Source organism: Ursus americanus, chromosome 8 (assembly GCF_024610735.1).
Source record: "Ursus americanus isolate L20-20 chromosome 8, mUrsAme1.1.p, whole genome shotgun sequence".
Taxonomy (NCBI): Eukaryota; Metazoa; Chordata; class Mammalia; order Carnivora; family Ursidae; genus Ursus; species Ursus americanus.
Window position 1 is genome coordinate 6675528 of NC_142134.1, and position 72089 is coordinate 6747616.

The 72089-nt window shown below is 35.5% G+C and overlaps 1 pseudogene; it reads left to right on the top strand.

Annotated features, from left to right (window-relative positions):
• Nucleotides 1–31362: 31362 nt before the first annotated feature.
• On the top strand, nt 31363–34944 carry LOC123789600 (josephin-1 pseudogene; annotated as a pseudogene).
• Nucleotides 34945–72089: the final 37145 nt, after the last annotated feature.

Below are 72089 nucleotides of genomic sequence, written 5' to 3' on the forward strand. Positions count from 1 at the left end.
CTTTTGAGGTCAAACCTTCAGGACTCATGATATGGTGAGTACACCTGCCACAGAAGTCACTTCCCATCTCAGGGTTAACTGGGTTGTAAACTCACAGTGAAAACAGAAAAAGCCTCAGAAGCAGACAGACCTGAGCTGGACCCTGGGTCTCTCGGGCTGGGCAGATTGCTCAAACTAAATGAGACTCACTTTTCTCACCTGTAAACTGAAGGTAGTGAGACCTATCTGTTGTGTGAACTAAATGAACAAATGCCATCTATAAAATATGTAACAGGATTCCTGGTACATAAAAGTACTCAACAGATACTTTTTCCCTTCCACATTCTCCCCTGCTGTTGAAACTATGCCTTTTATTGTTGTTGATTTTGGAGAGCACTAATCTAGCTTGATAAAATATTGCCTGAAATAATGGTAAATTGGCTCTGATTAAATGCCTGAGAGACTCTCCTATGGGTTTACATTTGTCTATTTTGGCTGCCTCCTTCCCGGTTTTGGGATGCATTCCAAAGAATTGGATTTTTTTTTTTTTCGAGGAAATGAACTGTCACCACAGTATTGCGAAATCTTAACTTTCACTGTTCTTTATGTTCCTGTGTTAAGACGGCCCATGTGCTAAATTGAGAACCTGTTTTCCTATTCACATATGAATAAGGAAATGTGGAAAAGTGAAGTTTATCAGTTAAGTTATTTAACATGTAACTTATAAAATTTCTCAGATTGGTTATTTTATTGAATATTTTACCAAAACACATTTTAATTTAGCCAAACTGGTTCCATGTATATTTTACTACACACTCTTTAGTTGGTACCAGTTTAACATTTCTAGTTTATTTTTTAAGATCATGAAAATAAGTTGTAAGTGATACCCACTGTTACGAGTTCTATGTTTTTAATAAATTTAAAAAATTCCTAAAATTAGAATTCCCACAGAAACAAATTCTAAATTTGTTTGAATTCTAAATTCAAAATTCTAATTTTGAAGAATGAGAGCTCATTTGGGGGGCATAATTATAATCTGGCACTTTTAATTATAAACTATTGCTTTATAGGTATAATCAGATACCTAATTATAGAGATATACAGATAATAAAAATAAAAAAGCTTAAATTTTGTCTCTTGAAATATGGATATCTTCCCACCCTCTCTTCCTGTTTATTTGTTTTAGGGTGATAAACTCTTACTTTACTCCTTCTGACAGAGAAACAATGATCTTCCTTTAACAGAAACTGTATTTACTTTTAATCTTTCTTCCATTATGATTTTGGTTATTCTGTTCAATAACAGAAACAAATTATGTATGCTTAATCAATATTAAATTCTTTTAAATATTGCAGAAAGAAAGCATACAGAAATCACAGTACAGAGATATAAAATGTATAAAATAAAAAAATGGAAACAAATATTAAATAAAGTAGAAAAAATGTTTTACTTGATTTTATTTGTACCTAAATTTTATGTTTTCTCATAATGATTTACTCAAGTGAATGACTTTAAGGAAATTTGATTAATTCTTTGACATATACAGTGTTTATTGAAGTTTCATAAAGAAGATTATTTTGTTCAAGTAATGCCTCATTTCATAGCAATAGATGGCAGGAGAGAATATTGGAGAAATAAATATCAATGGATGCATTTTCAAACCGAAATTTCTATTGAGTCTTGTAGATACGAGACCAAAGCTATTAATGAGATTATTTTGATAACATGGGTGATAGAATTTTCCAAAAATAGCCACAACAGTATCACTCATTCCATATTCTATTTTTACAGTGTGACTTTAACATTCCTTTCATTAAGAGGTAAGGTCTACATTCCCTCTCCTTGAATCTGGATGTGGTTATGTATAGAGCAGAAATGAGGTTATATGACTTCTGAGTCTATGTCACAAAATGATAGAATTTCTATCTGATTTTCTTGAATACTTGCTTTTGGAACCCAGTCACTACACTGTCAGGAACCATCATAAGCAGCTAATGGAGACATCTACGTAGAGAAGAACGAAGCCCTCTTGGAGCATGGTCTTAGCTGAGCTCCCTGCTGATAGTGAGCACTAACTGGCCAGCCATGTAGAAGAGTCATTTTGAAAGTGGATTATCCAGATTCTAGTTAAGCCACCTCTCATGATGTTGAAGAGAGCAATAATGAACCATCACTCTGAACTCTGCCACAATCGCAGATGTGTGAGCAATGTAAATGACTGCTATTATTCTTTTAAGATTATTTTTAGAGAGGGGTATGGAGGGGCAGAGGGAGAGAGAGAGGGAATCCTAAGCATGCTCCATGGCCAGTGTGGAGCCCAGCCCTAAGCTGGGCTTGATCTCATGACCCAGAGGTCATGATCTGAGCCAAAATGAAGAGTCGGACACCTAACTGCCACCCAGGCCCCCCATGACTGCTGTTATCTTAAGCTATTAAGTTTTGGGGGTTTTGTTACATAGAGATAGATAACTGATACAGATAATTTCCTAAAACATGATACCAATTATTCTACTAACTTTGCACAAGTTAGAAGTGGTCATTGTCCACTTTCTTAGTTGTGAGTCAGAGAATTTGGCTTTGTCAACTTTAATAAGAGAGAGAGGATTTTTTTATATATGTCAAAATATTTATGTGCATATATATTATATATATTATATATAATATATATATTTGTATGTCAATATTGAAAGATTTTTTTTCCATTCACACAAACATCTGATAAAGTCTCATTATCTTCTTGAATAATAGTTTTGCTTTAAGCTCTCTAGATGAATTATGTATTATATAAGAGCTGTCAAAAACAGTTTTGTTTGTTTTATTGCAGCTCAATTTGAGAAATAAATTTTAGAATGGCCATCCTCAAGAAAGTATCTCCTAAGAGCCATTTTATGAAGGTCTGGCTCAGCAGCAGCAAATATAAAGGTAACTTTATAAAGAAAGAGTATAGGTCACCATTAAAATAGCCTGGGTCTTCTCTCACCAAAATAGCTTTAATACATTAAGTGATAGAACAAATATAATCACTGACTAATGGGGTAAGTTACCCTAATTTAACTTAATGGTACTTTCCCAAATGCAGTGGGCTCAACAAATGTAGAAACTCAAAGTATCCCAAATATTATTAATTGTCCCATCTTCCTCAGGCAGCTGAAGGACAGAACTGTTCAGATAAATCCACAACATTCTGTGTGAATATCTAAATTTTCATGAGAGGTTTTAAATTGAACTCAGAAAAAAACAAGGGAAAGGATTAAAAAAGATAAAATCCAAATACAATGTTGGGGATCAAGAGCAAGCCAAAAGAGTGATGTTCCAATTCTAATGTGAGTAAACAATACACAACTACCTGTAAAAAAAATTTGTAATTTATAAGGCAAGCTAATACTAGATGAAGATTGTAATCTAGAAAAATTCTTATAAAAATAGATAATTTATTTGATTTGCATAGAAATTAAAGGTTTCATTTATTTTAATAAACAGGAAATTAAATGTGAGATTGTCAAGCACATGAAAGTGAATTGGCAGATTTAAGAAAATAATGGAGAGTGAAAATAATGATACTTTAGCTTTAAAATACTATTAAAAGTAATAAGTTAAACTGACATGTAGAAAGTAATTAATAGAAATGATGAACATACTTATGGAGAACGTTAACCCTAGATGTGATAAATATGTGTGTGTGTGTGTGTGTGTGTGTGTGTGTGTGTGTGTGTGTGTGTATAATTGTATATGTATCTATACGTATACATCTATACTAAGTTACTGAGTTAGATACACTAGGGAAAAGCTGAATGGACTAATACCAAATACACAAACAGCGTGATTAGGTAAAATCACAAATACACACCAACAATAAACAATAAGGATTTCAAACTCATAGAAAATCAAACACAACTTACAAAAATTATGAAACTGCATGTTTATATTCTAGAATGCCAGTTATTAAAACATTAATAATAACAAATTTGTTGGGATTGTGGGAATTTGGGGATTCTCATACAATGCTGACAGGAAGGCAATCCAAAGGACAATGTAGTAACAAGTAGTCACAAGTACTTTCTCAGAGGCTTCTATGTGCTCAGAAAAGCCCCTTTCCCTTCTCCTCTTGGGCACACAGCCGGATGAGATTTCCTGTTAGGTGTTAGACCTTCTGTTAAATGGTCATATGACTAAGATTGGCCCATGGAGAGTGGCTAGAAATGGTTACCATTGTAAATTCTGACCACTAAAACATACCACATGTAATCTTTTATGCACTCTCTATAAAATATCTGTCAGTTGAATTATGATAATCCAGCAAAGGACTTGAAGACCCTAGCGAATGGAAGAGCTATGAATTGGTAGGTGTCTGAGTGCCTGATTCACTGCATGGAAGACAGCCACTCAAGACAACTGGCAGACAATAAATCCATGTGTTGTTGCACAGTTGCAAATGAAAATAAATACTTGTGTTAATCTACCAAAATTTCGGGGATATTTGTAACAGAGACTTACAGATGATTTTGTGTCTTAAAGCATGGGGTTGGCACAGCAAAAATCTTATATATGAGGCATTGGGCTAAGTGGTCAGGTGGCTCAAAGTAAGAAAACAATAAGGATTCAAACTCAAAATCAAACTCAATTTACAAAAACTATGAAACTGCATGTTTTATATTTTAGAATGACTGTTATGAAGACATTGATAATACCAAGGTTGCTGGGACTGTGGAATTTGGGGATTCCTATACAACGCTGACAGAAGGCTGAGAAGTTAGTCATCCAGGTTATGCAGTAGTGAATATACAGTACAGCTCTTGCCTGTGATGATTTGGAAGACAGACCACATGCCTTACTGATCTTGTAGCTCTAGAGAAAGTGGTTTGAAAGAATCAGAGTGTTTGTGTGTTGGCTTTTATTAAGAAAGTGATAAGCTCAAGAAGTCTTGGCTCTCTAGATATGAAAAGGAACATCGAGAGCACAGAGATTTGGAGCAATAAAAGTTTATAAAAACCCTGCAGTTTCTAAAGCCTAAATAGTGAAGGATAAGACTGAAAAATGCTTTTGAAGATACTGTAAGGCTTCTAAACTGAAAAAGAATGAATCATTTCTGTGGTAAGGACCTAGAGAGTATTATGCTAAGTGAAATAAATTAGACTGAAAAAGCAAAAATACCATATGCTTTCACTCATATGTGGAATCTAAAAAACAAAACAAATGAATAAGCAAACTAAAGGCAGAATCAGACCTGTAAATATGAAGAACAAACTGGTGATATCCAGAGGGGAGAGGATGTGGGAATGGGCAAAATGGATGAAGGGGAGTGGGAGATACAGGCTTCCAGTTGTGGAATGAATAAGTCATGGGAATAAAAGGCACAGCATAGACAATGCAGTCAATGATATGCATTGTAATAGCATTGTATGGTGACAGATGTAACTACACTTGTGGTGAGCATAGCCTAACGTATAGAAAAGGTGAATCACTATGTTGTACACTGGAAACTAATGTAACATTGTGTGTCAAACATACTCACATAAAAAAATTTTTTTAAATCAGATTAAATGTATGGACTTCCCATCTATTGTTTAGGTTGACTAAAGTAATTGCCATTATGTTGAGAGAACAGCATGTGCTTGAAGAAGCAAGGAAATAAGTCTTAAGATTTTTTTGCCTAAATAATGGCCTTGGTTGTGGCGAATGGCACATGAAACTCATCACAAGCAAATAGAACAGTAATCTACTAAATTTATGAGAGAATTTTATATTGCCAAAGGAAACATGAGCCTAAACTTAAAAGCCACTGACCATTCAACTGATAAGATAATGTTTAGGCTACAGTATTTGTACCAAGAGGAACAGGTTATGAAACTAGGGAAGACCTAAGAAGGGTATATTCCTCATGGTTCACCTTAGTCTTCCTTGACGATGAATATAGAAGGTAGTAACTTTTTAGTAAGTAGAACAATTAAATAAAGCAGTTCCGCACAAAGGCCAAATGAGGGCCTCAAAAAGGCCCTGTACCCCATGTTAAGGAATATTTATAAGGCCTACCTAGTGAGATTTCTAGATGTCTGCATACAGACGACTGCTATGCAGGTCCCATCCTGCACTTCTCAAATAGAACTTTCTGTTGTAGTTATCCTATCCCAACTACACTAGCATATATTGAGTGTAGGGGGAGCCAATGCTCTAATACAAGGTCATCGGACTAGAGTAGCTATATCTGGATCTGGTAAGGGGGGCTACATTCATATCACTAATATGCTGGACTTCAAGTTGGATGGAGTGACCAGGTAAGACTTCAGAATGTATCACTTTAGAAAAGGGGCGAGTAGGAAAAAATGTAAAACTGATATTTGGGGACCTCTGTATCAGAAGCTACTATGGGTTCACCAAAAGCTATATTCCTTTTTCTCTGAAGCACACGTTTAAACCACATTCTTCCTGTAGGTATATCCATGTGACTGAGTTACAGCCAGTGGATTGTGGATAAAAGTGATGTGTGATACTTCCACGCCTACTTCAAGTGATCCTTCATACTTCTTTTGTAGAGAATCCACCAGAGGACTCTGGATCTTAGGGAATGGAGAATGACGAAAGAGGAGAAGGCTTAGAATTGAAAACACCACTTGGAGATCTGCTTTACTCATGACAGACTGTTGGATGACCCAGAAAAATCTTTTATGAATCTTACAGCAGTTAGTACATTCAGACTAACATACACTCTGAGTCAATAATTCTATTTCATTGATTTTTTCCCCCTAAGGCTGTAGTCAAGTAAACATATATATGTGTAAAAATATATACATAAGATGTTAATTGAGTTTTAAAAACAATATCTTTAAGGCACTAATTAAATTGATTACAGTTCTTTACCTAATTGAATATTTTCTGTCAATTAAAATGATGAAACATATATCAATATAGAAATAGATTTAAGCCCTATTATTCACAGCAAAACTTTTATAATAAAGTTATAATATTTATTTAAAGTTAAAATAAATATGTGAAATTATTTGGTAACTGTACACAATAAACTGTTAATAGTGATTGAATCTGGGTAATAAAATTAGGAGTGAATTATCACTTTCCTTTTTATTATTTTTAGTACTGTCTGAATCTTTTACCATTATAATATACTGCTTTCATTATCAGAAGTTTTAAAAAGGTATTTTCTTTTTTTTTAATAATATTTATTCTGTTATATTAGTCACCATACAGTACATCCCCAGTTCTTGATGCAATGTTCCATGATTCATTACTTGCATATAATACCCAGTGTACCATGCAATATGTGCCCTCCTTAATACCCATCAGCAGCCTATCCCAAACCCTCACCCCCCTCCCCTCTGAAGCCCTCAGTTTGCTTCCCAGAGTCCACAGTCTCTCATGGTTCATTCCCCCTTCTGTTTACCCCCCCTTCATTCTTCCCTTCCTTCTCCTACTGATCTTCCTATTTCTCATATTCCATAAATGAGTGAAACCATGTGATAATTGTCTTTCTCTGCTTGACTTATTTCACTTAGCATTATCTCCTCCAGTCCCATCCATGTTGCTGCAAATGTTGTGTAATCGTTCTTTCTGATGGCTAATATTCCATTGTATATATGGACCACATCTTCTTAATCCAGAGTCATCTGTTGAAGGAGATCTCAGCTCCTTCCATGATTTAGCTATTGTGGACAATGCTGCTATGAACATTGGGGTGCATATGGCCCTTCTCTTCACTACGTCTGTATCTTTGGGGTAAATACCCAGTAGTGAAATGGCTGGATCATAGGGTAGCTCTATTTTTAACTTTTTAAGGGACCTCCACACTGTTTTCCAAAGTGGCTGTACCAACTTGCATTCCCACCAACAGTGTAAAAGGGATCCCCTTTCTCCACATCCTCTCCAACATTTGTTGTTTCTTGCCTTGTCCATTTTTGCCATTCTAACTGGTGTAAGATGGTATCTCAAGGTGGTTTTGATTTGAATTTCCCTGATGGCTAATGATTTTGAACATTTTTTCATGTGTCTGTTAGCCATTTGTATGTCTTCATTGGAAAAGTGTCTGTTCATATCTTCTGCCCATTTATTGATTTGATTATTTGTTTCACGTGTATTGAGTTTGAGAAGTTCTTTGTAGATCTTGGATACAAGTCTTTTATCTGTAGTGTCATTTGCAAATATCTTCTCCCATTCCGTGGGCTGCCTCTTAGTTGTTTTGACTGTTTCCTTAGCTGTGCAGAAGCTTTTTATCTTGATGAAGTCCCACAAGTTCATTTTATCTTTTGTTTCATTTGCCTTTGGAGATGTGTCATGAAAAAAGTTGCTGTGGCCGATGTCAAAGAGGTCGCAGCCTATGTTCTCCTCTAGGATTTTGATGGATTCCTGTCTCACATTGAGGTCTTTCATCCATTTGGAGTTTTTCTTTGTGTATGGTGTGAGAGAGTGGTCAAGTTTCATTCTTTTGCATGTAGCTATGCAATTTTCCAAGCACCATTTATTGAAGAGACTGTCTTTTTTCCACCAGATGTTTTTTCCTGCTTTATCAAAGAATAGTTGCCCAAAGAGCCGAGGGTCCATTTCTGGGTTCTCCATTCTGTTCCATTGGTCTATGTGTCTGTTTTTGTGCCAGTACCATGCTGTCTTTGTGGTCACAGCTTTGTAGTATAGCTTGAAGTCTGGCAACGTGATGCCCCCAGCTTTGTTTTTCCTTTTCAACAATTCCTTGGAGATTCGGGGTCTTTTCTGGTTCCACACAAATTTAAGGGCTGTTTGTTCCAGTTCTTTGAAAAATGTCATTGGTATTTTGATCAGATTGGCATTGAAAGTGTAGATCGCTCTGGGTAGCATGGACATTTTAACTATGTTTATTCTTCCGATCCATGAGCATGGAATATTTTTCCATCTTTTTGTGTCTTCTTCAATGTCTTTCAAGAGTGATTTGTAGTTTCTAGAATATAGATCCTTTACGTCTCTGGTTAAGTTAATACCGAGATAACGTATGATTTTTGGTGCTATTGTAAATGGAATGGATTCGCTAATTTCTCTTTCTTCAGTCTCATTGTTCGTGTATAGAAATGCAACTGACTTCTGAGCATTGATTTAGTATCCCACCACATTACTGAATTGTTCGATGAGTTCTAGTAGTTTGGGGGTGGAGTCTTTTGGGTTTTCTATATAGAGTATCATGTCATCTGCGAAGAGAGACAGTTTGACTTCTTCTTTGCCGATTTGGATACCTTTTATCCCTTTTTGTTGTCTGATTGCTGTTGCCAGGACTTCTAGTACTATGTTGAATAATAATGGCGAGAGTGGGCATCCTTGTCGTTTTCCTGATCTTAAGGGAAAGGCTTTCTGCTTTTCCCTGTTGAGAATGATATTCGATGTAGGCTTTTCATAGATGGTTTTTATGAAATTGAGGAATGTACCCTCTATCCCTACACTCTGAAGGGTTTTAATCAGGAAAGGATGCTGTATTTTGTCAAATGCTTAAAAAGGTATTTTCATATTTTAAAAAAGTAAAATTGATCTCTTACCAGATACATGAGATTTAATCTGCACATCAAATCTAATATAGATTGTACCTTTTCCAAATCAATTTTAGTGACTTCGAATTTTTCAGGGAGGTAGAAGACATCTTCCTATCATTTTAGCTTGCTTCTTTTTAAATAGGTAGAATTTGGGGAAAAGTGAGTATTATCACTGTCTTGCTGTGTTGAACTAGGATTTTTTTAGAGAAACCCATTAAGCCATAATGAACTCCTCAGTGAACTTTTGGAGACTCCCATCTATGTGTTGATGGGATTAGCTATTTTGAAAACCCATGGCCAGCTCACCCCACCTTAGTTTCTTTAGAAAACCACCAACATCTAAGCAGTAATCTATATTTATGCCATCAATCTGCAGTCCTCAGCTTTGAGTCAAACTCACAATTCTCTTCTCCTTCTCAATTCTGCCATTATACTGAGTTGTTCATATCTGTGTAGAAGATGTATTAGTTTCCTAGGTGTGCCATAGCAAATTGCCACAAACCGAGTGGCTTACAACAACAGAAACATTCTCTCACAGTGCCGGAGTCTGGAAGTTAAGAATCCAGGAGTCAGGAGGGCCATGCTCCATCAGAGGCTTTTGGGAAGAATCTTTTCTCATCTCTGCTAGGTTCTGGTGGTTGCCAGCAATCTTTGCCAATCCTTGACTTACAGATGGATCACTTTAATCGATCCATCTTCACATGACTTTTTCCATGTTTGCCCACGTCTACCTGCGCAAATTCCTGTCTTTTTTATAAAGACGCTAGTCATACTGGATTTAGGGTCCTCTTGAATCCAATACAGCTTCATCTTAACTTGATTATACCTGCAAAGATCCTATTTCTAAATAAGGTCACATTCATAGGCTCCAGGGAACAATGAATTTTTGGAAGACATTATTCAACCTAGTATATATAGTCCATCTGAAACCAGTTTTTTGACATTTTCATGTTCAACAAGATTATGATAGTCCTTAGTCACACTCTCTTTCCATCATACCCTGGTACTTGTCACAACCTGAAGTTGTTTCACTTCTGAAATATTGAATTTAAACTTTTCATTCTCTGACCAAAACTTTTTTTCTTCTTGCTTCCTTTTCTCTGTTCCTGCTATATCTATACTTCAAATTCTTTGAGGCTTCTAGTCAATTTTCCTGATGCATCAAGCTCTTCTCATCTTTGCCCACATTCATATTCTGTCCTCAGTCCTATGGTCTGTCTCTTGGAAATGTCTTCACCATCTCCCTGCCTTACTCCTGTTTTTTGTCAAGCATATCTAACAAAACCCCAAACCCTGGATGGATGGGTATCCAAGAACCTCAGCCCATATGCAAAATAATTCATATAATCAATTAGGCTATTATCAGCATGAATTTCGTATTAAAAAATATGAATTGAACTTTCAACATTCCTGAGTAATTACACTGGATGTCTATTCAGATCACTTTATTTCTCTCAACTACAAGTTTCAATCTTTCTGTGAGTTTTCCTGTCAACAGGTAGCTGATGCTGACATAGCCTCCTTTTAGAAATGCTCTTAACTATAGGAGACCAACCTACCATTGCTGGAGGGGAGGTGCGTAACTGGGTGGATGGAGTAACTGGGTGATGGGCATTAAGGAGGGTAGTTGACGTAAGGAGCACTGGGTGTTATATGCAACTGATGAAACACTGAATTCTACCCCTGAAACTAATAATACTCTATATGTTAACTAAATCGAATTTAAATTAAAAAAATGCTCTTTTGGCTTCCATAACTCTTCTTTGGTACCTCTTTCTTAGACCTCTTTGCAGGATCATCACATTTTTACATATTTTTTAATATTGATATATTGGTGAACCTCAAAGTTCTCTCTAAACTTATTTTGTTCTCATTCTATATGCATACTAGGAAGGCATTTCCATTTTTATTATTTTCCATTATAATTTATATATTGAAGATTTCCTTTTTTCTTGGGAAAAAATCTCTCATTATATTTGTCTTCTAAGCATCAGGCTACATATCCAAATGCTTACTGGATACTTCCACTTGGATGTTCTATTGGTCAGTTCAGTCTGCCATAGCAAAATAGCATAAACTGGGTGACTTAAACAACAGAAACTTATTTCTCACAGTTCTGTAGGCTGTGAAGTCCAAAATATGGGTGCCAGTATGGTCAGGTTCTGGTGAGACCTCTTTTCCTGGCTTGCAGATGGCTGCTTTTTCACTGTATCCTCACATGGCAGGGACAGGGATAGAGAACATGTTCTCTGTTGTCTCTTCTTATAAAAGCACTAATCCTCTCATGAGGGTACCGCCCTCAGAACTCATCCATACGTAATTACTGTAGAAAAGTTCCATCTCCAAATACCATCACTTTGGGGGTTAAGGCTTCAACATGTGAATGTGGAGGGGGACACAATTTAATCTATACTAGATGTCTATAGGCAGATCAACTACAACATGTTGCAAGATTAATTATACCCTGACAGACATAATTATACTATCATCTATCCCAAACTAGAATCTTGTCATCATATTTGACCTTATGACATTTTCTCTTTTTGCAAACACCAAGCTTTGCCATCTAGTCATTTAAAAAAATATTTATTTACCACCAATTGTATATCAGGTACTGTTTTAGGTGCTGGGTCAAACATGGGAGAAAGAATAGGTGTAATTCACATCCCTAATAAAGCTAAGATTCTGGTGTCAGACAGGAATGACAGACATTAGCCCTTAACCAGGCAAATATATAAAATGTTGCGAGTGTGATGAGTATTACGAATGATAGAGACTTAGTGCTGTAATAGAACGACTTAAGGATGTGGGAGAAAAATATCCAGAGTGAAGATTGGGCTGAGATGTGAAAAAAAGTAAAGATTATCAGGTGGAAAGGAAAGAAGGGGAACAGATTAGCAAAGACCTCATGGCAAGAAAAAATATTGTTGGGATGGAGCCTGTTAAGCCACTAGGGTGGCATGATATGAGCTTGGCAAGATATGTAGGGTCAGACTGAACAAGCCGAGTAGGTCTTGTTAAGTGAATTTTATTTTCATTTTAGCAGACAGAGAGCTTCTGAAGCATTTTAAGCAAGAATGTGACATGATTAGATTTACATTTCAAAAGGACTCATTTGTCTGCAGTGAGGAAAGCAGTTTATAGAGGAACCAAAATCTGCCAGTTAGAAGATTGTATCAGTCATCCAGAAAAGAGATAATGGTAAGGGACCAGAATGATATCACTGTGAAATGAAGCAAAACACAAAGACTTAATAGATACTTGGGTAGTGACTAAGTCTGCTTGGGCTGCCATAGCAAAATACATAGACTGGGTGGCTTAACCAACAGAAGTGCGGAAGTGTGTTTCTTGCAGTCCCGTAGCCTGAGAAGTCCAACATCAACGTGCTGGCAAAGCTGGCTTCATTCTTTTTTTTTTTTTTAATTTTGCTAAAATTTATTTTGTTATATGTAGCAATACTTGGCATCCATACTTTTCCATATTTGGAAATATTTTTTAGGATAAATTTGTTAGCACTGGGATGATTGAGTAAAAAGTTCTTGGTGGTTTTTCTGGCCCTCTTCTTGGGCTTGTGCTACTGTCCAATGAGCGCATAGTTGGCTTCATTCTAATACCTCTTTTCTTTGGCTTGTAGGTGGCAGCCGTCTCACTGTGTGTTTTCACAATCTCTGGGCTTGCAAATTCAGGAGGGAGAGACAGCAAGCTTTCTGGTGTCTTTTCTTAGGAGGGCACTAATCCCATTATGAGGGAACCACCACCATTACCTCATCCAACACAAATCACTTCCCAAAGGCCTCATCTCCAAAAGTCATCACAGTGGGGTTAGGGCTCCAACATATGAATTAGGGGGAGGGGGAATTTAGTCCAGAGAAGGAAGAAAAATTGATAAGGCCTACTGCTGACCTGGGTATGGAATGGGACAGTGGAAGATGAGGTTATCAGAAAGAACCTGAGTTTTCTGGTTTGCACAGTCAGTCTTCATTATCTAAGCTCATTTAGATGTCTACGGTAGTTTTCTCGCTGGTTTCTCAGGGTTCCTGTTGCCCCCACCAGTTTCTTTTCTTCATTTTGGTCAGTATGCCCTTTCTAACCTGAAAATCTAATTTGTTTACGTTTCTAAATGATACTCAGGATTAAGACCAAATCCTTGATGTTAACCTCAGAAGAATTGTTTTGAATCTTCCAAGACCCATTTCTTGACACATTCTATCTAAGTGTCACTCTAAGCAATAATTACATTGAAATTATTTTCAGTTTGTAAATGTTCCACATTCCTTCTTGATCTTGGAATTTGCACATGCTATCCTATCTAATGAGAAAGTGCTCTACTTCTCTGCTTCTACTTCTCATCCTCCTTTTCCTGGCTAAATCATTTATTCTTCAAGGGTCAGCTTAGATGGCACTCCTCTAGGAAGCCTTCTCTTAAAGCTCCTCATCCTCAATACTTGATACGGTGCCCTGACTGGCTCACAGTCTCCTAGCACCCTGTATTTATTTTGTTTATAGTTTACCCTAGCCATGTTTGTTACTTGGTTTGTTTGTCTTTGGTGATTATTTATGTATCTAAGTCTTCCTGGACTAGAAAATAGTAGCCATATTTTGGTCATTGTATCTCTAGATTGTTTACCCTTAGTAAACAATTGTTGAAGAATAAATTGCATGCATGAATAAATGGATGAATGGAAATTTTAAATTGTATAATAGGTAATTTGGATTTAATGTGGGTGTTCCAGTGCATAATACTGCCAGTGCTACTCCAGAAGAAGTCCTTAATAAGAGATAAATTTGATAATATTTTTTAAATTTCCCTTTCTTTTTATAGCCTGAATTATGTCATCTTATTGACCAGTTTTCCAGAGAACATTCTGTATTTTCAACAGATTGTATGTTTATAGTGCTGCTGTTATGTGAATAATGTTTTTATTTTATTAGCAATAGCTAACATTGACTGAGCAGGTATCATACATATTCTAGACATTGTTCCAGGTGGTTTGCATATATTAATGTACTTCTCATAACACTGCTATATAGGAGATATTATTAGTATTATTTTTTATATGAAGAAAATGAGACACCAAGAAGTTAAGTAACTTGTGCAAGGTCACACATCTAGTAAGGGCCAGAGTCAAGATTTGAATCCAGCCATGCTATCTCCAGAGTCTGTGCTCTCAATCTCTATATCATATTACCTCTCAGTCTCACATACAACATGAAATAACCAGAAGACTTTTTAAAAACCATTTTAGGCTCAGGAGAAAGACCAGAAAATCCACAGAGTATAGACAGAATCAATCCATATTTTCCCCAAGATGATACTTAGTTTCCCTCTGTAATTGCATATGCTCCAAACATTTCCACAGCTTCTAGATATAGTCTAAGTACAAAAACAAAAAGGAATTTTGTTCAGGACCTAGCTCAAGAATAAGTAAGTAGAGCTCATATGAAAATGAAAGGAAAAAAAAAAAAACAGAAAAAAAAATTAAAAGAATCTTTGGACCGTGTTCAAATTCCTTTACACTCCAGGCAACAATAAATGCACGAGGAGGTATGTGACTCTAACTTCTGTTTGACATAGTACTCAATGGAGATACATTGGTAACTTTCGATGGAGCAATTACCATTTGAGGTATACACCAAGGTCTATAGTTTCAGAGCTATTTTTCAGTTTATACAAATGGGCAGAAGAGATGGTTGAATGATGTCTTTTTTTTGGAATATAATTATTATCTGTTCACAATTATGGATGCCAATTATATGCAAATATCATATAATAATAATGATAGCTTTGGCAATGAGAAGCAATAACTAGCACCAATTGTTATACCAATTTTTAGTTGTTCTACAAATACTAGAGGAATAAAAGAGGTCTATTTTCTACTTCCCTTCCCTTATTCTTCTCTATGGGAAAAGAGCCTAATTTCACACTGACTAGATAGGCTTTACATCTCATGATGGATCCTTCAAGTAACAGGAAACACAATAATGTCGCAATTAACAAGAATGATCGGTAAGAAAATATAGATTGTGTCTTTACCTAGATTCATTCATTTCTTCAACAACTAACTTATTTGCCAAAGTCATCACAACACTCTGATATTTTATTATGTTAATCAATCAGTTAATTAATATATTCATTTAACAGATACTTGCTGAACCTTCTATGTACAGGGTACTCTTTCCAGTGATGTGTATCCAGTGGTTCATAAGACAGACATATAAATACTGACCCTCATGAAGCTTACATTCTTGTGTAAAAGACCAACAATTAAGGAAATATATAGTATGTTAGATAGAGATAAGATTTATGGAGAAAAATAAAGCAAAGAGAAAGGACAGAAAATGTTAATTGGACGGTAATTAGAGGAGGCATATGGGTGAAGACTTAAAGGGGAAAGCCAACAACATGAGTATAAGGAAAAAACCCAAACTTTCTAGGCAAAGTATTCTTGCTTTATTAGTGCAACAAGGGTGCTCATATGCCTGGAGCAGAAAGAAACAGGAAAAAGAGCACCAAGAGATAAGTAAAGAAGTAATGGACATCCAGTCTTAGACATTATCATGAGTGACACACTATGCCATTGGAAGGTTTTGAGTAGCAGAATGATAATCCCTGCTGTATTTTAACAGGAGCACCCTGGTTGCTATGTTTGGAAATAGATAAGGAGGAGGCAGGGAGATTAATTGGCAAGCTACAACATTAATACAGGCAAGCAATGATAGTGTCTGAACTTGGGTTGGTGAGAAATGCTCAGATTCTGGAAATATTTTGAACATAAAACCAACAAGATTAAATATGGACTGTGTGAACAAAAACATATCAAGAATGACTCAAGATTTTGGGTTGTATGTTTGGAATCACATCTTTGCTATTAACTGAGATGGGAAAAAAAATGGAAGATGAAGTTTTTGTTTTTGTTTTTTTGGATGTGTTAAGCCTGAGATGAGAATTAGGCTTTCAAGGGGATACATCACAGTATGTAGTTGTGCCTCAAAGCATGAACTTCTGAGAAGAGATCTGGCCTTGTAATACAAATTTGGGACTCATCAACATATAGATGATATTTAACCTTATGAAAGAGGAAGGAAACATCAAGGGACTCAAGATATAGAACTTTACTATCTCATAGAGTAGTCACAACCCCATGTAGCTACTGAGCATTTGAAATGTAACTATCATCAATTGAGATGTGCTGTAGGTGTAGGTGTCAGATTTCAAAGACTTAGTGTGCAAAGAAGAACATAAAATATTTTTCTATAATTTCTATATTATTAAATATTAAAATCATACCTAGAGACACTTGAGTAAATATATTATTAAAATCAATTTCACCTATTTCTTCGGTGGCTTATATTTCCACTGGACAGTATAGCAATAGAGAAAAACGAAGTCTATGAATGGAGTTCTGGGGAATTCCTAGTTTAAGATATTTGGAAAATAAGGAGAAACTAAAACAGATTGAGAGGGGCAGTTAGTGATGTGGAACAGATACCAGGAAATGACTGCATCCAGAAAGTCAAATGAACAAAATATTTCAAATAGGAAGGAGCAGACATGGAGTCTGATCTACTGTGCCTAATTTTTAATTGACTGTGATACCTGAAATAAAACTAGGGTTGAGAGTTGACATTGAAATAGCAATATGAAGATCACTGGTTTGGGGCTAAGAGTAATTTCTGTGGAGCTGTAAGGTGAAAGCCTAATTGACATGTTTGTGAGAGAATTAGAGGAAAGAGATTAGAGGAAATTAACATAGCACTTTTGAAGTGTATTGTGGTAAAGGGGAGACAATCAATGAAATGCTTGTTGGAGGGGGTAGTACAGTGGGGTTGAGAGACAACATTTTAGGAAGGGAAATACAGCAGCATAATTTTTATGCTGATATGAGTGATTCAGTACTGAAAGAGTAAACGTTCATGGAGGAGAACCGTTTTGGTGATTTCCTCATTAGTCCACAGGGGTTGGAATCTAGAGCAAAATGCAGATGAGTATATGCAGCTGACTTGCTCGCAGAATACTTAAAATCTAGGGGACATTGTGACAAAGCATATCTGCATGGAAGGAATTTGTTACTTAAGAATAAACACAGGTGAGGGGCGCCTGGGTGGCACAGCGGTTAAGCGTCTGCCTTCGGCTCAGGGCGTGATCCCGGCGTTATGGGATTGAGCCCCACATCAGGCTCCTCTGCTATGAGCCTGCTTCTTCCTCTCCCACTCCCCCTGCTTGTGTTCCCTCTCTCGCTGGCTGTCTCTATCTCTGTCGAATAAATAAATAAAATCTTTAAAAAAAAAGAATAAACACAGGTGAGGGTAATAATTGGAGGTTCACCCTTTAAAAATGGAGAGAGATAAAGATATAGAAGAGAGGTGGTTAAATAGTAAAAAAAAAAAAAAATCAGAGCTTTTATGTGAAAATCTGCCTTTAATTCATAAACAATAAAAAATAATTCTCTAGCAATTACAAAGCAGTGTGCACCACAGTATTATTTATTTTATTTAAAGAAGTGGTGAACTCTAGGGGAGAGAGGGATTAAAGAGAATGACAGGGTTTCATTTTAGTCATGATGGATGATACTTTGGCTTTTCTTTGCTTTACTTTCATGAGCATACTTTGAAGGTTTTGTTTTCACTACTGATTGTAGTTTCATTAAGTAATTAATAATGAACATATGTTAATATTAAAGCCAACATAAAAACTGTGGTTGCTTAAAGATGAAGGAAATAGAATAGCTGCATCGCAAAATTAAGATTTTTAACTTCTGTGTAAAGAAATAGATTCCAGGTTTTGTTTCTTGAATGCCTATTAAATAATTAAGAAACCAAAGCACTGAGTATTTCTAAATACTTGCTTTTAAGAGGACTAAATATAACACATGTAATTTCCATTACTTAATTAATTTTAAATTCAGCATCTATTCTTAAATACTATATACCAAATACTGTGATACAAAAGTGGATGATGACATTGTCCCTTCCGTTGAGAACCATATACATGAGCAGAAAAGTCACTCCTATAGACGAATAATAAACCATAACAGAGCATCAATAGAGCATCTACTACTTGTGGGGCACAATTCTCACAAAAATCATGCAACATAAGGAAACCGATATTCTAACTTGTCCAATCCATTTTTAACCATGTGGCAGAAGCAGAATTTGAACTCAGTTTGATTCATTCCAAAACTTACGTTCTTTCATCTAATTCATAGTCCCCTTGACAAGCAAATAAAATAATAATGCTATGTATCACTGATCTATTGTTAAGTAATAAATTACCTCAAAGCTTAGTGGTTTAAAGCTATGTTAATTATCTCAAAGTTTCCATGGGTCAGGAATCTGAGAATGGTTTTCCTGAGTCCCCTAATATTGGTCCCTCACAGACTAGAAGCAAGTGACAGCTGGAGCCATAGTCATCTCTAGGCTCTACTGGAGGTGAAGCCACCTCCCAGACTCACTCACTTGGTTTTTGGCAGGATTCAGTTCCTCTCTGGTTGTTGGGCTGAGGAAACTTGCTCCTCATGAGTTGCTGGCCAGAGGCTTGCCTTGGTTCTTTGCCATGAGAACTTTTGCGTGGAGTATTTCACAACATGGAAGTTTGCTTCATTACAGAGAATAAGAGAGATCTAGCAAGATGGAAGCTAGAGTTTGTTTTTGTTTTTACCTAATCTTTGATGTGACAGTTCATCCCTTTGGCTGGTATTCTATTCATTAGAATCAAAGAACTAGGTTTGATTAACATTCAAAGGGAGAAGATTATACAAGGGTTCAAATACTAGGACTCAGGCATCATTGGGAGCCATTTCAGAAGCAGCCTACCATAAAGCATATGAAAAATACAGTAGTAGCTCAGAGAGGCTGTTAAATCTGTTAGAGTGGAGACACGAGTTGAACAGAAGTAAGATGTGTTTGAACTATGGGTTGAAGGTTGTATAGTAGTTAAAAAGTTATTTTTGTTTTATGGGCTTATTTATATATTTGCATAGGGGTAGTATAGTTAAAACATAGAGGGGGGAAGGAAAGGCATACCTGGAAGCTGTAACAATACGGGAAAATATGCTGAGTCATAAAACTGTGAAGGTAAGTTAGAGATAAAATTATAGAATAACCGACCTTAAATTTTGGGAGTCCCTGGACAAATGTGAATAACTGATGAAAAATAATTATACTGCCTTCAGAAGAAAATTGCACATAAATATAACATTCTTTACTTTTCTGAAGTTATCTGTGGATCTAGGTTAAAAACAACCCCCCCCCCACCATAGTTAATTAGGCCCAGGGAAAACTTTGAAGGTCATTCTTACTAAGAAATTGAAATTGTATCCTACAGGTTTTCTGAAGAAACTTAAAGGAGGACAGTGAGTTGATGACATTCACTAACAATGGGTGAAATGTCACTAATTGATTAGAGGAAAAGAGACAAGTTATGAAGCTATTGTAGTAACCTAGACAATAAGATAAGGAGATCTGACTTGGGCAATGACGGGAAGACAGAGAGAAAGACTAATCTCTAAAGATATAATCAATTGGACTTGTTGGCTAATTTAAAGTTTGAGTGATACAGAAAGGACAATGACTTTAGATTTCTGGTTTTACAAGCTGGGTGATAACATTGAGAGAGATAGGATACATTTGGGATGAAAAGACAAAAATGTCATCAGCATATTATGTGTACATATTAACACATGTATCAATTTTTAGACATAAAAGAATAAATATAATGATGAAAACATATATACTTATATTTTCCTATTTCATAAGTAATATTGTTTAAGTGCAATATCTGCTTATAATAGAAATACAAATCATGGTCCACATGGGATCTGGAGGAAATAAGAGTTGACAGAGACCATCTATAAATGAGATACAAAAATGCTGAGAATTCCCTGTGGTTCTCTTAGAATATTGTAGACTAAATTAATTAACAGAATTGTACTTCTTAATTTAATTAATGAAGTTTGCAGCCAGAAAACGTTTCTTTCTATTATTACTCTGAAATTCATTTGACTTCTGTAAGCCAAAGGATATTTCAAATCACCTTACACTCAGGGTTATTCTCCTTATTTCATTCTTTCCTTCTTGTTCCTTCTCCTCTTCCAACTCCCTTTGAAAAACCCAGCTGGGCTATGGTGGACAAAAAGAATAAAAAGGAATAGAGGTATGAATTGCTTTCCTCCCCTTGGCAATGACAAACTGATTATATTTTAAGAATCATGGCCATGAGGATCACCAGAAGTCTAGGTTTTAGAAATCAGTTCCCTGCCCTTATGTCCTCCAGCCACCTCCCCCCTAACCTCTGACAGATTTAGGGGTTATAATTTAGAGAGAAATATTTTGACCCTTATAGAAGCATTTCACAGTGACAAAATGCCATATGAATTCTGATGCTCTTTCATTTGAGCTTTGGCCTGATGATGACTTCAATTTAATTCACTAGGAATGTTAGGGCCATTTGGCTGAACCATTAACAATAAAACATATGTTTACTGAGTTCTTGTGTTAAGAATACAGCAACAAATATAACATATTTATAAACTATGGCCATATTCTTCAAGAACTGTAAAACCTAGTAGATGCAATAAGAGTATATTAATAATTGTGAAGAAAAGAAAATTTATAAGCATAAAGTTATTAATATAAATAAAGTATAATGGAAGTCCAAGGAAAGGAGACATCATACATATCATTAGGAATCCATATACGTTTCATTTAGTAGGTGGCATGTGAGGTCATACAGGTAGGATTTTTGAGAAGTAAAAATAGAGCAAAAGAAATAGGAGAAACCATAATCTCAAGACTCAGGGATATATCACTCTTTAGTAGTTTTTCCAAGGAAAATGAAAGATAAGATTGGAAACAGTTGAAGTAAAATTATTTTAACTGCCTTGTCATTAAAAATAAAACAAAATGTTTCTTTTTTAAATGATTTTATTTATTTATTTGAGAGAGAGAGAGAAAAAGAGAGAGAGAGAGAACAAGCGTGGGGGGAGGGGCAGAGGGAGAGAGAGAAGCAGACTCCCCCCAGAGCAGAGAGCCAGTAAAAAGGCTCAATTCCAGTACCTTGGGATCATGACTTGAGCCAAAGGAAGGCAAACACTTGACTGACTGAGCCACCCAGGTGTCCCAAAACAAAATATTTCCTCATTTCTGTTGTAGAAACTGTCTGGCTGTTTACCAAACTTGTTTCCTCTTCCTTTTTTGCATAGAGCTAACATGCATTTACCAGCATCCCTTGCAGTTAGGTGTGGCCATGTGTCTGAATTTTGACAATAATGTAGGGTGTGCTACCTCTAGAGCTGGCCCCTAAGATACTGAATGCAATCCTCCATGTTCTTTCCCCTTCAGAATAAATTTAGAAAACCCACATTACCTGATTTCGAGACTTAGAACAAAGTTACAGTAATCAAGACAATGTTGTTATTCGTTAAAATATAGAATCATAACCAATGGAATAAAACAAATACTTCAGAACTAGACCCATGTAGATGACTGATTTCTGACAAAGGTACACAGGCAATTCAATGGAAAAAGGGTAGACTTTTTGATTAATAGTAGTAAACAATCAGACAACCATATGCAAACAAACAAACAAACAAACAAAAGACCTCAACATATCCCTCACATTTTTTATGAAAGTTAAGTCAAAATGGAGGTAGGACTAAATGTAAAACTACAAAATTTTAGAAGATATCATGGGTGAAAATCTTTATGATCTCAGGGTAATCAGAGTTATTATACAGGATACCTAAGAACATAGCACATGAAAGAAAAATTGATAAATTAGACTTCTTCAAATTAACACCTTCTGTTTTGTGAAAGAACTATTGAGAAAATAAACAAGATCAGCCACAGAGCAGGAGAAACCACCTGCAAATCACGTTTCTGACAAAGGACTTGTGTCTAGAACACAGAAAGATTTCTAAAAACCAAACAATTAAAAAATATATAAAATTTGAGCAAAATAATCTGAATAGATACTGCACCAAGGAAGATATTTTAATGACGCATAGGCACATAAAAAGATATTCAACACAGGTAGTCATTAGGGAAATGTAACTTAAAACCACAAGACATTCAGGTATATATTATTAACATAATAAAAAAATACAACAACACAAAAAAATCCTTACAATAACAAGTGCTAGTGAGGATGTAGGGCAGCTGGGATTCTCACATTTTGCTGATATGAATGTAAAATGATACAACTGCTTTGGAAAACCGATTGGCAGTTCCTGATAAAGTTAAACATACACTTGCCATATGACCAGATATTCCTCCTCCTAGGTATTCATGCTAGAGAAATGGATACCTATAATCACATAAAAACCTATTTCTGAATTATAGCAGCCTTATTCTTAATTAACAAAAATGCAAACTAAACCATTTGTATTTCAATTGTTGAATGAGTAAACAAACTTTGAAATACCAATACAATAAAATTCTACTTGGAATAAAATGAATAAAATATCAACTCAGGGGCATATCTCAAATACGTTTTGTTGAGTGAAAGATGTTAAACATCAAAAGCTGCATATTATATCTTTATATAACATTCTTGAAAATGTGAAACTATAGAAATGAGAACATATCATTTTTTGATATGGATTTGAGGATTTTGGGTTGAGGAAGGGGTTGACTACAAATGAGCCACATAAGGGAATTTGGGGAGTAATGGAACTGACATATACCATGACTGTGATGGTAGATATCTGACTCTACGTTTACTAAACCCTATAGAACTTATACCATAAACAGTGAATTTTATTTCATGTAAATTGAAATTTGATAATTTTTAAAAATTAAAAATATAAGGGCACAAAATTCTGTAGCTTTAATTTTACTGGTACTACAAAACCTAACACAGTTTTATAATCCAGATTCACAGATACTGTTAATGTGTTCCAACAATAAAATTTTCAGTAATACAATGGATTTCTGGGAATATGTACTCTTGTTTCCAAGATAGATTAATGACGTCACTAGACAAAAAGATATAAGAAATAGGTATACCTAGGCATATCATCTTCAACTACAAAAATATCAAAGGGAGAAAAACTCCTGAAAGAAGCCACAGGTAAAAAACAAACAAACAAACAAAATAGAAAAACACTCCTTATATATAGCGGAAGAAAGATACGACTTACAATCTGACTTCTCCTCAGAAACCATGCAAGCAACAGGAGAGTGGAGTAAAATATGAAAGCGTTGAGAGGAAAAACAAAAAACAAAAAACAAAAAACCACCAATCTAGAATTCTGTACTTTGCAAAATTATTCCTTAAAAGTAAAGGAGAAATAGAACTTTCTCAAACAAAAAGTAAAGGAATTTGTTGCTAGTAGACTTTCCTTGCAAGAAATGTTGGAAGAAGTTCTTTTTGGAAAAGGACAATCATATGAGTCAGAATCTTAAATTCACATAAAGAAGGAGCATCAGTGAAGAAATAAGTAATGATAAAATAAAATCTTTTTCTTTTTCTCAATTGAGCTAACAGATAACAGTCCATTCAAAATAATTAAAGCAACAGTGTATTCAATTACGTGTGCTTATATATATATACCTAATGGATTCATATGCTTGTGTATGCTTATACATAATTGAAATGAATAAAAGCAATGACACAAGAGGGAGGAAATTAGGGTTATTTTGTTATTATAAGGTAGTAATACTACTTGTGAAGTGGTATAGTGTTATTTGAAATTAGACTTGAATTGGTTGTAAATGTATATTGCAAAATCTAGAGAAACCACTAAAAAAGTAAGATAAAGGAGTATACTGGATAAGCTAAAAAAAAAAGAGGGAAAATGGAATCATACAAAATGTTCAGTTAAAACCAAAAAAGGCAAAAAAAAAAAAGTGTGGAAGACAAAAATAAAAACAAAGAACAAGGACAAGACATAGAAAACATTAGCAAATATGGTAGGTATTAATGCAACTATACCAATAATCACTTTGGATATCAATGGTCTAAACACACCAATTAAAAAACAGAGACTGTAGATTAAAAAAAAATGATCCAAATACAAGAAACACAGGTTATAAAAAATATATAAATATCGAAAGTAAATGGATGGAGAAAATTATACCACACTAACACAAATCAAAAAGAAAATGGGAGAACCTATATTAATTTTATACATTGCAGACTTCAAAGAAAGGAAAGTTATCAAGTATAAGGAAAGGTATTACATAAATATAAAGGAGACAACTCTCCAAGAAGACAAATAATTCTTAAAGCATCAAACTACAAAAGGCAAAACTGATAGAACTACAAGGAGAAACATAATGAATGTACTATCATAGTTGGAAACTTCAATAGGCCCTTCCTGGAAAGGAACAGATCTAGCAGTAAGAGATCAGTATAAATCAGTAATTGAACTCAATTATATTAACCATAAACTGGATATAATAGCATTATTATATACTACTTCATATATATACTACTTCATCCAACAATAGCAGAATACACATTTTCTCTACCTCATAAACAATATTCACCAAGATTCCACATTCTGGGCTATAATACACACCTTTACAAATTTAAAAGAATAGAAATCATACAACATCTAGCCTTAGGCTAGGAATAAAACTAGAAATTGATAATAGAAAGATAATTAGAAAATCCTAAAATACACAGAGATTAAACAACTCACTTTTGATTAACAGGTGATTCAAGGAAGAAATCTCAAGAGGAATAAACATATTTTGAACTAAGTAAAAATGAAAACAAGAATTATCAAAATTTGTGGGATGCTGTGAAAGTTGTGCTTATAAAACAATTTATAGCATTGAATGCATACATTAGAAAAGACGATGCAAAATCAGCAAACTAAATTTTCACTTTAGGAAACTAGAAAAAGAAAAGAAAATTAATCTACAGTAAGCAGAATAAAAGAAATAATAAGCATAAAGCAGAAATCAATGACACTGAAAACAAGAGCTCAGAAGAACAAATCAATAAAACCAAAAGCTAGTTCTTTAAAAAGATCAATAAGATTGATAAGCTTCTAGCCAGGTTAAGAGAAAGAGAAAAGATACAAATTACTAATAGTATAAATGAAAGAAGGGCTATCTATCACCACAGATCTCATGGATATTAAAAGGATCATAAAGGAATAATATGAACATTTTTATGCCCACAAATTTGAGAACCTTGATGAAATGGGCCTATTCCTTGAAAATACAACCTGTCAAAACTCACACAAGAAGAAATAGATGATCTAAACAGACCTATATCTATTAAAGAAATTGAATTAATCATTAATAACCTTCCAAAACAGAAAGCACAAGACCCAGATCGGTTCACTGATGAATTCTACCAAACTTTTAGGGAAAAAGTTATACCAATTCTCTATAAATCTCTTTCAAAGTTTAGAAGCAGAGGGAATACTTCCTAACTCACTATATGAGTCCAGCATTAATTGAATACCAAAACCAGACAAAAATATTACAAGAAAAGAAAACTACAGACCGAAATCTCTCTGAACATAGATGTAGAAATCCTCCCCAAACCATTAGCAAATCAAATCCAAAAAGGTCTAAAAAGAATTGTATACCATGACCAAACGGATTTTATTCCAGATATGCTAGGGTGTTTCAACATTCAAAAATCAATCCATAAAAAAAAAATCAATTCATGTGATCTATCACATTGATAGACTAAAAAAATCATATGATCATATCAATAGATGCAGAAAGAGAATTTGACAAAATCCAACACCAATTAATAACTCAGTGAACTAGGAATAAAGGGGAACATTCTCAATTTGATAAAGGCTACCTGCAAACAGCCTACAGCAAACATCATTCTTAATGGTGAGGACTTCAAGCTTTCCCACTAAGATCTGGTATAAGGCAAGAATGTCCCCTCCCAAATCACTCCTTTTTAACATTGTCCTGGAAGTGCTTACTAATTGAATATGGCAAGAAAAGGAAATAAAAGATAAACAGATTGGGAAGGAAGACATAGACTGACTTTATTTGTAGGACAGAGAATGCTTGCTTCTAGGAAGCTGTGGATTCAAAGCCCTATCCTGAAACAACCTCCATGTGACCTTGAGAAAGATTCTCAAGTCTGTCTCACCTGAAAAATGGAGTTTCACTGTCCTCAGAGAGTTTTCTTGCAGACTACACTAAGTTACTGTGCTTGCAGACATTTAGGAGAGTGAGGCATATGAAGCTTACCGCTCACTGTGAGATGAAGCTGAATCTGAGCGTGTTTAAGAATGATATCATTCCATTGAAGGTGATATAGCCAGTAAGGGAGAGGATCTCCTTGTAAACTTAATCTGATTTTCCCCATGACAGGGAATTTTTTCTTAAATTAAGACAATAAAATTTATCTTTACTAATAAACCCATTTTGCCTTTCCTTCCCATGGCTTACTCTGGTCTTCAACCACAAATACCATACAAGATTAAATGAGAAACAGTGAATAAAATAATGTGGTTCAAATACATTGAATGAGAGTAATTCTAGTAGTATAATTTTTAAATTAATAGTAATTTCATGAGCTTATTTATGTACCACTATATTTTTCTATACCCCACAAAATAACATTGGAAAATTTTTTTCTAAAAATATTATTTTCATATGTTTTCTCGTTTCGTATGTTTGGTATTGGAAGTATGGCAAATAACTGTCTTTGTCTTTCACCTCAATGGTGAAAGGTGAGTTTGCAAGTAGATAATAATTGGAAAGCAGGATAGTTTATATGCATTTGACGAGGGAACTAATCTTTTATTTGTGAACCAGCCATAGCATTGCAAGTTTGGAATGTTGTATTCTTGGTAATAACAACAATGTTCCACTTGCCTTCACATATTTTGAAGCTGGGCACTTATACATTGATTGAGTATTGTGGCTGATTACATTTTTGGAACAATTTGGTGGTAATGAATCTTTTATCAAAGTTTAATATTCAAATGATACTCTGGTGACTTTCTAGGTACTAACCTAAACAAAGAAGTAACAAGATTTAAAAGAATAGCCAAGCTTTGTTAGTAAAAATGCTTTCTGGCATACATTTGTCTTTCCCTTCCTAAAATGAATAGCTGTGAATTTTAAATCTATTTTGTGGGGGAAAAAAACTTAGTATTAATTTCATGCATAATTCAACAAGGTCACTTCTGACATTAAAAAAAAAACTTACAGTAGGTGCTAAAATAAGTTTTTAGGAAATAATACTACCAGATTTAGGAAAAACACAGTCATCACTTACTATTAAAAGTTCTGAATGTGCCACATTTTACCTGAGCACAAGATACACACAAATGAATGGACAATCATGTATTTTGCAATTTCTTGATTTGCTATTCTCATTCACATAGACTAATACTTGTAGATTTTTTTCACTCTCTAGAAATACTGGAATAGAAAATATGAAAAAAAATCCTCTTTTTTTATTCATAGTCCTGTAAAACTCATCTGATTTAATAAAGAAAGAAGAGAGAGTAGGGAAAGAGAGTGGAGAGGAGAAAGGTTGAGAAGAGCTGGGGAAGGAAAAAGGAAAAAGAAAGACCCACAGTTTTAAAGTAAAACTTTAACATTCAACTCCAAGTTGAGTTTTGATTTAACTTACTAATGTCTTGATTGAAACTCAAATGCCCATCACAAATATGAATGTCTTTTGTTCCCAACAATTTATAGCATTTTATGGCCTATTTCATTGCATCATAAATGTCATAATGACCAAATGTTCCATGAAATGTCATAAAATGACATGAATTACAGCGCTCATCTAGGTCTACGTCTGGAAAACCGAGTTTCTGGCTCATGCTCAGGTAACGTGCTTTTTGTGTTTGAAATCTCTGTGTACTGTGACACTGAGTTAATTAATTTTACTTTATCGTCCAAATGTACTATGGTTCTCTCTCGAAAGGTAATTCATTTGTCTGGAGAGTACATACATAACTAGATTAAGTATCTCCCAATTATAATGCTGTTATTTCTTTAAATATCAGCTGTTTAAAGATTCTTTAAATCTCATGGTAACAATGCTCTCTGGCATGATAATGCTTTACAACTAATGTTTCATTTTCAGTATTAGGACATGTGCTGCTCTGGGACATATTAAGGTGTATGAGATTTTATCATGCTGTTCAAATTCAGTAATGACTGCCATGGTCTTCAGCCACACCATTCTGCCATTAATCCTGTGCATGCCAGAATGTAATTTGATAGTTTCCTAAACATGAGTAAGGAAAAAGGGGAAAAGTCATAATAATGCTATTCACAGAATTGTTCTCCCTATACTGGATTACTAACCCTATTTTCACAAGCTGGTTTTACTACTTAGTTTCAATCCAGCTGGAAGATTTATCTTGCTAGCTAAAAACAGTTTTTGAAATGTAAATTTTCAATTTATATCAGCATTTCCCAGCATTTTGCTTCCTTTTTCTCTCAATCCAAACGAAGAAACGATGCCACTGATAGACAGGATTTTAATGCACCTATTCATTTATTCAACACGTATTTTATTGAGCCCCTTTCTGAATCGGGGCACTGTGACTTAGAAGAAGAAATAAACATGACAATTGTTGTTTCTGCTTTTATAACACTGATCCAAGATCTCAGAAGACAAATGTGTAATCCTAAATCCAGTTCTAAGTGTCCAGTTTTGGTAAACAACAGTGTTTTCTACAGAACACCATGACTCCAGACCCACAGAGAAATAACAATTGAAATATTTAAACGAGCATTTTCAATTCTGCAAGCTATTCCTATTCCATTTTACTTCCTAGTGAATTTTCCCTACACTTTGCCACTGAATAAATTCCAGACAACTTAATTTAATCCATCCTTCTCAGTAGGAGAGCATCTTACTGAACAACTGACATAATTGTAACAGTGAACACTTTGCTACTTTCAATTTTCCAGTCTCCCTCAGTATATCCCTCTGATAGAGGACAGTAAGGAATAACTGAATGTCCTGAGTAATGTACATCCTGGGCCCCTGCATTTATCTAATTTTCTCTCCTACTCTACCTTCCCCAACAAAACAGTTGTCTTACATCTTTCGACACCCAGTTGATTATTCACGACTTGGTTTAGTGCCAATCCCTAGCCTGACATACAATAGTCATCCAATAAATTAACTGATACAACCCCCAAAATAAACTTTAGAAAGTTAAAATATTTACAGAAACTTGGTTCATTCCATTTGGCATGACACTTTTATCTGTAAGGACTATTGTGTTTTCCCAAAATAATTATTTACTTCTCTGTAGAAAGAAGCTGCAATTATTTTTTTTTTTTAATTTTTGTTAGGGTTAGACAAAAGAGCCACTAAATAATGGGATTTGTCACATTGGAGGCTTATGTGGTTGGACAATGATTTTTAGGACAAATAGAGGTGCTTAGCTTATTATAATGCCCCAAGAGAAAATCCTAAAGCCCAACTCAGCAACAATAGTCAGAGTTTATGTAAGGCAATTTATATATTCCAAGGGGGGAAATTACTACAATGCTTGGGGGCACTTTCTAATGTGGAAAAATACAGTGAGAAAGATTGTCAGCCTATGCTTCAATAGCACTAAGTATATATGTGAATAATTCCCTTGACTTCAATCTTTATAAAATGGATCTTAATTACCAAAGAAAAGACTGAAAGAAAAATGTCTGTTTAAGGGTTTTGTAAAGTTCTGAAACTTCCCATCTGTGTTCATTTACCTAAAATCTGCTTGTCATGCCAATGCACTTTATAAATTTTTTCTCAAGGATTTTTTTTTAATGTTTAGCATTTCATGAAAAAGTCTTACATTTAGGTAAACCTAAACTTTGAATTCCCTGTGGTTTTATAATTAGTAATTCCAACTGCAAGAACTTCTGATTCAAGAAAAAAAATCTGCGGAAGAAATATTTAAGTATTTGAAATAAAAGTTTGGGCAGTAACAAAGGAAATATTTGGCATTGTACAAACAAGCCAATGGAAACATTTACATTATATAGAGAAAAATATATTACTTAAAATTTTCACAATCATGTTTCCTATATGGTTTGTTAGGTTCTGGTATATCTTTTAAATTTTCTATTGAATGTGATCTCTTAATGTCATAGTTTTACATGAACATTTTTTATAATTTTTAAAAATAAATTCAAATATATTTACAGAATGTTTTACTTCATGAATGGCATTATGCTAGGGATATTAAAGGATATAAAGATAAAGGAGACAGTCCATTTCAGTGAAGAGCTTAAGTGGTCTATAAGGAAGGAAAGCTCAGCACATTTAATACAGAGAAGAAAGATTCAGACTGGAATATGGTAGGAGATGTTCTGAATGTTAAGTACACTTTTATTTTCAAGTATGCTAAATTTTTCAATTGTTAATAATAGAAGAAAAAAAAAACACTAAGGATTCATCTCCAAAACATGAGTAACAAATATATGTACATTCATTATAGTCCCACTCTTTCTTAGTTCCTTTGTTTTGAAAGAGCAGATCACAGGTAGAGATTTTCAGGCCTTTTAAAACATTTTACACCCTTTTGTATATGCAAAAATTGGTTGTCTTCTCTATCTTAACCTTTCCCTCTTGAAGTCTATCATTTCTTCAAGGCAAAATTAACATTTTAATGTTTATTGTGTGGCTGTATCCTGTGATATTCAAGACTCATGAAAACTGAATGAAAGTCAACTTGGACTTGAATGAGTTGAAGGAATAGCACCCAGATAATAATATTGTTATAGGAAAAATTTTTCCACATGCTCATTTTATCTTAAAGCAGAGGGGTCATTCATTGTTTGGGAGAAAATTAATAGTTTGGAGACCTGCTTAAAGAAAGCTCTTCCTTTCATTATTTGCGCTTGGCCAGATCCAAAGAATTCTCCAACTGCATCACTTTTTTAATTCACTGAACACAAATTCACAGAATATATGCTATGTGCAAAGTCTATGCGAAGTATTGGATGTACAGAGGTGCAGGATCTGGTCTCTAAGCTAAAGGAACTTACAGGTGAGACTGGGGGAAGCACAGGTAAAAAAATATGTAAATGTAACATGGAAACTGAATTTTACCAACCCTTCAAGGAAGCTAGAGATTTTTTAATTTTAAGTTTTCTAGATCTTCTAACAAATTCTACGAGTTGAGCAGAAACCCTGATAGCAAACAATAGGAAGAACGCAAAAAGAACATTTTCACATTTAAGCAAAGGTGTGAGACTCAAAGTATTAATAAGTACAATCTGTACTGTTTTAAAGGAAAAACACCTCATGAAGGAGTCTCATGACTTCAAAAAATAGTTTATATAAGGAAATCTATTAATGTAATTTTTACAAAAACAAGTTGAGGAAATAAAGTAGTCTCATGATATTGATCACTATGCCAAATCATGTTATGAAGTGTAGTACCCATTAACTTAAAAAAATTGTAAACAAAGATAATGAGCACCTCTCAGAAAACTATTACAAATCATATATTCTGGTGATATGTTAAGAGGTTTTCCTTTCAGCAGTCAGAATAATACATCCATGGTTATTTTTATATCTCCTCTTCAGTGTTGTACTAGATATTTGCCTAAACGTAAATAAACATGGTTGATAAATTAACTCCTCCTAAAACTATTATTTAAATCTCTTTCTTTAACAAAACATCTTGTGTTCTTAATCCTTAGATCTTTGGATTTATTTTGAGCTCCTTTATGGTGGAGATTAGGTTGGATTTTCTACTACTCTCCCCCAAAAGAATCCTCAAACATAGGGGCTTGCAATATAAAAGACTTAATAAATTAATTGCTTGTTATTTGGAATGCATTTTCCTATAGAAAACTGTTTCTGGACTAGTTAGTATACAAAACCTATTAATACTAGGGAATGAACTTAATAAGAAAAAGAACTAAACTACATTCTATGTAAGTGAAATACAGAGTACTGAAATACTGAAGTAAAATACTGTTGTGTTACAAACAATATAAAATATATAAATAAAACGTATAATGGAAAAATTTTGATTTTCCATAGATGTTAGTATTTGAAGCAAGTAAGGTGAGTTTCTAGGCCAGTAAAAATCAATGGCACTTCTTTTGTTTTGTTTTGTTTTCCATGTATTATTTCACTTCAAAAGTGGATTTTTTTAATTATTGAAAAATTATTTTAATTATTTTAAAAGAAGTTTATATTTATCAATTATGATGCCAGTGTTTCATTGGCTTACAACAGATTTTTTTCCAAAAACAAGAAAATGATTGAATTTATATAACTGAGAAAAAGTCAGAGGACAGGCAACAGAGAATATACTTGAATGAGATCGTTTCATATAGTATTGAAATAAGGAGGACCTTGATGGAGAGTATTTATACCACTGCCTAGAGAGAGAGGAAGAAGGATGAGTTAGTTGGTTCTTTTGCCAGCCACCAGGTTCTATCAGCAGAGGTCACCTTGGTTATGATCCAAAGCAGGTGTGAATAGTCGGGATGAGCGTGGAGATATGCAAATAGTCATTTGAAACTCTAGAACGTTAACCAGATCTACACTAGCAAAGTTTTGACAACTGCATAACTAAATGGACTAATATTTCTAACAATTTTGCTAAAATTAAAAATGTATGAATTAGCATGCTGCTGCCAAATTTTAGTGGTCTGTTAACCAGCCTTAGACCAACTTGCCAGACAACAGTAATTTGCTATTTTGGAGTAAAAGCTAACTTAAATGTAATGTGTTTCATCTTTCCTTTCAATTGAGCTGCATAGGAGTAGCCTTATTTTTAAAAATTTATAATCTGTTCAACATACCATTTTTTGAGTATCTAGTATTGGTATTCAACAAAATACACATAGTTTTTGTGGTCTTAGAATGATATTAAACAAGCACACAGAAATAAATCCATAGCTGAAATCTGTGGAAAAATGCAGTGAAGGAAAAGAATAGGATACAATAATACACACTAACAGGAGGAACAACTTTTAGGCAACGTGGTTATAGAGGGTCTTGTTCAAATGGCATTTAAGCAGCAGTCTGAAAGGTGACTAGCAGCAGAAAGAGAGGATGTACATTTCAGGCGGAATGAATAGTGCATAAATAGTAATAATAATAATAATATCAACTTAGATGAAGGAAGAGCTAGTGGAAAAATTCTAGGTTGGCTGGAAGGTGTTTGAACAATTGGAATAGTGACGGGGTAGAAGTTGAAGCCAAGTCATGAAGCTTACAGTATTCTGAATATAATGGGGGCGGCATGCCAGGTCAAGGGAGCTGACCGGACTTGTCTCCCCGGAGGGCTCCCCTCCTCCCCCTGCCCCGAGCTAGAGGGTGAGAGTGGGCCCCGTCCAGGGAGCCACCCCCGCCTTGGCCAGGCCAGTGCCCTGCAGCCTCCCACCACACCACAGCAGATGGAGAGCCGCCCCTGAGGCCCCAGCACACCCACCATCCCATGCTGGCTGGCCCTCGCTAGCTGCTCCAATTTTGCATTTTCCCCACCACCTAAGCCTCGTCCCCTGAGTCAGTGGCATTGCTGTTTGAAAGAAACGAAAGAAAAGGAGCAATGCGATCAATTCTGTTTGGTCCTCCTGCATTGAGGCCTGGTTGGCATTTGCAGAGAGGAAAATACAGCAAGAAACTGTGATTTTTCTAGAAGAAGGGACGGTGGGAGAAGGGAAACAAGGTCTTAGACTTCCTACAATTTTTTTTTAATTCTGCTTTGACAGTGGTGGCAAAATAATCTGAAAATGGTTTTCCTATTAAAAGAGAAGAGGTGGATTTTTTTGTCCTTTTGATCCCAGCCTTTTCTCCCCATGACAAAGCATATATCATGGGCTTCAGAAAATAAGGTGGATCTCAGGAATCCTGAAAAAACTGAAACACTTAACATTCTTTCCCTGGAGGAAAGGGTGGGATGTTTTTAGCCCTCTCTGGAACTTCAAAGGAAAACAGGAGTTTTCCTTTGAGACAAGACCAAATCTAAATCTTTGGAGCTGCCCCAGGCAGCAGCCCCCACAAACCTACCATGAGAAACAGTGCAGGGAGCTGTGTGCCCCGCATGCCCTCAATAAGGTCTTCCACGACAGCAAGGTCTTCATCCCAGAAATACTGCAAGACATTTTCCAGGGGATATCTCCAAACGCCATGGTGAACCACCCCCCTTCCCCAAAGAAGAACATGCCAGGAAATGGCAACTACTGTGGATGTCATTATGGCAGCACTTCAGACCAAAGCCAATGAAGTTGTGTGGTGAGACAAACCCCAGGAGGTCAGCACCATGGCTCCCACTAATATCATGGGCGCCATCATGAATCTGCCTTCCCTCCCTTGCTGGGGTCCGCTGAAGTCGCTTCTCAAAAGGCAGCACTGGATCTGTGTTTGAGGGGTGGGAGGTGCCTACTACAACCTCTAGTCCCAACTGAAGATGCCCGAGTAGGTTGGAGTAGAGAGCAAGCTCAGGAAATTTCTAAAACATCACTTGGGACAAGGAAAAAACTGTGAATCTTGCTGGTGGTGCCAGAAGAGGTGGGGGCCCATTAGAGTTGGAGGGCTGAGGTGTAATGCAGTTCTGCCCAACCTTCCCTCCCCTCAGCCCGCTAAGTTCTCTATAATGTGCTGGGGCCTATACAGTGGGTCTGTCCCTGCCACTTCCGCAAACATCTCATTGGGTTTTCCCTTCAGATTTGACAGTGGGGAGGGGGAAAAAGGTATAAGGTAGTCAATTTTAACTCACGCTGTTAAGTCCAGAAAATGTGGGAGGAAAAGCACAGGAGCTTACAGGCAAGGTAGTCCATATGCCAGGGCACTAGAATTATAGAATCTGTCATTATAGATAGCAGAAACAAAACAAAGGGAATTTATGAACACATGCAACAGGAGAAGTTAGTGACTGGTCTAGTTTCAGACACATGAATCCAGGGGCTTAAACAATGACTGCAGACAAAGCTGTGTTTCATCATCTCTAAGCTGTTTTTACGTGTGTGATTGTACTTTCATACAGACTAATATGTATGGCCAACAGCATCTCTGAGTTTATATTCTGTCAGCTAAGTGACCCCAAAGTGAGTGATTCTTCCTCAATCAATTCCCATAATAAAAGTCTCCTTTTAAATGCAGACCATCTACCCATCCTTGAACCAATCACTGTGGTCTGGGAATAAAATATCCTGCTTGTCCAGGCCTGGCTCCCATGCCCAACCCTCAAATAGGCACAGGGTCAGGCTTTTCTGAATCACGCTAGCTCAACATGACTAGGGGTGCAGATATTGTTCACTAAGAGAAACCAGGATGATATTATTGGAAGAAGTAGAAATGTACGCCGGGTGGGAGACAGATATGGAAGTGGGGGATTACAGAGGCAATCAGGATACTGAGAATAGAAGAAGGCCCAAAAGAAACTGAAGGATGAGAGATGGATTCCAGTAGGATTTCTAAACACAAGTCTGAGAATAGGATAAAATTACATATTCCTCATCTCCACCCAAGGTCTACTAACTGAACCAGAAATTCCAGGGGTGTGTCCTATCAATGTGCATTTAAACAATAAAAATAAAATGATTTTTTTCAGCACTCTAAAGTTTGAGAACCACTGGATTAAAATTATAACCATGAGAAGGCCTGAGTCTCTCAGTAATTCAATGTGTAAACTTTCTGTGAGCTATGAATTTGTATGATATTTATGTTGCTTGTTATCTGGAAAAAAATGAGTACAAAATGTACTAAAATGCTTTTTAAATGTTGGTACTTCTATTAGTGCATTTGTATGTAGAGCAAAATCGACCAAAATCTATTTAATATCAGAAATACCTCTTGGAGATTTTGTTGGGACCTCCAACCTCTCAGAGGATTTTCTCCACATAATTTAGAACAGATGAATTGAGTTTTTGAAAATAGGAATAAAAACTTAAAAATGAATACTCATGAGTGTCTTTGAACATTAATAAATTGCAAGATTTTGCTTTGACTCTGAATTTCTTGCTCTGCTTAGACTGGAGTTAAGTATTTAGAGCTCCCTCAGCGTCAAGTGTGTTGCAAATCTTCGATGTTTCACTGCAAGAACAGCTCATCACTGGTTACTGTGAAATTTGTTGAGATTTAGCCACCAGGTGTCAGTAAGACTTGCAAAACAATAGGTTTTTGCAAAGTTCAGTGATTTTGTTCATTCGGTTTCTGGGAACAAATTAATATAGTCTTTGGTTATATCTTTTTTCTTTCCAGGGAAAGAGATGCAATCCATTGACAGACCCACTGAACACAGCCAGAATCTAAATCTTACCCCCCACCTAGATGTTAAGGCCTTGCTTCACCACACTCTCCGAATATGGGCTGGGTTTTAAATTTCCAAGAATTGAGTACTTCAAGATTGACAGCAAATGAAGTAGTTTAGCCCAACCGGAAGGCAAAGGATATACCTGAGGAAGGTGATAAGAAGACAGGGAATTTTGCCAATTACATGTAAACTCCACGAAATGTCAATTAACAAGGAAGCAGTAGAAAAGGTGAGTACTCTTAGACTATTTATAATATTGCCAAAAGCAATATGCTGGGACAATTGTGAAACATAAATAAAATGATGTCTTTTAAAACGATTCATCCAAACTTTTGTATTAGCATTCTCACTTATTGGTGCTGTAGTTGTTAGTATTATTATTATTGTGTGTGACATTAGCTTTTCCTCTTCTGTTGTTGCTTATAAGACTTAAATATAAAATCATTTGACCCTTATACCAAGCCACCTGAACACCTGCCTGGGGTTCTACCTGGGTGTCTGAGTGGCTCAGTCAGTTAAGTGTCTGACTCTTGATTTCGGCTCAGGTCGTGATCTCTGGGTCGTGAGATTGAGCCCTGCTTCAGGCTCTGTGCTGGGTGAGGAGCCTGCTTAAGATTCTCCCTCTCCCTCTCCTTCTGCCCCTCCCCCCTCACTCTCTCAAAAAAAATTTCTTTTAATTAAAATTTTCAAAGCATATCATATCAATGATACCATTACCAATACATATTCTATTTCTATTGTTCTGGATAGAGATGAGATTTTTGTGAAATATATTAACTCTCACCTTCTTGAGAATTAGTCTAATAGTCACTGTGTTCTGGTAAATCATTTGGTTCAATTCCTGTTTCACTCTGAGTTTCCTCAGAGGCAGATATTTCAAGCATTTGGTGTAGCCAGCCTATCTAGTTAAAGTCTGAGCAAGGTCATGCAGTCTGTTGACTCATATGGCATTCCTGTGTAGAACACAAAATTCTACATCATCTTGGAATCAAATCCAATAGAGCAAGATCCCAGTTGTCCTAATATCTGTTGAAAGCGTAAGACTGACCTAGTTTAAATTGTTTCACAGAGTTATTTTGGAGAATTAGTCTTTTAGGACTGTAAGAATAATGCAAGTTTATTTTAGAACATTTGACAAATGAAGAAAATACTAAGATGAAAAAGAAAAGCAACTATTAATATTCTGACCTACAACTCTCTCAAGATTTTGTTTTGTTATCTTCCTCATTTCAATGTTTACAGTATTTCAAAAAGCAGTGAAGAAACTGGTAATTTTGTACCGGAAATCACCTATTTCTGAATGCATGGAAAGACTTTATAGAGTATCTTTTCTCAGGATAATAAATGGTAAGCTACAATGGCCAGATTGTATTGTTCCTGTGCCTTGGCAGGGTGAAGTCCCTGACAGCTACTGCCAGACATAAAGCACTAACATACATCTTTTTCCTCCTTCAAATACAACACATTTCTAGAAATTGAAGTAAGAAAGAATTATTGCATAAAAAGAGGTATGTGACTGGGAGGAGGGTTTAAAAGCTTTGAATGCTCTATATAGTAGGTCCAGTATTATAAGGGTGTGACTTATTTCCCTCTGGTTACAAAAAAGTCTGGGTCTGTAGGGAGTGAGTGATTGCAATACTGCTGAGTATCATGTTTTTTCCTTTGTGTGCACCTGCTGTTTGGCCTCAAGGCTTCATCAGGACTTTGGTTGGTGGACATGCTATTGATATTTGACAAATTAAAAGAAAATAGTTCCAGTGCTTTTAAATCTTTCCATATCACCTTTTATCTTGTGCGGTGTTTCAGTGAGAATGTGAGGAATGGTTAACCAGGCATTACTAACTTTCTGACATTTAACTTAGGAGGTCCTCTTTACCGTCTCTATGGATGTTCTCATTATGAGTCAGCTAGATGCATTTCTAGTGCCTATTGCTGTGCCCAGGACAGAGCAGATAGTGAAAAAATATGGAAAGAGGCAATAAAAATAGTTTTTAGGAGATAACAATCTATTATCAGATATTAATAATACAGAAGAAGTCATATGCTTAATTTGTTATGTTTCATCAATGTAGTTGAGACATATGGTAGATATAATTCAAGGCAGACACTGCTGATATATATGAGTGGCAAGAGGCATGTACAAATCTGAATGATAAATATTGGACAGAATTGTAACAAGACAATATCGAACATTTGGATTATAAAGAACGTAAGTACAGTTTCATTCTGGACAATGAATAATAATAGAACTAGAACTCAATGTTTGGTATGAGTGCATGAATGGAAACCCAGTTGACAAAACGTGATATTGTCAAGAAGGAAGCCATACTTGGATAGTGTGTAGGGGAGAAACTGGATCACAAATTGAACTTTGGTTATACTCAAACTGTGAAGTTGGAACATGACCTGGGAATATCACTAGATTTATCACTTTTGATGGTTTTCAGATTGCTTAGGCGGCCAGGATGCCCTTTTAAACTCTCCATCTGACTGACTGTCTGCATCCTTTCCTACAGAGCACAGGACTCTGCTACAGTGATCCCTGCATTTATCATGTTCAGATGTGTCTATTTCAATGTGTTTTTCTGAAACTGGAGCAGAAAACCATGTGGAGATTGCAGCTGGTGCCTGATGCAGCATCTCACCTCATGGTATAAGATCATCTTCAAGAGAACATTACTCAGACTCCCATGTACACAAAAAGAAAACATTCCCTAGGGAGGATTATCTAGCTCGCTGCATGAATATCTAGTTGAATATTTTCCCAAAGTTATGTGTAACTTCTAGAAAGCCCCACAGATATCCTAAAATATTACAAATAGCACACAAGTCACCTTCAAGAGAACTTGTAACTTATCAGGACATTTTGTTATTCAAAATACCTAGATTTGAAATATTATTTAAGAAGGAAATAGTTTGTATAGTAACATCTTCCTTGGCTATAGGCATGCATCTTTTCTATCCTAATGTGTTTTGGTTCTAAAATGCATTTGCAAGTTTGGCTCTATAGAATATAATTGTGACTTATTGTTTTTCTCATTCATTCACTAAATGTTTACCGAGCACCTCTACCTTTAAACGAATCTACTATACTTCATTGGAGATGCAAAAATGTTTAACTTACAAAAATACATAGACCCTCCAGTGCTTACAGGCCAAGAGAGAAAACAAGGAAATCACAAAAATCTTTATAAGATATTAAAACAAAGTATGTTCCCTGAGAAAAGTGCAAATCAATCATTCTCAGTTGGGCCAGAGGGAGTGGTGGAACTTTCTAAACATTTTTCTTGTAAAATCACATTGAATTCCTTAAAATATGATGAATTTGAAATCAAGCCAAGAATTAATTGAAGTTGAGTACCAGTAAATATAACAGTCCCGAGTAGTGAGGCATATGCATTTATATTTAATTGGCAAAAGTTACCTGATTAAAAATCTGTCAATCATGGTGATATGAATGGCTGACTCAATCACCTGAGTGACTGATAGGGCATTCAATGAAAAGTACTGTTGTAAAAATGACTGGAAAGTGAATCAGCTAAAGGTAAATTAGTTAGTTGGCTGGGGATAGACTCTGTCTCTCAAATTTATACAGCAAGTAGGAATCTCTGTTTCATAAGTTATTTTCTATAACTCAACTAAATTTCTGTTAATATGGCAGAAACATAATTTCATTTAAGACATAACCTACCTTTCTTCTTTTTCCAAGGTAATGCTAAGCTTTGGAAAATCTCATATAGGACAAGGCATTGGCAAGACTCACTAGGTCTTCAATATTCCCTTTCTATATTGGTTAGGTCTACCGTTTTGTCTGCACCCATTTACCAATCCATATATGTTGCCACACAGGGATTTTTTTATTCCTCCCTGCCTTACCCAGTGGCCCTATTTCCTATAGTTCCATGCCACACTGATAGGCACAGAAATCATATTGCTATTTTCATTAAGAAATAGAGCAAAGAAATCCCTGGAAGTTTGCCTAAGAGCTTACCCTCTTTCACCACTTCCATGATGCTCTTTGGGAAATAAGGCTCAGACTCGTTTTGTCTGGAAGGGGACCACCCATTTAATACCTGACCTCATCATGTGCCATCACTCACTTGCCTCTTTTCCAATGGAAAATTTTCTGTTTGGAGTGAGAGTGGAGATTCCCATCTTCAATCTACCCTTCTTAAATATTAATTATGTACATAGTATTTCTCCATTTACTAAGGGAATGATGCTCTTGAAAAACAATAGGCAGAGCATGTCTCCTTTCTGCCTTTTTCCATGAGGTGTTCAGTAGCAAAATGTCTAGCTACTTGAAATGAAGGATAAAGCAAAGTAAAAGGAAGAATATCCAATGGAGGGGGGAATAGTGGATATTTCAAATATGTTTATTCCTATGTATTATGATCACCATGTGAGTTTTTTGATCAAATAAAAATCAAATATACATTAAACAAAGCTATATAAATGAATAACTTATATCAGAAAACATATTCATTATTTTGACACCAAGCTTTAAATGGACTGTTTGTAGGGGTTCAGTATGCAAAATCAAATTTTCTCTTTCTCTCTCTTTTTTTAGATGCTTATGACCTAAATGGTAATGATGATACACAGTGCACAAAAATATTACAAGTTATGAAAATATAGAAAAAGTAGACTGTAGATAAAGGTTTAGGAGTCATCAATTCTATTTGGATGAAGAAGGATGAGGGAAGTCTTCATCAGGAAGTTCTTCAGTGTTGAAGAACACTGCATGGTTTTAGAGGAGGGGGTGAATAACACTGAAGTTGATCCCAGGTGTATCATGTTGGTTTCAGTTGTGGAGGACAAGTCTGAGGGGAGCACAGATAGAAACAGAGATAATTTTGGAAACTTTCAGAAGTGCAGGCAAGCCATACTTAAAAGGAATCTGCAGTAGTGGTGGGAGCAGTAGCTTCACAGCATTATAACGAGGCTGAATCAACAAGACCTTGAAATCCAATGCATATGGTGACTAAATATGAAGTAAAACCCTAGAATGGTTCTAGATTTTTAACTGAGGTATCTGGTATATGGTGATCTATTTCACAAAGATAAAAAAAAATTTAAAAAGAAGAAAGCAGGTCTATTTGGGGAAAAATTAATCCAGTATAAAAATGAAATCTAATTGATAACATGAATTTGACCTTTTTAATACTGAGAATGTTGACTTTTTCATATCATTATAATAAATGAAAGCTTTGAAATGCTAGGTTTAGTGCACATAATACCTAAGTGATCATATATACTTTTCTCAGTAATCCATTGTAGATAATTTCAGTATTCTATATTAAAATTCTAGCTGGAGGTTATACATCTGATCAGACCTCAACATCTAGAATCAGTTTTCCTCTTAACCTGTAGTATACTAAACAAATATTTTGTGTAACTTAGTGAACAAGATTTCAAAACTACCACACTTCTACTTTTTTTAAAGATTTATTCGCTTAATATAAGGCTTTATTTCAGCTGGGGGATTGGCCTGTGTCATGTTCTGGACTGTGTTCTTCATCTAATGTCCCATTAATATTAAACCAAAGCCAACAATAACCATAAAATCTTATAAAAGAAGGTAGAGAAATCTTTGGGGGATGCAATTATCTTTACACATACAATAGTGTGCTGCCCTTCATGATATTTTTAAATTGACAGAATTTCATCTTAACTCAGCACCTAAACAGATGGTATTGACTAGTGGAAATCTATTTAGTGAATGGAATAATTTCTAAAATGGTGTATACAGAAAGGTGGCTATGGCATTTGTAAAAGCTGTTCTGACTCCAGACCTGTTAAGGGATGGAGGAGGGATCAGAAGCATGTGGAATTAGTGTCAAGTTTGCTTTTGCTGTCACTTTATGTTAGGGCCAAAAAAAAAAAAAAAAAAAAAGAAAGAAAGAAAATACTATTTTTTGGTCTCTCTCACCTTACCATTCTCTCTTGTATTTTTCTTTTCTGATGCTTGTTCCTTTCCAGACATCTCTGCCATAAATTAAATAAATCAATTGACTCACTTATTTTGCTCTTCAAAAAGCATTGAGCTATTCAGTAAAGGTAGGAAACAACTATAAATTGGCTTATAAAGTATACTGACTCTGATACAAGGAACAACTTTCTATTGGCCATTGTTATTTGACTACTAGATTGACTAATTTTCTTTGCTACTATTTTTTTCCTTCCTAAACAGAACAATGCAATCATACCAAATGTAATGTATTTCCACTTTTCATGAGCGTGTGCTGTGGAGTGAGTGCGTCAATGAAAAGAAGTAATTGCTTCTGGTGGACAGTCTCGGGAGGTGGCCCAGTGAGGAACAGGAGATGACAAAGCCATTTATGGGGATTATATTTAATCAAGGCATGGCATCACACCATTGCGGGTCCCAATGATTTCAGAAAGGTAGCCTAACCTTGTTGACTTCTCCTGTGAGGAGGAACAAGTCACAGTTCTAGAAAGGGCAAAATATACCCAGCTCCAGGGAGAACACCTAGGTTGTAGAAATATCACAACTTGAACCAGACAGAGGAGATAAGGAGGGAAAAGCTTACTGGTGCCAATAGGTCGCTACTATAGTGGCACTGTAGATAATTTATATTATATATATTATATAAATATATATATGTATATTTATATATATAGCTATATATTTCTATTAATTATCTATCATTGTATAGCAAGTTACCATAAACTTAGTGGCTAAGAAATCACATATTTATTATCTCATAGTTTCTGAGTTTCAGAAATCTAGACACGGTTAGTGGGTACTCTTTCAAAAGGCTGAAATCAAGGTGTTGACCAGGGCAAGCAACTCATCTGAAAGTCAAATGGTCCTTGACAGGATTCTGTTCTTTTGGGGACTATTGGGCAGGGGGCCTCAGCCCCTGGCTGATTGCTGGCCAGAAGCCATTCTCAGTTCCTTGCCATGTGGGCCTTTCTAACGGCTAGCTTACTTCATCAAAACTATCAAGAGAAAGAAAAAATCAAGAGTGTCTCCTAACAAGATAGAAATTAGAATCCTAGAAATGACATCTCAGCGTCTTGCCTTATCCTCTTATTTATAAGCAAATAATAGGTTCTTTTCTTATTCAAGATGAAGGGATTACACAAGGGCGTGAATGCAGAGGTAGGATAATATGAACTCACTTTAAAGTCTGTCTCTGACACTACTTATATTCACATTTTTTTTTATTACAAAGTATTCCTGATAAATAGCAGACTAGAAGAAGCATCAATGATATAGTATAAACTTTGGGGCCAGAAAACTTGGATTCAAATTCCAGCTCTTCTACTTTCTGTGTACTTGACATTCAGTTATTACTTAACTTCCTTGTGTCTTAATTTCCCTATATATAAAATAGGGAAAATAATCATGCTCATCTCTTAAGATCTTTACAAGGATTAAATGAGTTCAGATGTTTAAGTAGTAGGGCACTCTCACTAAATGTTTGTTATTATAATTTGTGGGTAATATGGCAGAAACAGATGTAGTGATTTTCCATCTAGATCCTGGATCATCCACTAAAGGGCATGTTTAGGTTTGCAGAGAAGACAAGAATATCCAGAATCACCGAATCACTGATTTAGAAAGTAGTAATCTTTCTAATTACTAAGTAATTAGATTTCTAATTCCTAATTTGAGATTACTAATTACTTAGTAATTCCTAATTACTAAATAATCTAGAAAGTAGACCTAGGCTTTGGCTTTCTTTAGGGAGAACAGGGTATGGAAAGAATTATACCTATCCTAAGAGACCTTAAGCCAAAATGAGGACACAGAATATGCTGAGTCACACATACTCTACTTCTCTTAGGTAAAAGGATAAGAGTCTTCATACATTGTTTCCCTCTTGAGAAATGAAAATCCCCACCTTTCTATGGAACCAAGAGGAATATGAATCCTGTAGTGGCCTCAGCCCCCAACTCAATACTTACCACGACCTATAAGGCACTGCATAAATCTGGCTCTATCCACTCTCCATCATCATGTCAATACCCTTCTTACCTCACTCAACTAACCCCACTAACTGACTTCCTTTCTGTTCCCCACAGGAATCAGTAGCTTTCTTACCTCACAGAACCTGCATATGTTCTTTCTTCTGACTGAATGCTTTCCCTACATCTCTTCACACTGTCATTGATTGGTTTCAGCAAGGAGGACTCTGCGGGGGAGAAAGTCTCAACCACCTCATGGAGCTGTCCAGCACGTAAATCTTCCTTTTCTATCTTTATTTTACCTTCTCCCCTTATTAGAATGTAAGCTCCATAAATCCCAAACTGTTTTCTACCTAGTTTTCTCTAGTACTGGCAATACCTAGCATAGTCGCTGGTAATAACATTTGTTGAATGAATTAATGAATGAGATAGATGCAAAGACATGATTGTTGAATTCAACTATGTCTTTACAAAGGAGGAGAAAAACCATTTCCACCGTTTTAAACTCTCAAGATTTTCTAATAAAATACACTCAATAAAATGGTCACATAAAGACAGAGTTAATTATTTTTTCCCCTAACAATGATCTAAAGCTGTATCTTAGTCTTCATATGGAAGCATTTTAATAAGTGATAAGTTAATTAAATTAATAATTTTATTCAGGAGCTGAGAAGCGACAATTTATCAATTTGCATTCATACATTATCCAGGAGGCAGAATTTAGCAATTAGCTATTTTGAAATAACTAGTTGTTCCCTCTGATTATTTTCATGTGGAATATCTACTGGAGGTCTACATTCTGCATGCCCAGCACTGGACTGCCAATAAAGGTGTGTTTCCAATATCAAACATGGGGAAATTCTCACAGTATACTGTTAAGTACAAAGAGTAGTATACAAACTCTATACACTGTGAACTCGATTTTTTTAGAAAGAAAGATTCTTTAGAAATATAACCAACTATTAAAAATGGTTATTTCTAGAGGGTGTTTGGATTGTGGGTGATCTTAATTGTATTCAACCTGCTTTTATGCTTTTTCACAATCTTTGTACTTCAGATTATTTTTAATAAGGAGTTTTCTAATGCTACTGCAAAGAGTTTCTCTGTGTGTGGACATCTTAACAGTTGAAAATCAATGAATAGTTGAGGTCAGTATGGATTTCAGTATTAAAGTCTTTTTTAAAATGAAAAAGGGACATGAACCAGCTGCATTCAGTAAAGTCCAGGCCAGGGACAAATGGACTAATGATGGTTAAACAAAGTTTGGACAATAATCTCAAGGAAGTGTTTCAACCAGTGGGCGGTGCCCGAGTAAAAAACACCCTGCCAAGAGGAGCAGTAGAGCAGTCCCCTGGTGCCACTAACACAAAGAGCACTTAACAGGAGAGACCTCTGAGGACTATGACTATATTAATGGCTAAACCCACTACTGAAGTCAGGTGGGAAATTGGCCAGGACTCTGCTAAGTCTCAGGTGCTTGATGTCGCTGCCTTTAGACAATGACACATTTTCTGGAGACTGTGCAGGCCAAGTTCACAGAATTTGGTGGATAACTTTTTTTTTTTTTTTTAGATTTGTCTATTCCAGAGACGTAGTCCCACACAGTAATTCAAAATTATTTCTGAGCCTTCGTAGTTGCTAATTAATTTTCTAACATGTAACACAAAGAAAGGAAAAAAAGCCCTTCTTTTTTTTATAGCTCATTCATTTTTACATTTCTTTCTCTGCCCTACCCCTTCTCTATTAGCACAAAGACTCCTTCTATTTTATATAGCTGTAAAAACCAGCGGGCTTCTCTCTTAATCAGTGTTGTCTGGGTTCATCGCCTGAGAGTCTAGGTCGTTAGTAATAAAGGTCATTAGTTGATGTTTCCAACATACAAAGACTGTCAAATGATCCCCTCATTTAATCTCCCCATGATTAGAAACAGGCCCGAGCTTGTAGTATTTAGTCATTTTATTTTCTTGTTGTGGGAGGTAAAAAGCTACCTTCTGGAAACAAAAGCTTTTAAAAACTAATAGCTGCTTCACAGTAGACTTGAAGGAATAACAGACTATATGAAGGCACTCAGAGCCGAAACAAGGGAGAAAATGCAAAGAATTGGTATCTGCTTCACCCCAGGTTTCTTCAAGGAGCTGAATTAAACGTGAAAGGAAGAGTCCCATCGAGCGGTAGGCAGCCCTAACTTGCCCGCCCTTGTTACCTTACATCTTAGCACTGTCTGATTTCCAGCATTCTAATTGAAAAGACACTTTGTAGTAAAAAGCTCTGTTTGAGTCACTTTGAAATCATGATCCTCAGGTTTTCTTTCTGGCAAATGTTTCTTAGAGATCACTGAGCTTATTAAACAGTTCTGTGTTCGGAAGCTTCTAATGTTGGAGCAGGCATAATCCAGACACCTTGGTCTAGGACAAATAGCAGCCAATTCCCCATGGACTCTTTGGACAGAGGCTGTGTGCTGGTTTCCCTCCCTTGACCTGTATCTTTAGAGGCTCATTGCCATGTACACAGGAAGCACCTGGTAAATATCTGCGGTGGCAGATCAAAATTACATAATCATCATTAGTCATAGAACAGATTAATTTCTGTTCTACATCTCATTTCCTCCGTGCACCCAAAGGAAGAATGAGGATTTATAAAATATAACAGATTTTGTAAAGAAGGAAAACAGTTGTATTTGAGTGGAATTTAAATGATCTTTAGGGAGATAAAAGCATTTATGAAGTTTGGACACCTAACAATTTTTCACAATTCATTTTGAAATGTTGAAAATGAGATTAACGAATGAAATTATAGATTTGTTTCTCTATTCTTTCAATACTTTCCTCAGCATTACGTTACACAATGAATATTTTGATATAATAATTGTCCTAAGAAAGTGATTTTTAATGAAAAGTCTTTGTTTTCAGAGTTATTTTAGAGTACAGAAAAAAACTCTCTCTTCTAATCTTTAAAGTTCCTTGAGACAGGAGATCCATGAGCCAGTTAAAAAGAATATGGCAAACTTGTAGGATTTAAAGCTCAACCTAATAAAAGTATAATCAGTTTCATCATAGGTGACCACCTTTGATCAAATACCGATAATTTGGGGGCACCTGGGTGGCTCAACCCTTAAGCGTCTGCCTCAGCTCAGGTCATGATCCCAGGGTCCTGGGATTGAGCCCTGCATCGGGCTCCCTGCTCGGCAGGAAGCCTGCTTCTCCCTCTCACACTCCCCTTGCTTTTGTTCTCTCTCTTGCTGTCTCTCTCTGTCAAATAAATAAATAAAATCTTAAACAACAACAACAACAACAATAATTGACTGCCTCTAAAGTTTATACCCTTTCTCCTATTCCATATTGGTGAAAGTACTCTTGAAAAGATACATCTACTGCATTTATTCTCCCCACCCCATTCAGAAATTTACATTGCCTGTTTACTTTTCCAACTATCTGTATACAACATTATTAATTCTAGTCATTAAGTATATGTTGATTTTCTTTCAATGTAAATTTTCCCTTTGTCCTACTTTATTTTTGCAGTTTATTTCCTTTCTCCTATTTTCTTTTTCCTTTGCACTATTTTTTCCTTTCTCCTTCTTATCCTTTCCTTTACAAAAGCAGTTGACAGGAAGGGGGGAAGAAAGCAAAAAAGAAAGAAAAGAAAAGAAAAGAAAAAAAAAAAGAAAAAGAAAAAACATTCCCAGTAGCCCAAGTGAAGAAATAAAGAAATATACGAGACTCAGGAAATAATCCTGGGAGGTTAACCAACAAGACAGTACATGTACCCAGGCCAATGACCATTCATTCAACTCATGTATGGAGTTCCTACGATGTACCTTCTGCTGTGCTGTTCATAGACCTTAGCATCAGGAAATACAGAGTTTAATGGACAAGATTTAAACATGAAGAAGGTAATGACAAAGAGGACAATATAGCTAAGGTTTTGAGGAGAGACACTGACTGGGCCCCTAAGCAAACTGGGTGCCAAAGGTTGTGGAAAACTAGAGCGCTATAATGAGTTGAAGCTTCAAATGAGTCCCAGAGTCTCGAAAGAAATATTTGAGTCCAAGGTCCACTTTGGTAAAGAAGATTTACCTGTGGTTCTAGCCTAAAATGATGACAGCAGGTAAAGACTGTGATTCATGAAAATCAGGGTCTAGAGAAGAAAATGTGCTTCAAGCTTAATGGAGGTGCTTTTGGATTTTGTGTTCTTTACCAGAAGGGCATGCTTGGAGTTATAAGGCTAAAACACATTTCACTCTGCTAACTGCCCCTAATCAGCACAAGACTACACTCTTAAGTTGTGAATTATGCTTTAGTATTCACAGACAGAACAAAACAGCTCTGTTCTTTCCCATTTACCTAGCTATTTATATTGACTCTTTACTTTTTCGGGATATCTTGCTACGTGACTGAATAATGTAATGGTTAATCATGGGGCAGTCAAATAGAACTCCTCTGACTGAAGGGTAGAAAACTGTGACATACATAGCTTTATCCAAAAGATATCCTAGCAAGCAAATTATTCAATATACTTTTAAAATTAGAAATTTTTCCCTAAGTAGAATTTATAACTAGAGTTTCCATTAGTTATGGCATTATATGGAAAATCTGATAAACAATAAGAAAATAAAAACAGAAAGGAAGTAATTCAAATGTATTTTTATTGTATGTCTGAGAATCACTGAATAATTTAAAAAATATATGTCACTGTTACTTTCCTGAAATTACTGTTTATGGGTGTACTAAAAAATCTAAGAACTGACCTTAGTGTAGACTTTGTTCTTGAAGGTGATTTGCAAAATAAAGCATGAAGACATGGCCTAACTTAATACTTTAGTCAATAAAAATGGTCTACTGTGTTTATAAGAAAAAAATATCAGTGTTAATACCCAACTTCCATCTCTAAAGCTGGTGGAAACAGAAAATGTGCATTCTATAAGCAGAACAGGATATAATTTCCAGCATTTCTTTCTTTTCTTTTAAAGATTTATTTATTTATTTGAGGGAGAGAGAGAGAGAGAGCACATGTGAGCACAAGGAGAGGCAGAGGGAGAGGGAGAGAATCTCAAACAGACTCCCCACTGAGCCTGATTTGGGGATCAGTCTCAGGACTCTGAGATCATGACCTGAGCTGAAATCAAGAGTTGGACACTTCACAAACTGAGCCACCCAGGTGCCCCCAGCATTTCTTTTCTTTTTTTTTTTTTCCTTCTCCTTTTCCTTACCCTTGTTTCCTCCTCCTCCCTCTTCTCCTTTTATACTTTCATGCTGGCTATCTGCCTGCTGCATATAAGCTGGTAAGGCTTCAAGAAAGTTTTGGTTTAATCTATTCACCCTTCCAACCCAACTGAAACTTCTAATAACCCACATGTAGAATTTCTTATGCAAAATAAATTTACAATGAAAATGTTGGCATTTTCACTTTGCAAATCAGAGAAAGTTCAAAATTCCCCTTAAATAGCATTGTATAGATGAGCCAGACTGAATAAAGTAACCAATGGCTGTTGATTCAGTTTGAGTTCCATCTTTAGGTGTCTCTCCCTAAAGTCTTCCTCGGCTGAGTCAAGTGCTGGTCTGAGGGGAGAAATCCTCAGCAAGTGGACACCAGCAGTAAGAGAAGTCCTTGATGTGTCTGAAGCAGCAGTAGAAATCAGGAGTACTAAGGCCAGAAAGAATGAAGGAGTGAAGAAAACCAGCTGAATCTAGGCAAAAAAGAGTTTGGGCAGGCATACATTAATCAATAGGTTACTTTAATTAATGAAGTCATTGTTTATCAGCATTTACATCTGATCTGCTTTTGGATACTCATGAAGAGATATAAATAAAACATACTCCAGTTCTACTCCAGGAGGCAAGAAGAGAATGGGAATGATGCTGCTGGAATTGTACATCATGGTAGCCTTCTTGAACATTTACAGATTTGCAGATTTTCTTATTTACAGAAGTTTTTTGTTATATACATATCAATCTCCAGTACAAAAATTCTAGAAAAGAGCTAACTTTAAAGAAATCCTATTTAATTATTAGATATTCAGGATGCTGATTATACAGAACTTATAAACCAGATTTCTGGTCATATGAAACTGTTTAAAATAACCAAAAATTCATATGAGTCTTTCCATAGACTTAGAACTAATATTTGATATAACTTGATGAAAATTATATTGTTATGGATGAAAAACTCCTAAGTAGAATTAGATGTAAAGTTCCTTAAATATATAAGTTTATGTATTTATGATGTCTACTACATATCTGAAAGTGAACATGTTAAAACCTAAGTTCCTAATCAACTCCCAGAAATCTTGGTTTATTTAAAATCTTCATGTACGTTAAGGAAACTTTATCCTTTCAGTTTTTCACACCAAAAAACTTGCAAGTCACCCTTAGCACCTAGGAAAACCTGTTAGTTCTTTCAAATTGGTTTAGAATCTGACCACTTCTTGCCACCTTTATTATTACAAGTTTGGTACTAGTCAACAAGAAGAACCCTATTAGTAATAGTATGGAAAGATCAATATGATATATTAAGTGAAATAATGAAGTTGTAAATTAATTTTCTTTTCTACATTTGTGTTTTGTAATTTCTCACTACATATCGTAATTTATTGTATTTATATGTGTATTTATTTTGCTTATGTAGAGAATAGGTAAGAAAGAATATCTTTGTAAGACTCCTGGAGAAATTGGCTGCAATAAAGAATGGCCTGGGGAAAAAGTAGGGGAGATCTTTTTCTTTTGATTGTATAATTTCTGCTACCTTCTGAATTTTATACCAAGTGAATGTATTACTAACTTTTAAAAATGAAATTTTAGGAGACTGTTACTGCCCAAGAAAACATTTCATTTATTTTCCTTTCAAGGCTTACTTAACTAATTGGTACTTTAGGAAGATAAATATCTTAAGATATAGTTCCATTTTTCACAATAAGATAGGTGAAAAATCAATTTAATATTATGTGGTTAAGATAAAATTACACTATGATCATTTTATATCACTATCCTATGGAGAAAATGTAGTTGGAAAGTGGAGATAAATTACTTAAGCCATTACGAGGTCTCTTATCTAGTGAAAATTAAGTGAAATTAAGAAAATGGAATGTATGTGTTGTGTATAAAAGAAAAAAACCATAAAACCCATTAAATTAATAAGGGGTCAAATGATCTTTCAGGGAAAGTGATAGAAATCATGTCTCTGGAGACAACTGTAACCAAAATGGACAAAGTACTAGAAATATCCTTAAAGGAATAATCCTGCTATCAGCCAGGAAAGTACATGACATCAGAGAATGGTTTCTTTCTTCTTCCTCAATGATCCAGTACTATGATTATGAACAGTAATTAACTCTAAAACAACAGGGAAGTTGGATGGAAAGACCCATACCTAAAATGTTGGATAATTAAAGTGAATGAAACAGGAAGCATGCACTGGGGACATAAAACGTGCTACTCCAGCAGAGCTATTAACTATTGCATTAGAGCCCCTAAATCATACGCACTTTTTACCTTCATTGACTTAGGTCAGGCTGGATCTTTCCACTAAAGGAGCCAAATGAGCTTAATGTTTTAGCTGGTTGATGCCAATGGCAAAGAGACCTTAAGATGCACTTCAAAAAAGATGTATGATCAAGGAGGCATATGCTTTTCTCCATTAGTGTAACAAGTCGAAATATCATTTATTTCTGGAAGTGTTTTTTATTGTAACGGATATGGCTCATCATTTAACTCAGTTCACCAAACATCACACACTAGTATTTTATTATAGTTTTAGGAAGAGAAAGGGGAGGTCTTTCATGGGTGATTCACTGACATTTCTGAAAAGTAGTGCCACTGCTACAGAATTCTTAAAACATTAAGTATAGTTTAGAATGTAGAACATGTGGGCACTGAAATTAAGGGTTTTTGTTGCTGTTTTAACTGTATATTATATAATGCATGCTTATAGAATCCATATAAAACATTGTGTAGTTTCAAAGAAGAGACGGAGAGTATAATCAATCCTACCATTGAACGCCAAAGGGAAGCAATGAAATTGGAGTAAAATATCAGTAAATACTAATGTAATACTACTAAGTACACTATGACTATCTAAGCGATATATGAATTAGGGCCACTTTCTCATGCCACAGATTATCCGCATGAGAAAAATCAAGTATTCTCATGTTATAATTTCTAATCTCTAGTTTCTTGGTTTCATATAGGAGAAAAAATACTTTCTGAGAGTTCAACTTTTCAGTTCTCTTTTATATGTTAGTGACATGTAGATAATATAAATTCTACGGTAATAGCTACACACAAGAAGTTTTGGGGCACAGATAACTGAAATAATTTGGAGTGAACTACATAACTGAGTAGTTATAATGTGACTCTAGAAAGTAAAATGGGCATTTAAATACAGGTTATAATAATGCATAAGCATGGAAATTACCAGGTGTCAATGAAGTATTTTTAGGATGCAGTACTGTAGAAATAAGAACTGCAGAAAATCATAGTTAAATCGTTTTTTACTTTGGAAATTGACCAAGTAATTAAACATCTCTGAACCTCTACTTACCTAGTAGGAAGTAAGAAATAATATTAGGAATAATAATTCCAACATCATAGGGATATTATGGATAAATTAAAAGTAAAAGGCAGTACTTGGCATAAAATAAATGCTCAATAAATTATAGCCATATTCTGTGTGAATTTTGCTATGTTAAGCATTTCTTGCAAATGTAATTGTTAATGCATTTTGTTTCTTTTGACAGTTAGTGACCTAGCTATAACTATTAATCAGGTGTTAGCCTGATAATGTGTAAGTAAGGGGAAGGCTTGCCTTCAAGAGAGTGAATGGTCATTAAGCTGCGTAAAGAAGCAGATCCGGCTCTGGCTTGAAAATGAAGTTGGCCTGCTTTTTTCCATCACGCTTTTTGCAAGATTTTGCAGTTCTATCTTGTAGATGCACCCTACCAGTAACCTGGAGTCTGTTAGTTGTTCCCTCAGGGCAATGTTTTCACACAATGGTTAAAGAAGGGGCTCTGGTCAGAGTTCTGGCTGTGAATCTCCTATCTGCTGCTTTCCATCTGGGAGGATGTGATTTTTCTGTAGCTTAGTTTCAACTATACTAAAATGAAGATATAATAGGACCAAACTCAAAGTCTAATTGAGAATTAAATGAATTAATGCATGTGAAAATAACTTATAAAGGACCTGTCACATAAAAAAAAACTGTAAATGTTAGCTATCATTTTAATGACTGCTACACATCTGATTTTTCTCAGTTACTGAAAAGTGAATCTGGGAATCTAAAAGAATCATGTTCTTTCCTGAAACCTACGTTCAAGCTCTTATGAAGTGATATTTGTATAATTCGGGAACAAATTTTATTCTTATTAATAAAATTAAACACATATCATTTTAAAACTTGTTAGTAACAGTATTACACAAACTTGATTATTGTGCACATTCTTTCTATTTGGCTTAAAGCTCTACAGAATTTGTTTTCCACCAATCTATTGACCTTGTTTTACCCTCACTACTCTCCATTTGCAAAACAGATGATGAACTAAATTATAATTTCTTTATTTAAAAAAAATATAATCTAAATATACAGACATACTCTTGCATACTTTATGTATAGCAAAAGTTGACTGTTACAACAATCAGGACATAACAGTTAAGATATAATACATGTATCTTATAGCTTAAGATATAATATATTTAGTTTACTTACCTTTTGTGAATTCACGTAACCAAGTCATTTTTAGATATTTACAATTGTATTACATATGAGTAGCTGCTTTCTTAATTAGGGAAATGGAATAACTACCCATTTAAACACAGATTAATATATGATACATTTTAAACTGTGGTTGCTTAATTATTTTTGTCTATATACCTTTGTTTATATGATAATTGCATGATTATTATCTTCACTTTGCTAGTATACCTAAACAGTCCTCAAATTCTAGAGAAATTAAAACATTTCCCCTTCAGTTTGTATGACTATATTAAGTTCTTATTTATATAATTTTTAAAGATTTATTTATTTATTTGAGATAGAGAAAGAAAGAGAGCATGAGGGGGGACAGAGGAAGATAACCCTCAAGCAGACTCCCCACTGAGTGCAGAGCCTGACTTAGGGCTTGATCTCATGACCCATGAGATCTCGATATGAGCCAAAACCAAGAGCCAGACGCTCAACTGACTGAGCTCCCTAGACACCCTAAGTATACATATTTAAAATCAAAGTAAAGTAAAATAGAATTAGTTTAAGAAAGGCAAAGTGTTTATATGTACAAATAATGTTATATGAAAAGAATACATAAAGTTTAAAAAGCAACTTGGAAGCCCAAATAAAATGAACAACTACTTCGATGTATTTAGTTCAAAGTCATATATAAATTCTTGTAAATGCATTACAGAAAATTATGTGACAAAACTTACTAGACATTATGGCTACACAATTAGAACACTACATTCCTTTTTCTTGGGTCAGGCCTAATTGACCATATAGGGCTGAAAATAATGAGGATGGGCTCACTTAATTATGCTTTCAGAATCTTAACCTTGTATTTAAACATTATTTTCATTATCCTGCTGATTCTTTGCTCTCATTAAAACAAATTCAATCTTCAGAATATGGAAACCTATTTTAATAGAACAAATGAAACTAAGTTTTTAGATCTAGGCTCATATTAACAGAACATATGAACAACTGGATATATATTTTGAACCAGATATAATATCAACCTCTGGTTATTTCTGGGTTCTAGAAAATGTATACTTCTGATACAGTATGGTTATTTTTCAAACCAAATTATATAAATATATGTTTGTGTTATACCTACCTATGCATTTTAGGTTGAATGATGTTTTCTAATTATGGGTTAAACTGAGATTCTATATATGAAGGAAATATTAATTTATTCTATTTTTTATATGCAGTAATGTCTTCAATTCTCATCAGCAAGTGACAACTTTTTTTAACAACTCTCATACAGAATAGTTGGCAAACAATAACTGTACTGAAATAAAATTTTTGGTTTTACAAGGAAATGCTTTTTCTGTGATATTTTAGAGTTTTGTTTTGTTTTTTGTTTTGTTTTTTTAATTTATTTATTCGACAGAGATAGAGCCAGCCAGCGAGAGAGGGAACACAAGCAGGGGGAGTGGGAGAGGAAGAAGCAGGCTCCTAGCGGAGGACCCTGATGTGGGGCCCGATCCCATAACGCCGGGATCACGCCCTGAGCCGAAGGCAGACGCTCAACCGCTGTGCCACCCAGGCGCCCCTTTCTGTGATATTTTAAAATAAAAAGTCACTAATATTGAAAATCAAGTCAAATCATTATTTTAATTATGGTTTGATAAAGTTGTCTACTATAGTCATAATCTTAATCATGACTAACACACACTAGCCATCCACCCCATCTGAATATAAATCCAAAATTCACTTAATGATTATCCACATTCTGCGTTATTCTATACTTTTTAGATGTGCCATTTGGAAACATTTAAGTATTTGAAAAATACAACTTCCCAGGAAGGAGCTTCAGACCTTGAGTGATTGGCTATGAGACGTAGCTTCAAAATTCATCTTACTATTGTATATTGTGTTTATACGGGGTATACTTATATCTTGCTACTTGTTACTTTTTAAGACTCATACTCTAAATCTAGAAGGTATAGGACTCTGGAGGAAGAAGATTTGGATAAAGAAGATCCTAAGGCCCAAGGACTTGGAATCTCCTAAGATCACAAAGGAATCAACTAAGTCAGTAATGAAAAGATCATCATCTTCCTTTAATCATTTCTGTTATATTCATACTTGCAAGGGCTCCCTCATCAATGGGTCTGATTATAGTGCATTCAAAGTGCTCCACATTAAAAAAAAAAATACTGTAATTTGCTGCAAACCTCTTTTGGAGAAGAGCCACTAGGAACTAACCTTGGTTTAGTCTCAGAACCAATATTTTGTTTCTACCTCAGTTGCTACTATACATTTTCCATCAAGCTTTAATGCATCTTGCCCTAAGTTCTATCTTATTTTCATAACTGTAAATTTAGCTCCTCTGGCTGGAGAATTTGATGATCCATCCATATGTGCAATGCTTTGAGCCAATGACCTCGCCTGTCTGGTTCCCTGTCTCTGGGTATGTATCCATAGCCCTTGATAAGCTTCCTCCTCCCAATAAGTTCCAGGTACCAGACTTAAATCCTAGATCCTGGTATAGTTGTGGTTAAAATGGTAATCAAGGCAGATATTTTCATACACACAGTAATAGTTTTGTATACATTTTAAAGCAAACAAAAGAAAGTTTTGAAAAAACTTTGAAAAAAAATTTTATTAGAATAGTTACCAGTTATATATACCATCCTATCATATTAAACTGTTACATTATTTTCTGAAATGTTTGTGTACTACATTGTAAACATAGGCTTAATGAACCTTCATAAAATAAACAAAACACTTCCTTCAGGCCAGTAGAACCCTGTCTAGTGTGCATATAATTAGCCATGTGTATTTTCTGAATCCTAATACATTCTAAGTGAGAATTCATTTCTCTTTCTCTTCTGCCTTAAAACAGTTAAGAGTGATATTTTGAAGCTATACTTACCTTAAAGATTCTCAAGTTGCCCTTAGCTATTTTTACGCAGGTCAAGATATAGCTTACATTCTAGCTTAATAATAGGGGAAATTATTTTCTTTCCTTTCCATTCTCACATAATTTACCTTGAGTGAGAGAGTTGTCTTCAGCACATCTGGCTGCAAGACAGAACAACGAGATGTTTATAACAAAATAATGCTGCATAATGAAGCACTTCAAGTATATGAAAACTGAATCTCCGAAGAGATTAGAGCTGTAATTTATATTTTGTTCTGAAGATGAACACCTGTAATAGTCCTTTTTCCTTATGGTAGCAATCTTTATAAAATTAACAGTGATTTATATTTATATTTAAGTATTAATCCATATTAAATTTGAGTGCTAAAGCAATTTCAAATGAGTAAAAATGCTTTTTCTCTAGGTCAAAAGCAAGTATTGTGAGGATGTAAAACTGTCTTTACAAATGAAAGGCAAGTGTTAGAAAAGTGACATCCGTTTCTTTGGCTAACAAGTTTCTCTTTGAACATGCAAGTGAGTATAAAGAAAGGAGACAAGTGGTGAGTGGTTATTTGTCATCAACATCTTATTGTGTCTGTTCAATCAAATGCCTTCTTCTGAACACCTAACTAAGATGTCATGGAAGAATACTCACAAAATATCATTGCCTTTTTTTTCTTTTTTACAAAAACATTTTTCTCTGAGTTGACAATCAACGTATAAATAGATACCAGTTCCCTCCCTAAATTGAAACACACTTGAACTTTGATTACTGTAAAAGGTGAATATTCAGGCTATTCCTAAATAGTGGTATCTGCTGAATTTGTAAATTAAAATAATCCAAAAGAAACAATTCATTTCAGGGTCTTCATGTGACTACACAACCCCATACATGATCACTGTCAAGCAAAATAGTGTGGTAGTTCACACTGTCTCTACAGCCCATCTGTGTGTGTGTTTCGATACAGTCTGTGACCTAGTGTGGTTGCTTACCTTCTCTGAGTCTCACTTTCTCATTTCTGAAAGAGAGATGATGATAGCTAGCTTGACTTTAGAGGGCTGTGATTGGAATTCAATGCATCAATAAATGCAAAGTCCTCAAGAATAATGCCCAGCTCATAATATAGTAGTTACCCTGATTACAAGCTCAGAGACAGCATATGAGAACAACTGAGTGAGAAGTCATATTTTTTTTTATCATAACTAAGTTATTTTGAAAGTGAGGACAATCGGGACTTAACCTTTAAGGTGGTACAAGGTATTTAAAGTACCCAGGTATTATGGGTTGAATGTTTGCCCCCCCCCCCCTTGATATACTGAAATCCTAACCCCCAAAGTGAAGGTATTGGGAGGTGGTGGCTGGTGGCTTTGAGAGATGATTAGGTCATGAGGGCAGAGCCCTCATGAATGTGATTAGTGAGTGACCTTATAAATCAGCCCCGAGGGAGCTCTCTAGCCTCTTCTACCATATGAGGATCCAGCAAGAAGACAACCATCAAAGAACCAGAACGTGGGGTCTCACCAGACACCAAATCTACAGGAGCCTTGATCTTGGACTTCCCAACCTCCAGAAATGCAAGAAATAAGTTTCAATTTTTAATAAGCTGCCAAATCTATGGTATTCTGTTGTAGCAGCCTGAAGAGAATAAGACACCAGGTATAGACTCTGACCTAATATTAAATGCAAATATATCCTTCTTTCTCCCTCCCTCCCTCCATCTCTCTCGCCCTTCCTTCCTTCTTTCTTGTGGAAGTTTAACCTCTAAAAATACAGACAAGTGATCTTGGCTACAACCTCAACAAAATTAAATAAAATCATGTCAGAACTTAAGAAATTATTGGTAATTATGACTCTGTTTACTGAGAATTAAAAAAAATCTTTTATTTTTCCTGACTTTTCTCCTGTTTTGATAGGATTATTTAACTGGGATAGCAAGGGAGGGCCACAGACATCTGGATTTCAACAGGGCTGCTGAAAATGTCTTTCATTATGTTTTTGTGAGAACTGACTTAATTGAATTTTAAATAAGAGTGACCTAGTGATTTTAATTGACTATAAGCTCATACTGAGACAACACTGAGCTGCAGCTGCAAACAGAGATAAATTACTTTAGGCTGTGTTGGAAATGCATCTCAAGTAAGGGAGGCGAAAGTTTTCAGCCATATTTTGATATCTTTGTTATTAGAGGAGCACACTTTAACATGAACGTGGCAAAAGAAAAACCTATCATAAGGCCAGAAAATTGGGAAGAGCTGGTTCATGGTGTAAGAGCTCTGTAACATGAGGGGAAATGGGGAGAGCTGGGGGTGCTTAGCTTGAAAGGAAGAGAAATAGGTATGTTTATTGGCTCCCAATGTGTAAAGACCAGCCATACAGAGGAAGTTATTCTGATTCTGTGTCATTCTACAGGACAAAGTTAGGGCAGTACGTGGGAGCACATGGGCAGTATTCAGCTTGAAGGAGAGCAAAATACACCACCCCTGATTATTTTGAATTAAAGTTATCTAAGAGGGGTGCCTCGGTGGCTCAGTCAGTTAAGCATCTGCCTTGGGCTCAGGTCATGATCCCATGTCAGGCTCTCTGCTCAGCGGGGAGCCTGCTTCTCCCTTTCCCTCTGCCTGCTATTCTGCCTGCTTATGCTCTGTCTCTCTGTCAAATAAATATATAAAATCTTCCAAAAAAATGAAGTTATTTAAGAAACAGCAAGTGCGAGGACATTCTAACCCTCCATTGTCCCCCTGAAAGCAGGAAATACATGTCCTGTGTGAAGGTACTTTCCCTATACCAGAGAGGAGGAGACATCCTTATTGCCAGAGAGGCGGAATTCAGGGCCATTGAAGGCTGTGCAAACATTGCTACTTCCTCTCAAATTTGCTACCCCAAGCCCAAACTTCTTTTTCTTGTCAGTTCTTCACAAAGTTATTATTTCTATCTCTAAAAGGTATAAAAGCTGCCTCCTTTGGTCGTTTCTTTGAGTCTCATATCTTTGGGGATCCTGTACATATAATATTAAATTTGTTTTTCTCCTGTGAATATGTTTGTCAGTTTAATTATTAGACCAGCCAAAGAACCTAAAAGGGGAAAAGGGAGAAGTTTTCCTCCCCTACAAGCTCAAACTAAGGGAAAAAAAAAAGTTTTTTCATGACATGAGAGCTTTTTAAAAAAATATAAAGAAAGAAATATTCTTAGGTTCTGAAGTTTACCCAAAACTGGCTGATGATCTGTCAAAAGTGATACAGAGATAATTTCTTCATTAGGTGCTAAATTGGGCTAACCTCATTCTCGGTTTTCATGATGGCCTCTGTCTAATTTATCCTGAAGATAAGTGGGACTTGAATCCCAAGTGCTATCATCCTTGTCTATGTTTGTGTAATCCTTATATGTTGTGGAAATTATACTGAGATGAAAATATTTTACGCAAGTTTTTGAGATATACCAGTCTTTTTAGGTATAAAATGCTTTGAGACCATGCTGTGTGAAGATGTTTACAAATAAATAAAGAAAAAGATTTTAAAAAGTTGCAATAAGGCAATCGACTGAGTAGACTAGAGCTTAGCCTATGAAACAAGTCTTTCAGTTATACTACATAGCTAAAGAGAATAATTGTTAAATACAACAGCAACAACAAAACATTTCCTAGTAGCTCGGCATTCTTATGATGTTAGTGGTGACTTCACTCACATCATACTCTAATCACTAGAACTGACAAAATACCTGAAAAATTGGTATTCCAGATTATTTGAGATTAATCCATAGATACCATAGAGTTTCTTAACCTTGGATTTCCTTTAAGAAGTTATTATTTCGTGCTTTGCTTTTGAGAAGTCAACATTTATACTATGTGTTACATTTAGTGAATTGAAATAACCATAAAGTCAAATATAAAGTCATATTTTCTTACTTAGTGAAGAATCTTATAAGGATAAAATATCATGACAAATATTTCATCTATTTATAAAAATCACTGAACAGGAGCCTAATTATTCTTTCTAAAATTCATAACATTATTTTCAGATTTTTAATGTTATGCTAACAGTCTCTTCAAAATGTGAATCATTAGGATTATCTCAAAAAGGTTTTAGTTTTCTACCTGTATTGACTTGGCTAAACTAAGTGTTCAAAGTTTACAGAATTGCTCTTTTAAATTATTTTAATATAATGTCAAATCAACTTGCCTCAATTCATCTTTAAAAAAACACATTTAGTAATACTTTTCTACCCATCATTGAGCCTATATATAGCATTCTACGAACCAAGATGTCCATGAGCATAGTTAGGAAGCAGTAAAATTTAGGGATTACACACAATCAAAATATGAAGGCATTAAGAAAATAATTAAATAAACACCTGGTCATATGCAGGCCACTAAACCAGAAATTGCTAGTTACTACTTGATATCCTTTCTCTCCTTTCTTAAGAAAAGATACTCCCCCACTTCTATCCTCCATTTTATTCAAGTGGCCCTGTGGTATAGCTAAAAAATTAATTTACAGCTTCTTCTTTACTAGTTGTGGCCATGCTTGTAAATTCTCACTGATAAGATATAGATACAAGCTATTGGTGGAACTTCTGGAAAGCCTCCTTAAATGAAACTAAATTAGCTAGGAGTAGTCCTTTGCCTTTTGCCCTTTCCTTCCCCTTGCCCTTCTTCCTGCTGCAACATGGTCGTAGATTTTGGAGTTCTGGTACCATCTGTAGGCATAGAAAGATGTGCAGGCAGCAGATAAATAGAAGGAGTTGCTTAATGACATTATGAAGTCATCTCACCCACTAATCTAGAATTGCCTACTGCTTTTTTCTGAGAAGATAAACACTAGTTTATTTTAGCTGTTGGAGTCTGGTCCTAAGTAACACAACACAACACAACACCTAATTTATATTCTGTCAAGACACTCAGTGACATAAAAGGTGATTGGATGCAACTTTCATGTCTATAACAGTAGCAAAATGATTTATTTTGCATGAGGTCACAATGGGTGTGTGTATTAAATTATTTTTGTGTGATTTAATAGATCAGTCATCAAAGAAATAAGAAATATATAAGAAATAAGAAATATATAGAAATTTGTGATTTAATAACTATTTTTCCTGAAGTAAAATATCCACCATCGTTCAAATTAAAAACAACTGGGTCAGAGATAGATTTCTAGAATATTTGTGAACTGGTTCTTAAATATTTCTGCCAAGAAAATTATGGCAAGGAGGACCACCTGCATGACACAGATGATCCTGGATTATGACACAGAAAAATGAACCTAGCTTTGGAAAACCACCCATTATGCTTCTCAAAACACTGTCCAACAGACATTAATGTCTCTAATGGATTCTCTGTTGTTTTTTGGCATGAGAATTGATTAGACTTGGATAGTAATAGAAAATATTCTAACAAAAAAATGAGGTCATTGGAAAACTATGTGTAATTCAGTATTTGACACAGCAAAAATGCCTCGCTGATGCTCAAAGATAAAATGCTAATAAATATACTAATTTCCACTACCACACTCTGTTTTGCCTCTCCCCGCCTTACCTCCAGAGAAAGCAAACTGATCATAAATACAACAGATTTTTAAAAATCTACAAAATCACACGTGTCCTTTTTAAGTTTGTATTTTTGACCTCTGATACACATTTAGGCTTTTCCCCTTTATTTTTTCTCCAGCTTCTAGGCGTTTAGCTCATAAAATAAATGAAGCCAGAGCAGGTCCCATATGATGCCAGTTGCATTTGATGGCAGAGATTCCAGAAAGTTGTGAGTGGTGAGCCAGCAGCTTCCTCTTTCATCTCCAAGTGTAAACATTTGGCCTTTGCTATGATGCCTGCAAGGGCTCTAACATGGGGGCGTTCTCCTGGTTGCCATGTGGGCGGTAGGACACTGTACAGAAGTTGGAGAATGTGAGAGGTGAAAAGAGGCAGACCATTCTTTTAACCCTTGAGAGACCATAAATAACCATCTCTCGTTCATATCATACAACTTAAGAGTTGAAATATAATTTAGTTCTGTAGTTTAAAAAACAGCACAACTTCTCAAAAGAAAGCATATCATAGAATTCTATTGTCTACAAGTGATAACAGCCAATAAAACTGGAGCTCTTCTGGTTAAGGTTGGAAGGGAAAAACCTAGTCGATCTTCCCCGCTTTCCCTTAAGCAGCTTTTATGGTTTTTCCAGAAAGCTCTGAGTTCTTTAGGCCCCTCAGAATGGACAGAACATAGTTGGAAGCTTCTTGTCTAATGTCCTTCCATCTTCTATCATTGTAGAACTTGGGTGCTGGATGAGGAAATTGAGACCAGGGAGTTTCAGGAATTTCCCCACGCTTGCACTCTTAGAGGGAGAAGTGAATCTAGATTATTGGTCATTGGTTTATTTATTTCTTGTTCTTTTCTTTTTTAAAAGATTTTATTTATTTGAGAGATGGAGAATGAGAGAAAGAGAGAACACAAGAGGGGGGAGAGTCAGAAGGAGAATCAGGGAGCCCAATGTGGGACTCAATCCAGGATCATGACCTGAGCCAAAGACAGTCGTTTAACCAACTGAGCCACCCAGGTGCCCCTGTTTATTTTTCATTATACAATACTGTTTGGGCATAAAGGGAATAATTTTTAATATCATTTCAAACTGCTTTTTGAATAATTTCCCATCCGAGTATATTCCACTTTCTCTCTGTAGACAGAGAGAGAGTGGAATTTGTCACATACTTTGGATTAGTTTAGAAACTGAAGGCAACCATGGTTAATCATCGAGGGAGTAATTCAGGGACATGGTCTTCGACTGTATAAAAATTCAAGGCAACCATGGACAGTTAAACCAATCAGAATATTATTTATTCATTATCAACTGTGTGCCAGGATTCTGGAAGATATAAAAGAAGCATAAGATGTGGTACCTGACCTTAAGAAATGGCCCATTTTGTTAGGTAGACAGTGTGTGTGTGTGTGTGTGTGTGTGTGTTTAGAAGATAGTTATCAACTGATATGTGTAGAATTTAATAAAGACTTAATTGTAGTTAATGAAAGGGAAGAAGACAGATTCTCTTACTTATCAATCAAAAAAATGAGTGAAAGAGAGAGAGAGAGACGTTCAGAAATTTGGCTTTTGGTCTCTGACGTTATCAGAGGCTAATGGATCTGTGGTTGTTCAAAGTCTCTGGCCTGTCAAACTCCTGGAAAACAGAAGCTAAGAATTTTAAAGAGAATGAAGGGTAGCATGGTATAAAATAGATTATATATGAAAAGAGAAATAGAAATAGAGACTTTAGAAATGGAACAGAGAGTTTGGAATATTCTAACTACTATACTTCCTGAAGTTAGACTGTGAAATCTCCTTCAAAACTCTAGACTCACGAGTCATTCTCTAAGCTTGTGTGAAGGGTTTAAGTTGTACTCAAACGTTTCTTGACTAAGTCAGAATAAATGGATACAAATTACCTAGTAAAGTGTATGGTACATAGAATGCAGAACATGATATACCATCATTATTACACTGAAATATTATAATTCCTGGTACCCAGGATTCCACATCGTTAGAGTTATAAAAACAAAAATGCAAAGCTCCTGCACTTTTCAATGTGTTATATATAGGAAAATACTGAGTGGAATTTGGGAACTGGGAGCTTTAGTCCCATTTCCTCTACCAAGTGTCCAGTTGCCCTTGGGTAAGACTAACATGAAGAAGCCTCAATTTTCTAATGACAAAGGAGAAGATGAGTGATTTCAAAGATATCTTCCATCTTTAAATTTATGTAAAACTGGGGTTGAATCCAAGGCCTGGTATAATCTGCAAGTATTTCTTATATTTTTCCTGTGAAATCTTTCATGCATAGACTTATATGACTTCAAAATAAAGGAAGACATGTTCTTTTTTTATGTGAACCTTTTCATATTAGCTTCCCAGCCTTGTGCTGTATGCATAAACTCATTTCAGAGAATTATTTAATTATCACTGATTAAGAGACAGGGGAATTTTAGTTTCTAAATCATAACATGTGGGAAGTGTATGCTTGTTTTCCTTGACATTAACAAGATCTTAATTCCATCCGAAAAGCTGACTTAACACAGGTTTAATCTTTTATATGTGTTATTATTGAGAATGGATCTGCTTTTCCATTTGATAGAAAATATGATTGTGCTCTGATGAGAGTGACATTTAAAATTAGTTTCCCAGACCTGGTGTGCCCACTGAAACCTCACAGATGGAAGAGGAGAAAAATGTCAGAGAAACTCATACACTTGGATTTCTTTCTGCTGCCTACACTTTTCTCCTGATACCTGCTCCTTGGCATTGCCTCTAGTGCCTCAAAGGGAAAACATGTTGCAAAATGATATATTAGAGTATTGTGCACTATTTTAATACATTTTTAAAGGGAACAACTTTCTCTGCTCTCCTATTGCTGACCTCTCCACCCCTGTATTCATCTTCCTCCCTTTCCCTTGATTCCTCAGGACACTGGAGTGTTTTCCTGGGGAATGAAAGCAAAGGGAAACTCTTGGTGCTTTAACAGGCTTAGAGACTGCAGGGAATTCTCATTTCTCACCGTGCCCCTTTTGATAGCAATTCAAGGACTCACTATTGCAAAGACCGATGTGTGTGTTTTGAGCAGAATCAACAAGGAAAAGCAAGAAGCTTTTCTGTATGTCACATGTTTTTAAAATTGCCCATCACTTGGTAAACATGTCTTCCTCTCTAAGGCAAAACTGGAGAGGTTCATCTTCTACTATAAGCCCATGACAAGTGACCTCTATGGTGTTAGTGGTTGGAATTGTTTTGTAGCCTGCAAATCACATAACATAAGGGAAAATCTGACCCTGAAAAAAACCCCAAAGAAATACATTTATTTGCTAGACAACATTTTTTTGGAGCAAAAACAATTTAAAATGAAACAAACTGATTTAATCTGGCAAAATTTTGGTTCATCTTGGATTTGTGTATTGCTAAGTAATGACTTCATGCCTCCTTTTTTTGTTCTCCCTTGTGATTGCTTAATTTTATGTGAAAACTTGATTGGGCTAAAGGATGCCCACATAGCTGGTAAAAATCATTTCTGGGTGTGTCTGTGAGGATGTTTCTGGAAGAAATTAGCATTCGAATCAGTAGATTTAGTGAAGAAGATGCACCCTCACCATCTAATCCTTTGAGGGTTCTGATAGAACTGGCAAGGCAGAGGAAGCATGAACTCTCTTCTTGAACTGGGACTGACAGCTTCCCTTGCCCTTTTTCTCAGGTCTTTGAGCTCTGGAACTTGCATCAGCGATCCCCTCTCCCCTACCTTTCTCAGGCCTTCAGACTTAGGATGAATTGTACCTCTGGCTTTCCTGGCTCTCCAGCTCACAGAGAGTGGATTGTGGAATTTTGGCCACAACTGTGTGAACCATTGCTATAACAAATCTCCTCCTTATATCCTATCTGTTTCTGTGGAGAACCCTGACTAATACACCTATCATTCTCCCCTTTTCTGGGTCTTGGATACAAAAACCCCATGCATATTTATCCATTTTCAATGATACTGCTCTCAAAAAAAAAAAGTTTAACTTCTGTGAGGTATTAATCTCATCCAAACTTCAGTACAAAACACAGAGGTCAACATTAAAACTGCTAGGATATCTTTTCTTTCTCTGCAATAGAAAAAATTATTAATGTTCTAGGTCCACTTTTGTAAAAATGCACACGTGTTCTTTGCTCTCCATTTTCCAGCACCCTTAAAACCGTGACTTAGCCGAGTAGCCTGAAGCTATGTTAGTTTTAACAGTAGTTTCTGAACTAAATGCCTGAAGTAACAGAAATCAGAGGAACAATACTGTAGTGGCAAGGTCCCTTAACAAAGCAGCAGCACTCAACAGGAGAAGTTTCCAATCTGGCCACTGAAACTGAAGTAAAATCGCCACTGTTCTAATTGTGAAACAGGAGGAAACAAGGGGTTAAAAGTTAAATAAGAAAATCCTTCTAAAACTGAAAAGCAAGCCAACCCAAATGACAAACTGGGTGGAATTTTTTTACAAAACTGTGGGCTCCCCATGACTGGAAGTGTTCAGACAACAGATGGATACTAATCAAGAGGAATCCTGCAATGGGTGGGGGTTACACCAGGTGAGCTGTAAGCCTCTTCTAATGCAGAGATTCCATGGTTCTAGGAACCATATGGTGAGGGCATTTAAAACAGGACTGAGAGAAAAGAGACACTGTTAGTCCCCCAATGTTTTTCCATTTTCTCTCTACTTGCTGGATCCCCGGAAATGCAGGCTCTCCCTTACAACAGAGATGCTAAATTTAACTGGTATGCCTAACCTCATCATCTATTATCTCCTAACCTATTTCCCAAGTTTGTTTCTGTACAATTATAGACACCATTTAAACACGATTAATAATTGTGTCCATTAACTACGTTTTCAAATGTTCTGGGACATAGTCTCAGAGACGAGGCATGAGAGGTGGCTGGAGCCTGAAATAGAGAAGAATATGAATTGCACTCAGTCTGTGGCAGAAGGGAAGAGCATAGGAGACTATTCCCCAGTTCACTTGATTTTTACCTGATGATTTACAAGGTATGTAAATTAGGAGACAACCACAGAAGGTACATTTAATGACATCTTAATGCATCACAGAATTTACGACAAGGCATGAATAGCTTGTGCACTCAACCATTGGAAGCAGATGCTGCAATAATTCTACTTAATACTTAGAAGCAAAGTAAAGCATATTGTTTTTTGTACAAATGTTTATGAAACATTAATAAGAATAATATGCACCATTCAATGCTGACCATATAATCTGAAATCCTTTCCTATAAATATTTATAAAGGAGACATTTTGGTTCTCAACATAAACTGATTTTAAGCCCAGATTCTGAGATGCTGTGTGGTTTTCTTTCTCTGAGTATATATTTAACTAGAGTAAGACTAACTGACTCACAGGACAGCACTACTTTTTACTGTACCTACTTACTGTGAGCCTAAAGAGAATGCTTTGAATCAATTCATAAAATATACTCTCTACTACAATAGCTCAGCTAGTGGCTTGGAAATGGAACTTTCACTGTTTGTTAGCTAGTAAATACTTACTGTGTTGGGAAGAATTAATGAGCTTCATTAAGTCCAAGGAAGTACACAGTTTCTAAATTATGTGGTAATACTTGATATTTAATAATATAAATAATTTAAAAATGCCTTTTCCATCAATGCCTCAAATGTTGGTTTGGTTATTCACAATGACCAATTAGGTGTATTAAAGGAGCTAGAATATATTTGAGGAAAAAAAAACTACATTCCCTTATTACAGTAAATGTGATTTACTATTCAAAATGCTGTAGTTCTTCACTGCTAACCACAGTTGCAGGCTCTTAGTCACACCGTTTTCTTTCTGGCAGTACTTTTTTCCATTTTCAGTTGTATTATGTTTCTTTTAATGACTTTTACTAGCCAATGTCAGGTTTTGTTTTGTTTTTCCCCTCCCCTTAATGGGAAACCATTTTAGAGAAATAGGATACTCTAATGGTGATTTTTCTTCCAGTTAAAATGATCCTAATTGCTAATTGCTCTTCAACTTTGCAGTGCTGTCTCTCCTTAGCTTCCTGAGTTTGGTCAAAAATGTCAAGATTACAAAATGAATTATTTTTGTAACTTTATTTGTGTAAGTGTTTAAATATGGAGAAAGTTAAACACTGCAGATTTAGCTTTCTCAAGAAATATAGTGAATGTATTGAAAAGCATCAGACAAAATGTGAGCCTTGGGAAAAGTAAAAGGACTTTATGGTCAAGACTATCCCACAGCAACACAGCAGAGAAAGGACAGATTGAGAAGGTGGTTAGGAGCGATGGAGAGGAGTGATTTTAAAAGTAATGCAGATTTTGTTGCATTTATACCACTTAAATCTGTCTAACCCATTTGAACACAATATGATTGGTCATTTGAATCAGCCTTGAGACATTTGACCATAGCATTATGACGCCTGCACTCTAATCTACTGGCTCGTGTTTTATCATCTACTGATGCTAGGATTTGTAACATCTTATCTGTCCTTTGTGTTCGTCTTGGATTTCCAAATACAAATATGCACACTAGATGTTCTAATACCAAGTATTAGAAAACAATGCCATATCTTAAAATATATAAAAAGTTATTTTGATCTGTTCTTTTTTTTTTTTTAAGATTTTATTTATTTATGTGACAGAGAGACAGCCAGCAAGAGAGGGAACACAGCAGGGGAGTGGGAGAGGAAGAAGCAGGCTCCCAGCAGAGGAGCCCGACGTGAGACTCAATCTCAGAACGCCAGGATCACGCCCTGAGCCAAAGGCAGACGCTTAACAACTGCACTACCCAGGCGCCCCTTGATCTGTTCTTGTCCTATTAACTACCAGAGATTGAGACACTGTAAAACAATTGGTGAGACAGTTCTTTTCTGTTGCCGTATATTCACTGTATGTGATGAACTTGTTCAACATTGAAAGCTTTTAGCAAATTTAATCTCAGTTTTGTCTAGAATACCTCGCTGAAATAAATTTTAACACTAAAGTACGTGTTTATAAAAAGCATGTATAAAAATTTCTGCTTAAGTACCAATGAGTTAGAAAAAATTTTAGTACTAAATTTTAAGTCATTGGTACTCAAGCAGAAATTTGTTCTCACTGGAATAAATTATGATAAATTGAATTTGTATCAGAAAATATCAATGATTATTTTGAACCGATTGATAATGTAAAATAAAGGCTTCACAAATATTTAAGTTTTATCCATATCACAAGCCTTGGTATGCAGTGGGAAGAGAAAGAATGGAAAATAATGCATATATTCCACAGCCCATTTTAAAGTAGCTAGAGGCAGAGATTATGGTTTAAATAAGATTTAGACTAAGCCTCGGATAACAGTATTCCTGAGCTCAAAAGTGGTCTTGGCTTACCTAATTGAAGTTGGAAATGTCCTTCTTTTAAGGCCATACTCTTAATTGCCTCATTAGATTTCACATTCACAACATTACCAGGAGGCTGGGTCTGGTTTACTGCCTAGGTTCAAACCCCGTGCTAGCCCCTGCTTATCCACACACCCTGGCTGATATAGCTCCAATAGTCACTACAAACTGAACCTCTGCTACTTTCATCACCACCTTGATCTGATGTGAGGGAACCTCCTGTCCCCTAGTTATTATCCCCAGCCCTTCCTGGGTATGTCCTCTCTGTGCCTTTCTCCCTTGGAGTCTGGTAGAGATCAGGATGGCAATGGTAGCAGTGGGAAAGAAACACACAATTTTATATATTTTATTGCATTTAATATTCATCATAACTCCATTTGGAGAGATCAGAGAAAAGACTTACAGAGGTTAGGTAAGTACCTTGCCCAAAGCCACGCACCTATGAAGTGATGTGGCTGGTATTTCTGATTTCAAAACCCCCTTTCCCTTACTGGATCATCGTGAGGCCAACATGAATGCCTGGTAAGTATGTGCTCTTACATGCAAAACTATTATTTTTCCAAGGCCAGTACCATGTCTACCATAATTTCTTGATCTATCTAGGGTGGGTCAAAAATTATCAGAGCATTACACCATTTAATTTGGCAACAGATTATGAACTAAGCCTAACATCTTCAATTAATTTGGAAAATAGACCATTTAAAGGCAAATGTAAGTCTTTTTCAAAGTTAGTTTTAAATGGGTATTTTTAAGTATAAAATAAACCCCAATGATCAGAGTTCTGTGGCCAAAGTTCTTAATCAATTACTTTTCTAAATTTCTTTTTCTCTGAAAACTTACCTTCATACTTGACATTTGGCATGTGAATAGGAGTTTGAAAGAGAGAATAAGCCGGGGGTAATAAAGAAATAAATGATTCTAGGAAGAGGCCTGAGGAAATGTCAAACTGAGATTATAGATTGCTGGGACTGCTACTCTTATAACTTATTTTCCTGAATATACCCTTTGACATACTTTCATAAATATTTTCTTTGTCTCTTCAAATGAAGTTCAAAGTCCTGAAGTTTGTAGGGCAGATAAAAGTGCTTTATTAACATTACTTTCTCAGTGTCTCACATTTAGTTGCTGCTTAATAAATATTTATTGAATAAATGAATATAAATGAAAGAGCAAACTTTAACTCTTGTATAGTGTATGTTATACCATATTTACTTGACTGTAAACTGTCAATTGTCTTTGAGTCATGAGTATAAGGAATAATAATAAAACCTATGGAGCAAAGATATTAATCAGAACAAAGTCTTTTAAAAATATGTTTGTAAGTTTGCATGTATGTGTGCAAAGGTGAGTAAGTTACAAGTATGTGTGTATGTTTAGTGTTTGTAGTCATCTCTCTTACACGGTGCATTTTCAAGTGCATGTATTTTTTTTTTGTAAGTCATGTGATTGATCAACATTCATATTGTGCTTTTACTATCAGCTCTTTGTATAGGCAATCCAGAACTAACTCTGTACCTTAGGAACTTGAGAAGAAAGTTCCTGGATGCTACTTCATCATACCAGTCAGTAGCTGATAAAGGTGACAAAGTTGGTAAGAAGGTGTCAGAACCTCTGGGCTCTGACATTGCTGATGGTGATAGAAGCAAGGACATTACTCTTGAGGGTGGGCTGGAAGCCTTAAGTGCTAGATTTGCTCAGAGATGCTTACATTTTGTTTTTAGTCATATTATAATTAGGCAACTTTTATTGTTGAAATTTTAACCACTAATTACTGTTTTATATCGAAACAACACCTTTTAAATTATGAGAAACACAGTATTTATTAGAAATGCATTATACTTTTAAAATCAACCAGACTTGGGACTTCTGATTCTGGACCAAAATGGAGTAAATTCACTTCTCTTTATTGCTTTAACAAGTACAGCTTAAAAAACTATGGAGAATATATATAATATATATTTTCATTCAAAGTGAATGAAACCCTCAGTGAATGAGCTCGACAACATAATGTAAAGAACAGAGGAAACAGTCAACGT